Source organism: Pelodiscus sinensis, chromosome 25 (assembly GCF_049634645.1).
Source record: "Pelodiscus sinensis isolate JC-2024 chromosome 25, ASM4963464v1, whole genome shotgun sequence".
Lineage (NCBI taxonomy): Eukaryota > Metazoa > Chordata > Testudines > Trionychidae > Pelodiscus > Pelodiscus sinensis.
In genome coordinates this window covers 20,544,242-20,612,492 of record NC_134735.1, presented here as the reverse complement: position 1 = coordinate 20,612,492, position 68,251 = coordinate 20,544,242, and the positions used below count along the sequence as shown (strand labels likewise).

Sequence of the window (68,251 nt, the reverse complement as noted above, 5' to 3'; positions counted from 1 at the left end):
CTGTGGGCTTTGCTCACCTGTCCCCGTCGAACCTAGTTTAAAGCCCTCCTCACAAGGTTAGCCGGCCTGTGTCCAAACTGAATGACAGGAAATTACCTGTGAGAAATTTGAATGTGTGGAATCCAGGGAGCTCAGGGCTGGGGTGTGTGGGTGTGGGGAGCTCAGGTTAGGGGGATGGAGTGTGAGGATGTGGGGGAGCTCAGGGCAGGGGGGTGGGAAGTCTGTAGATGTGGGGGAGCTCAGAGCAGTGGGATGGGGAATGTGGGAGTATGGGGAGGTCAGGGCGGGGGATGAGGAGTGTGAGGATGTGGGGGAGCTCAGGGCAGGGGGTGGGGAGTGTGGGAGGATGGGGAGTTCAGGGCAGGGGTATGGTGGAGCTCAGGACAGGGGGCTGGGGAGTGTATGGGTGTGGGGAGCTCAGGGCAGGGAGTCCAGGAGTGAGGGGGGGCGCAGTGCAGGGATTGTGGTGCAGGAGTCAGGGGTAGGTGGGGGAGGGGTGTTTGGAGGCTCAGGGCAGGGGACTGGGAGTGCAGCCACTACACTACTTGGCCACCAGATCCCTGGAGTACACTGTGGCTGTGCAGCCCAGCGTGCTGACAGCACCCAAAGCCCCGCCCCCAGCCCGCCAGGCTTAGTGGGGCACCCCAGAGCGGCTTCCTATCGCCCTTGTCTAGCACAACATGGACAGTTGGTTCCCACTACCGTGATCTCCTGGGAGACTGAGACACCATTCTGCCAGGACGGCCCAAGCTGCTGAGGGAAATTGCCCCTCACCATCCCGTCTGTCCAGGTCCCTCTGCCTCTGGGTTTGTTCTTCAAGGGCCAGACGCGTGGGGCTGGGACTGTCCTTGTTCTGTGTTTGCAGAGTGCCCAGCAGAATGGCTCCTGCTTCACCCCTGGCCTACAAATAACCAGACCAGGCAGTTTGGGGAGGGAAGAACCAGGGAAGGGAAGGTTTGGGGCTGGGGGCTAAGAGGCGGGGCTGGGAGGCAGGGCTGGGGTGGAGATGCAGATGGAGGGAGTTGGGGTGGAGGCTGGAAGAAATGGAACTCAAGGAGCTGGAAGGGTTGGTGAAGAATGGAGTAAAGGGAGGGGGGCCAGGCTACAGGACATGGAGGTGCCAGCCACAGGAGGGAGGAAGAGACGTTTGTTTGACAGGACCCCAGGGATTTGGGAGCGAGGAACAGTGGGAGGGGAGTGGGAAACATTTGGGGAGAGGAACCTTTGGGAGACCTGGTGGTGAGGAGGGCGGCAGTCAATGGGAGAGGAGACAAAAAGGAGCAGGTGCTGCCTGGGTCCAAGGAGGTGGGGAGAGATGGGGTCTGGGTGTCACGAGTACCAGAGTTAGCTGCACCTCCGTCCTCCTCCCTACCTGGTATCTCTGCCCCCTCCCTCCCGAACTTTCCTTCTGCATGTCTCTGGGCCTCTCTGTCAGTGCCAGAGGGGATCCCCCCCCCCCCATGGCTGGATTCTTCCCTTCCCGAGACATGCAGTCACCATCTCAGTGGGGTGGGAGCCCTTTGATGCTTCGCCTGCGTGTTCCCAGCCGAGAAGGGGCGGCTAATCCCGCAGAAGCAGAGCCCTGCACTTTTGAGTACCTGGACCCAGGGTTTTGCTGCTTTATAGCGGGTGGGGTTAAAATAACGGAACGTCTCTTGTCCCACCAATCCCCCAGGACTCACCCCTCTTCTCTGCATTGCGCAGCGTCCGGGGGATACCGCCCCGTGGGGACACTCATGCCCGTGTCCAAGGGGCTGTCCGTAGCCTATGTCAGTGTGAAAAGCATTAAAGGACCCTGCCCCAGAGGGAGAGCGTCTCTGGGGGCGTTGTCCCGGGATGACTGCAGTGCTTTGTCCACACCAGAGTAGTGAGAGGCAGCCGCAGCCAGGGTTGCCAGATGGTCAATAAAAATACCAGACATACTTGCCATTGCATCACAACCTAGAGTACATCTTATTTAGAAAACTGAGATATTTTCTCAATTTATCTCCTGGACAGAAAGCTCAAATACTGGACTGTCCGGTTCAAACGGGACACCTGGCAACCCTAGCCGCAGCCCCTGCCCGGAAAAGCTCCCAAGCTAAGCACCTGGGGGATTTAGGAGCACCAAGCAGTGGGCACAAAGCACAGTCACACACTTGTGCTCCCAACTCCCTTAGGGCTTTGAAAATGCTCCCCTTAGACGAGTTAGAATCAGTGTCCCCGTTTCACAGACGGGAGCTGAGGCCCACTCAGGGGAGTGGCAGGGCCAAGGGCTCTGCAGCAGACCTGGGACTTGAACCTCAGTCTCCCAGAAGTTCCACAACCAGCCCGCTCTGCTTTGCTAAAGGAGCAGGCGGGACTGTTTGTGCAGGAGGAGGAGCTGGGCTGGCTGGCTGGCTGGCTGGGGCAGGCCACAGCAGGGCTCAGCCCTTGGCCTGGCTGAGAGCGAGGAGAGGCCTGCAGGCTGAGGGGCAGTGTGACGGACCGGGCCGTGTCTGGGCACAGCTGAGGGCGTCTGCTCAGGGCGAATTGCTCAAATCCGGGGTTCCTTACAGCCCCCAGACTGGTGACCTCTCCACACAGGCCACAAACCAGTCCCACAGAGCGCTTCAGCTGCCTGCCTGAAGCCTCACGAGCAAAACCCCTCCGGCACCCCAGCAATATCCATGCCCCCGATGGCCCCGGGCCTCATACACCGGTGGGGGTCCTAGCACCCAATCCCACCTACCCCGAACAAGTTCTGTCTGGTCCCAAGAAACCAGCCACAGATCCCTGGTCAATTTACCCTCTGGATCTTACCCACAAATCATGCTGAGCCAATCCTTTAGCATCTAACACCTAAAGGTTTATTATTACAATAAAGAAAAGCATGAGAGTAAGGTTGTTAAAGGAATAGTATGTTACATGCACCGAATCTCCCAGTTCTCGATGCAGCCTCTAGCAGAGATGTTACAGCAGCTGGTTTAAGAGTTCTTGTTGCACATCCTAGGGTCAGGATGGGTTCACAGGTCTCTCGGGCTCTTCGATCCCTGCAATGCTGCCTCTGGGATGAAGTGCTGAGCTACAGGGGATCATGCTGCAGGGGGCATGTTCCCCCGACAGGAGGCCGAAGTGACAGAGGCTGTTGGGGACTCTCCTCCCTTTGCCCAGGTGGTGTTGGAGGAGCAGGGAAGGACCCAGGTTTGCTCAGGCTGCACCAGGACTTGGTGCAAAGGCCTGACAGGAGCCAGCAACGGACACAGCAGCCCAGACCCTCTCGCCTCTCCCCAGTATGGCTGGCAGCTCACAGGGGCGACCCCGCCCTGGGCACGAGGCCTTGGCACCGGCTGTGGGCTCAGGAGGGGGCGGACATGGGACATAAGCGATGCCGAAGGGAGGGGTGTGGGCATTAGAGGCCACTACCATTGCCCCGCCCCCTTCCCCGCACCTACCCCTGCCCCTGTTCTGAGGCCACGCCCCCACTCATTCCACTCCCCCCTCCCTCTGCTGCTTGGGCTCCCCCACCCTCACTCAGGTTCGCTGGCCTGAGGCTGGGGTTACGGTGCAGGATGGCTGGGGAGTGGGGCGCGGGAGAGGCTGCGGGTTGCAGGCTCTGGGACAGGTTCAGGGCAGCGATGGGAGTTTGGGTGCAGACTCAGAGGCAGTTAACTGTGGGAGGAGGATCCAACAGGAGGCTGGGGTTTGGGGTGGGGGGTGTCTACCCCAGCTGCCTGAGAGATACTAGACTGACTCTGGTTTCCTTGTGTCTCCCCGGCTGGGCTCTCACTCCCACTTCTCCTCTCAGGGTCCCTGCCGGCTCCCCTGCTCTATCTGAATGCGTCCCTGGCGCCTCCAACCCCCCCCAAGCCTCACGAATGTGGCCCCGACTGAGACATCTCACTCCCCTGGCACTCCAGCCCCAGCACAGATTAACTCTCCTGGGTTCCAGGGAGAGTGGCATTTGCGGGTCCCTCTCAATCTGAGGGGGGGCCAAAAATGAGGGATCCCCGAACCTCAGTCCTCCCTGTCCCTTCCCCTCACCTCAGTGAGGCTTGTGGGTTTTGGAAGAAGGGTTTTTGTATTTTGCTTTTCTCGTGTGTGGTCCCCAACTGGTTTTTCTGGGGGTCAGTGGCCCTGGAGACAAAAAAGGTTCCTCATCCCTGCCTTTAAGAAAGAAAACTTTGAAACCCTTTGTGGTAGACAGAAATTAACATTTGACCTTATTGAAAATGAAGTTTCCTAAAGTTAAAACACCTAATCTGTGTAAACATTCAAATTAAACCAGTCACCCAAGCTCCAGCACTAGCACAATGGCGCCGCGTGATGATGCAATGGACGGTGCGCACCCAGGCTCCTCCCCTCAGCTCTCTTCTGCACCCAACCGCCCCGTCCCAGACCCCAAACTCCTCGGTAGAAATGTGGCCCTTGACCACTTGCCAAAATGCCCCCCCCCCCATTAAAAATTATTGACAAAGCCTGATCCAAATGTTTTTTGAAACGTTATTTAATCCGAATTTAAATACATTCTATACAATTGGGAGGGTTGGGGGGAGGGGGACGCAGCTGCTGGCTCCTCAGCTCCTTGTGCTCTCACTGGCTGTCTTCCTGCTGCAAGGGAAGCAGAATCCGTCACATTCATCCCTGGGGACTCAGGGGTACTGGGCCCCCCCAGCATTTCCCCCCTCCTCCCCCCTGCGCTGAGACTTGTTCTGCTCTCTGGTCACCCCCCGTCAGGCCCGCAGGGTGAGCTTCTGACCCACCCAGCAGGGACGTGGGGTGGGGGCAGCATGAGGAAAGGGGCGGGGGACTCCCTGAGGGGATGGGAAGGAGACCCTGGCCCTGCCCCGCTCTCCTGCATCTGCTCCGGCTGCTCACCATGTATCCCAGGAGCTGATGGGCCTGCCCATGCAGGGCGTGGGCCAGGACCAGCCCGGCCTGGCTGGGGCGCCTCAGGGGGGAGCGGGCAGCGAGCAGAGCCTTGTCTAAAAAGCAGTTCTCCTGCTCTGGCGTGAAGAGCTGCCCAAAGACCTGAAATCAAGAGCACGGGAGGTTTCAGCTGACGGCCCAGAGCCCGGCCCCAACTCCTGGGGCTAAAACAGCTTCCTCCTTCTGCAAACTCCCTTCCAGACCCTGCACCCAGACGCTCTCCTCACCCTGCACCCCAACCCCTGCCCCAGGTCACACCTTCCTCCTGCCCCCAAGACCCTCCCAGACCTCACCCCCCTCCGCACAACAGAGCAGCCCTAGGCCACTGGCCAACATCTTGGAGCGACCTCCATCAAAAAGTGTTGCCCCCCGTCCCGCCCTGCTTCCCCTCCTACGGGAGATCCGGGGCAAGGTGCGGCGCTGCCCCTAGGAAGCGCCGCCCCTTTGAAACGCCGGGACAGCGTCACAAAGGGGCAGCGCCGCCCTGTCCACGGCTCGAATAGTCGAGGGAAAATGCATCGACCATTCGATCAGCGACTCCCCGCTCCCACCCCGCGTCCTACCCGCACGAGGGCCCCAGCCAGCCCCACCCCCGAGCCCTGCCCTGCCCTGGCAGCGCGTCCTTACCTCTCCCACCCGCACGGTGTTGCTGTGCGCCAGGACCCATCTCTCCTTATAGTAGTGCCTGCACCACAGGTCCTCTGCCTGGTGGATGTTGAGGCCTGCAAGAGACAAACCAGGGTGATTCTGCTGGCAGGTCTGAGCCCTTCCCCTCCCACGGGTCCCTGCAGGCATCCCTGGGCAAATGGAGGGGCACAGGGGGCAGAAGGGGAACACAGAGGGACGCATCCCCCCTTGGGCCAGTCTGGGGGAAAAGGGCTGGGTCCCCTCCCCCCGCCGCCGGCACCCTCAGGGTGTCCCTGGGGCCCAGGTCCCGGCTGGGTTCCTTACCCCTGTGGTGCAGGAGGAGTCGGTACAGGCTGTGCACCCCCTTCCGGGCCAGCCGGCTGACGTCTTCGGATGGGTCCGAAATAAAAAGGCCCAGCTGGGCCACGTGGTGACCCATCCTCGGCCAGTCGGCGGAGTTCTGAGGGGAGAGAAGAGGGGGGGTCCCTCAGCATCCTGGGGCTGCACGTCCCATGCTAACGGCCGCCGAGGCGGTTCTGAGCTCGGGGACGGACAGAGACACCTCCCGGGGCGGGGCGGGGCGGGGCGGGGCCGGCCTTGCGAGGAGACAACCCTGAGCAATGGCCCCGACTGAAGGGTCACTCCGGGGGTGGAGCAAGGGGATCCACTGACGGCCACTCCCCAGTCTGGGGCCCAGGTGCCCCCCGGAAAGGCCCAGGGTCGCCCCTCCCCGGGGAAAGGAGAACGCGGCCCATTCCCGGCCCATTCCCAGCTCTGCCTCCCGGGGACGCTCCCAGCCCCGCGCCCTGCAGCCCCAGACCCCCCGGCTCCGAGGTCACTTACCTCAAACCCCGGGAGGGTGGTGGCGACTCCCAGCAGGGCCGTGGTGCTGCCAAGGGCCCTGGCTCGCTCCTGGGGCAGGCGGGACTCCAGCCACGGGCTCAGGTGCTGGGGGGGAAAGAGGCAGGTCAGGACCCGTAGGGAGGCGCCGGTTCTGGGCAGAGCCTGGGGCTCCTCTCAGACTGTGCCCCCCCCCCCAGCCACTGACACAGCTCCTCTCTCGGCCCCCCGAGGAAGCAGGGACAATGGCCCCGTCCCCCCCACGGGGCTCACCTCCATGATCAGCTGCAGCCTGGCGGTGTCTGGGGACTCGGCGAGGAGGCTTGCCAGTAGGGCCTGGAGGTCGACGGGAAGGGCCCGGATGAACTGCTGCAAGACAAGGGGGAGCCCTGGGTCAGAGGGGGGTTGGGGAATCCAGGCCACCCGCTGGCTCCGGGGTGCAGCCTTGAGCAGGGTCTGAGCCGCCTCGCAGAGCAGGGAGGAGCCCAGGCTGGGCATGGAAGGGACGGGCCCCCAGGGAGAGCAACGGGAAACCTGGAGGGAAGGATCCAAACCTGCAGCTTCTTCTCTCCCTCTGCCCCCACCCCCACTCCTCTCTGGAGCTCCAGCCCAGCCCGGGAGCAGGGCCCGGAGGGACGTACCTGTGTGTGGATGGGCTCCTGCTGCCAGTCCCCAGACACAGTCTGTCCCACGGCCGCCCTCAGCAGGGGGCTCAGGAGCTGGGCCTGTAGGGGAGGCTGCAAGGTGCTGGCAGGAGAGAGGGGCAGAGACTGTTCATTCAGCAGCAGGGCTGTGTCCAGACTCAGGGGGTTTTTCGGGAAAAGTAGCCTTTTTCCGAAAAAACATCACCTGCGTCTAGACTGCAGTCGCGTTCTTTCGAAATTAAATCGAAAGAACGCGGCTTTTCTTTCCACGGCGGTAAACCTCATTTCACGAGGAAGAACGCCTTCTTTGGAAAGTGCTTCTTTCGAACGAAGGCGTTCTTGAATGGAACTAGGGCTTCTTCGAAAGAGAGCATCCAGACTCACTGGGTGCTCTCTTTCGAAAGAGGCTTGCAGTCTAGACATAGCCCAGGAGACAGAGACTTTCCCACTCCCTGGTCAGGGGATCTGCTCTGGGGGGGAGTCGGCGGGGGGGGGTCGGTACCTGAGGCTGCAGGCGGCGTTGAGGCAGTCGGCCAAGACCAGTGGGGGGGGGGAGTCCTCCATGATCTCCTGTGAGACCCAAGGAGACAAAGGGGCGTGTGAGGCTGGGGCCCCCAAGAGACGCTCACACGGCCAGCGCCCCCACCCAGCAGGATCCAACCCCACTGCCTCCCGCTGGCCTGTAGCCCCCCTGCCCGGCACAGGGCCCCTCCCAGCACCCCCCTCCCAAACCGGGACCAGCTCAATCCTTGTCCCCAGGCCGTCTCCTGCCCCTCACTGCCCTGGTGACCAGCCTCTGAACCTCCTCATCCCTGCTCCCCAGGCGCATCCTCAGCAGCCCGCTCTGCTAACCTTCCAGCTCCCCCCCCCATGGCCCGGGGAGACCCCTCCCTGTTCCGAATCCCCCTCCCTGTCCAGCACCCCAGACCTGCCCCATTTCTGTGTCCCTCCCTCCTCCAGCATCCCCACCCACCCTCCCCATGTCCACCTCCCCCTCCCCCTCCAGCACTCCTGGCCCCACCCATCCCATTTCCAGCACCCCCACCCGCCGCCATGGCCCAGGCAGACCCCTGTCCACCCCACGTATCCCCTCCCCTCCTCCCGGCCGCCGCGACTCGCTCACCACGATCCTGGCCATCATGGTGTCCTTGCAGCAGCGCGGCGCCAGGGTGTCCTCGCCCCTTTGGAGGGCGGCGAGGCAGGCGGGGGGGACGGCCAGGAGGAACCGCTGCAGGGCGGCTGGGCTCTGCACCCCAGAGAGAGTCTGTGAGCCTGGGGCCTGCCTGCCCCCCACGGACAGCTGCAGGGCTCAGGCCTCCCAGGAGTGGAGGTGGGAGCTGCCGGTTGTCCAAGCACCCACACTCCCCCCCCAACTGCTTCCTCAGGCTTGTGGGGGCCCAGCTGGTGCATGACAAGAGACCTCAGCTTGGGGGGCCCAGGTCATGCAGGAGAAGGGGCCCCAGGGGGATCCCCAGGGACAAGCCCCTCCCGGAGGGGGGGACGTGCTGGGAAGGGGCCGGACAATCTCGGGTCCCCCCCGTGTGGAGAAGGTTCCTACCGTGTCCCGGGTGTGGAGCTGCTCTTCAATATCATAGATGGCCCCTTCCTCCACCCGGGAGTCCATCCGCTCCTGGCAGAGCTCCGCCGAGGCGCAGGGGGGCTCTGTGCGGGAGGGAAGGGACCAGGGTGACTCCAGCGGCCAGCAGGGGTCACGCGCCCCCATGTCAGGGACCCAGGGCAGCTTGGGCCCCACACGCCCCTCGCAGGGACCCATCCCCCTTCCACCCTCACATCTGCCAACGCCCTCAGCAGAGCCCCCACCAGGAACAAGAGAGCCAAGCAGCAGCTCCCGCCCCCATCCATTGCCCTGGCTGCGGGGCAGACACTGGGGCTGCCCCCCCGTGTACTGGGTGAGCCCCTGGGCCCAGCATGTTCACGGCCCCTCACCTGGGTCTGAGCGGCTGCAGGAGGTGGCCCGGCTGCAGCTGGAGGCCCAGGCGCTGCTGCTCACTGAGCTGGACCCACAGCTGCAGGGGCTGGTGCGGAGAGGCTGGGGGCTCCCGGAGACTGGCAGGTCCCCGGGGGCCGGGCAGGGCGATGCCCCCTGGTGGTAATGGGGGCTGGGCTCCTGGGGCAGGTGTTTCTCTCCACAGAGGAAGCCCCAGAGCCACCCTACCCGGCTGCCCCGCTGGGCTGGGTCCCGCCTTCCCAGCCGCCTCTGGAGCCAGGTCCGGAGGGGCCTGGCCGGTGGGCGAGTCGCCCCGAGCTGGTGGGATTCAGCTTCCCCGCCCGCGGGGACGGAGGAGCTGCTTCCCACCGGCCCTGGGGCCATCTTCAGGGCTTTGCGGAACCACAGCCTGATGTGTTTGGCCATGCTGCAAATGAGGGGAGCAAAGGGGAGCTTGGGGCGCAGCCTGCAGACCGAAATCCAGGGGTTCCAGCTCCCCAGAGCGACTGCCCCCAGCCCCCAAATGGCCCCTTGCTTATCGGCTCGGTCTTGCACAGGCACTTCTGGCCCTTGACCGAGGGCTGGGCCTGCCTGGAACCCAGCCGGCCCCGGGCGGGATCCAAACCCCTGGGGGCTCTTACCTTCTGCAAAACGCTGTCCGGATGTGGAACTCACAGAGGACAAAGCAACTGTGAGCAGGAGACGCACCAGAGCTAAAGCAACCGGGGGTCTCCAAAGTCCCCTGGGCCCGCCCCCCCCTTTTCTCAGCCTGAGATGTGGGTTCCTCTGTGAGGTCACCACCTCCCCACCTGCCCTTTGCCTGATCTGCTGAGGGCTGCCCAAAGCCCCTGTGAGGTCACTGCCCCCCCCCACCTCACCCTGCCAGGCAAATGTCCTGCCTCTGGCCACCCCTCTGGGAAGTTGGAGCCATTCCTAGGGGTCCCCCCCACTCCCTGACTGGGCATCCTGCAGCCAGCAGCTCCAGTAGCCCCATAGGCTGCTCCCTGCCCTACGCTGCAGACTTCTTGCACAAGAACTGTTTCACACCGGAGTTCTTGCGCAAAAGGTCTCGTGCAAGAGCACCTCCACCCTGCCATGTGCTTTTGCACAAGAGTGTCCATGGCATTGTGAACGCTTTCTCGTGCAAGAAAGCTCTGATGACCATTTTAGCCATAAAAGTGTCTTGCTCAAGAAGCCTCTGGTGCCCGTCCACGCTGCCTTCTTGCACAACAGCTCTTGCACAAAAGGGGCTTATTCCTCGTGGGGAGAGGAATAACTCCTGTGCAAGAAGCCCTCTTTTCTGATGCTTTACTGCAAATTTACTTGCACAAGAATTCACGTGCAGTGTAGACGCGCCACAAGTTTTTGCACAAGAACAGTTGTTCTTGAGCAAAATGCCTGCAGTGCAGACGTGGCCTTGGTGTCACCCAGCACTGGACTTCCTGGCCAGGAGCAAGAGTTAGAGCCTCCCACTCGCCCCGCTGCCTCTCACGGGCTCCCGTCCGGCCCCAGCCCTGGGCTTTGCCCTAGCGCATCCCAGCAAGGCCTCTGGCCTGCACTAGACCCATTGACATGTGGAGACTCCACCACTGCCCTGGGGCGCTTTTGTCTATGGGACTCGGACTCACAGCTGAGCATGGAGCCTGATTTCTCCCAGGACTTGGGCTCTTTCCTGGCCAGGCCCTGGAACTGGTTCCACCTTTGTCTGCCAGGGACCGATACTGTCTCTCCAGGGAGGCCCTGCAGTGCAGGCACCTTCCTTTCCCCCCTCGGGAGCAGTCATTGTTCTGCACCCCACAAAGCAGTGGGGGGCTCTTGGCTGCCCCAGCTCCAATCTCTGAGCTTCTCTCTCAACGGGGGCCAGGCCTGGAGGCTCTAGTCCCCCTGGGTATGTATTTCTACACTACCCCGCTAGTTGGAACTAGGGGGGTAATGTATGCATACCGAACTTGCTAATGAAGCCCGGGATTTGAATTTCCCGGGCTTCATTAGCATAAAGCCGGCGCCGCCATTTTTAAAAGCCGGCTAGTGCGAACCCCGTGCCACGCGGCTACACGCGGCACGGGCTAGATAGTTCGAACTACGTAGCCATTCCGAACTATCTGTACTCCTCGTTCCACGGCACGGGGTTCGCACTAGCCGGCTTTTAAAAATGGCGGCGCCGGCTTTATGCTAATGAAGCCCGGGAAATTCAAATCCCGGGCTTCATTAGCAAGTTCGGTATGCATACATTACCCCCCTAGTTCGAACTAGCGGGGTAGTGTAGACATACCCCCTGAGACTCACTGGTGCTGGCTCACCCCCTGTCCTGCTCGTGGCTCCGTTGTCCTCCTCCCCGCAGCCCCCCCCAGCTCTAAATGCTGCTCACATCAGTTCCCCTTCCCCGTGGCCAGGCCCTGCAGGGCTCTGGGGGCTGGTTTGCTGCCCTCAGCCCTGCAGTAGCCTGCTCCCCAGTTTGCAGCCCCTCCCATCATGCGTGGGGTCTCCTGGTACCGGAGGGAGGACGGGGGCAGACCAGGAAGGTTAATTTGATGTTGCAGCGGCAGGAAGAGGAGGGGTGGCGCAGAGGAGCTGTCAGTACATTATCCCAATACGCCATCCCAGTGCAGGCGTCGCACTCAGCTCTACCTGCAGAGGAGTCTCTATCTGCGGTGAGCAGAAAGGGGGTCTAGGACACACACACAAGTAGCCCCAGAACCACGCAGGAGCAGAGTCGTTCTGCGAAAGGGAGAGGTTTATTGGGTCTGCGAGGGCGGCCGTAGGGGGGTGTCGTGTGTGTGCCACTCATCTCCGTCTGGGCAGCGGCACCGGTCGGGCTCACAACTGGGCACAGGACCCGACCACGGCACCATCGATCTCCAGTGTATCGATCTGCTGGAAGCCGCGGCAGAGCTGAATTGCAGAACGGCTGCCCATTGGCAAAGACCTTGAAATGCTGGTTCCTGCAGCCGATGGAGAGGAACCCACTCCTCCTGGGGGGAGGAGCAGCCAAGAGAGGGACCCACTCAGACCGGTCTGGCAGCGTGACGTAGTGGAACCAGCGCTGCCTAGGTAGGCTTTTACCTCCCCCCAGTCTGCTTCTGAGACCGAGTTTCCCCCTCTGCCCCATGGGCTAACAACAAGGCACTTTACAAACATTCTCTGTGTCATCGGCATTGTATGAAGGGGGAAACTGAGGCATGGAGCGGCATCTGATTTATATAGCTCAACCCAGTCCCCACCCCTCTCGGTCTGCAGGAAAAGAAGCCAAGTGCTCTTGTTCCCACTACTCCTCCATTCCCCTGCTTCCACCTGATGTCAAATACACAAAGCTCACTACTTCTTCTTTCCTGCACTTAAGCCAAGCAGATCAGGATGGGGAGGAGACATGAGGGAGCCCCCAGGCTCTTGCTCTTTCTCGCACATACACACACATATATTACTTTAGAAAATGCCAGGTGTGAGCTAGAGGAGAATCTCCATTAACTGTTAGCACTATAGGACATATGATACATACATAAAGCATTTACAGTCCATCCAGCAGAGGGCAACAATACACCCCGCACACATGTAGCTCCCCCTCCTTTTCCAAATGCCCCAAGATTTAAACTACTGGAGACTACCCATTAGCTGCTAGTTGTATAGGAACTATGGGTATGTCTACACTACAAAGTTAATTCGAACTAACAGCCGTTAGTTGGAAGTAACTTTCATAGGTGCTACACATACAAACCGCTAGTTTGGACTTAATTCGAATTAGGTAAACCTCATTCTACCAGGAGTAACGCCAAATTCGAATTCAGTAGTTGGAATTAAGGGCTGTGTAGCCACTTAATTCGAAGTAGCTGGAGCCCAGCCCTCCCCAGGTTCCCCTGGTGGCTGCTCTGGGCCAAACCAGGAAAACTCCTCTCCTCTCCCCAGCCCTGGGGCCCTTAAAGGGGTAGACTCTGGCCAGACGGCACTTGCCAGAGCCAGCCCTGCCAGCAGTCTCTGCCCCGAACCAGGGGCTGCAGGATGAGCCAGGCAGCCAGTGCCAGCGAGCCGTCCCCCCGCCCAGTCCCCCAGCACCCAGGGGCCAGCCAGGGGCCGTAGATGGCGCGCACCCTCCTGGTCTAGTGTGGAGGTCATGGACCTCATTGAGGTTTGGGGGCAGGCCCCCAGCGTCCATGATCTCTGTACTAGGAGGAGGAACGTGGCCGTCTACGGGCGCATAGCGGCCGCCATGGCCCGAAAGGGACACAGGCCACCCAGGAGCAGGTGCACCTGAAAGTAAAACAGCTGCGGCAGGCGTACGCCATGGCCACCAGGGGCGGCGCCGCAGCAGGGGCTGCCACCTGCCCCTACTTCCCTGCCCTCGACCGACTCTTGGGGGGCGGGGCGGTCCGTGCCAGCCCGGGAGGCAGCGAGCCGGGACTGGAGGGCCCTGACCTGGGCACACCGGAGGGGCCACCACAAGGAGTTCCAGCACTGGAGTCGGCAGGGTCATCCAGGGAGACCGTACCGGGGAAGTAGTTCCAATTAAGTAGTTCGGGGGAGGAGGCGGGAGGGAGACCAGGGACCGCGCACGTGGGCCATGCCTCCCACGGATCACACAGACACCTGTGCACGTGCAAGCACATGCCATGCCACGCTCCAGCTGCGTGACACCCAGGGGCCGTGGCCCAATAGGCACATGCATGTCTGAAGAGACCTGACATGCTCCTGACCCTGGGGCGGGACCCAGCAGGATGCTTTCCCTCCACACGTCTCCTCTACATGGAGGCAGGGGACATCTCCCCCCCCCCCCCGCCCGCCCACCGCCCCGGCCACACTATACATGGCACAGGGACATGGGTGCAGTCTTGGGGCAGCTCCCCGTCCCGGGGAGAGCCAGACATCCTGACCATGGCCTCTGTACAAGCACAGCGGCTCTGACGGTGCAGGGCATGGTCGCCCTCACGTTGCGGGGCGGGGGGAGGGGGCTGGGCATCATCTACTGTGTCCCCAGGGAGAAGTGACCACTCTCTTTCTCTACAGCTGTACCAGCTGCTCGTGCAGGGCGCACCACCCCACCCGGGACATGCTCCCGCACCCATGGCCTGCTCCGGTCCGCCACCACAGAGCAGGAGTACTGGGACCAGCACCTGGGGTCCTTGCGAGCCCTGCACCACACCGTCAAGGCCTGGATGTGGGAAGACCTGCAGCTCCGCCAGGAGCAGCTGGCTGAGGACCGAGCCAGAAATGCAAATCTGCAGGCCCTGCTGCAGAGCATGGTGCCCTGTGCTGATCCTGCGCCTGCTGCCCCCCCAACAACTGTCCCTCCTCCCACTCCTGCCCCCCTCCCACCTCTTCCTCCTCAACCCCCACACCCTCCTCCTCCTCAATGTCCACACCCCCCACGTCAACCTCTGCACCCTCCACCCCATCTCCCCGGGGACGCCGAGGCCCCCTCCCTTGCTGTGCTGGGAGGCGGTTGGCCCGGCGTCACCCCCACCCCGATCCCTGAGTTTCCCCTCCCCCTCTTTCCCCTTGCTTTCCCCTTCCAGCTCCCTCCTCCCAGTTTTCCCCCTCCCCTCTCCCACACTCTCTCCTGCCCTTTCCTGCCTCCTTTCCCCCGTCTCCCCACAGTTTTATTTCCCCTCCCCAGTTTTGTTAAATAAAGAGAGTTTGTATTTTTGAACACACGTGTCCTTTATTTTTTTTTACATCAGGAAGGGGGGCTAGGGAGGGGTAAGTGGAAGAAGGTGAGGGAGGAATGGGGCATGAGCCCCCGATGGGGAGGACTAGGGTGGCTCTGCAGGCTCCTTGGGTGGAAGCTCTCCTGCAGGGCCTCCTGGATCCTGACAGTCCCCCGATTGAATTCAAATTAGCTTTTAGGTCTAGATACACTAGTTCAAATTAGCTTAGTTCGAATTAACTAATTCGAATTCAGTTAGTTCGAATTCGTGCTGTAGTGTAGACATACCCATTAATGACACACTCTTGCAGTTCTGATGCCATGCAACAGAGGGCAACAGACTGCACCGAAAACGTTGCGTATGAAAAAAAAAGCTGATTGAAGTTTTTCTACAATATTTTACCAACATTTTTAAAGCACAAATCGTTTAATTTCAGTTAAATCTTTGCCCTCAAACACTTCACGTGCAATGATCTTGGGCATTCCACACAATCATTTAGCATTGAAAGGCGATCTTTTCCTGTGCTTTGCGGTGACAATTTGGATTTGGGCATCCAAATCCAAACTGGCAGGAAAATGTCTATTTGAAACTAAACCTCACACAAGCCATTTGTGCTTCTAACTGACCGTTCTGTCTCCTTTCATTTGCAAAAAACTCAAAACAAAGGAAAATGTCAAATAGAAGCCCAGGTGGGATGATACGTCTGGTGCCTCCTGCCACAGCAACCCCCCGCCCAGTGAGTGCAGAGGAGGCAATAACTCACTGGCTGCCGGGTTACGACAGGGGCAGGGAATTCCAGAAGAAACTCGCCCAGCAGAAGGGTTTGGCATTCCCCCTCGGAAAGAGCCACTTTCCTGCCCTGAAAAGACATTTCCAGGCTCAGTCATGCTGGGCAAAGCCCAGGAAAGGGGCATGGAGACAAAGCATCTCATTGGACAAGCCCGCCCCCCCCGTTGTGTCATCATATTTAATTGGCATCCGTTGCCATGTGTGACGGACCGGACCGGGCCGTGTCTGGGCACAGCTGAGGGCATCCGCTCAGGGCGAATTGCTCAAATTCGGGGCTCCTTACAGCCCCCAGACTGGTGACCTTTCCAAACAGGCCACAAACCAGTCCCACGGAGCGCTTCAGCAGCCTGCCTGAAGCCTCCCGAGCAAAACCCCTCCGACACCCCAGCAATATCCGTGCCCCAGATGGCCCCGGGCCTCATACACCGGTGAGGTCACTCGTCAGGTCGGGCCGGTGAACTACGAGATCTATCAACCGGATCGGAAGAAGAAAACCCAAATATTTCATGTAAATTTCCTGAAGCACTGGCGAGAACGGGAGGCCCTGATGATTACCCCCTAGCCAGCGGAGCCCACTCTAGGGCCGGAAATACCTGATCTGGGGGAGGAAAGAGAGCCACAGCTGGGAAACACCCTCTCTGCAACCCAGGTGAAACAAGCACATTGTCTCATAGGGTATGTGGAATGAGGAGTAACGGTAGTTCGAACTAGGAAGCCTAGTTCGAACTACCTAGTTCGTGCCCCGTGTAGCCGCGCTGCACGGGGTTCGAACCAGCGGGCTTTTAAAAATGGCGGCGCCCCGCTTATGCAAATGAAGCCCGGGAAATTCAAATCCCGGGCTTCATCTGCAAGTGCGGTATGCCTACATTACCCTCCTAGTTCGAACTAGGAGGGTAGTGTAGACATACCCAGAGAGACATTTCGAAAGACCTTCACAACCCAACCCGGCCATACTGGGGTAATAACACATAACATTTGGACCCCTCCAGGCCAAGTGGTACGAGAAGGTACTCGGCCTCTCCCCCGCCAGATGCGGAAGGTAGTCGAGGAGGAAGTCCAGTCGATGCTGCAACTGGGAGTGATAGAGCGCTCCCAGAGCGAGTGGCGTAGCCCAATCGTCTTGGTGCCGAAGCCAGATGGCAGTGTCCGCTTCTGCATCGATTTCAGACGAGTAAATGAAATTTCAAAATTTGACGCCTACCCCATGTCGCGAACAGACGCACTGTTAGAACGCTTGGGGAGAGCCGACTTTATAACCACCCTAGATCTTACAGAGGGATATTGGCAGATCCCCCTGGACTCCGAATCGAGAGAAAAAACTGCCTTTTCAACTCCCCCGGGATTGTTCCATTTTATAAGGATGCCATTCGGACTCCATGGGGCCCCTGCAACATTTCAGCGAATGATGGACCGCTTGCTATCCCCGCATACGGCGTATGCCGCCGCGTACCTAGATGATGTGGTAATTTACAGCCAAGATTGGGAGGAACATCTGGAGCGGGTAGCGGCCGTAATGCGGACATTGCGGGATGCCGGCCTGACCACCAATCCCACGAAATGTAAACTTGGCTGGCAGGAAACCACCTACCTCGGGTACCAGCTGGGGTGGGGCCTAGTCCGGCCTCTAGTAGGGAAGGTGGAGGCGGTCCAAAACTACCCGGCACCCAACTCCAAGAAGAAAGTAAGACGGTTTTTAGGGTTGGCAGGCTACTATCGCCGTTTTGTGCCACACTTTGCAACTCGAGCCGCGCCTCTCATGGCGCTCCTCAAGAAAGACAGTCCTCAAAGGATCAGGTGGTCGCCGGAATGCAAGACAGCTTTTCAGGACCTAAAAGCCGCTGTGTGCAGCGAGCCAGTTCTGTTCAGCCCCGATTTCTCCCGGCCCTTCATTGTCCAGACGGACGCGTCAGACTGCGGACTGGGGGCAGTACTGTCCCAGGAAATTGAGGGAGAAGAACACCCAGTGCTGTATATCAGCCGAAAACTATTTCCTCGAGAGCCCCGCTACGCCGCAATTGAGAAGGAGGCCCTAGCGATAAAGTGGGCCATCGAGGCGCTGCGGTATTACCTCCTTGGAGACTCTTTTATTCTTTTTACAGACCATGCACCCCTACAATGGCTCCATCAGATGCGGGATACCAACAGTCGCATCATGAGATGGTACCTGTCCCTCCAACCGTATGTATTCACAGTGAAACACCGAGCAGGGAGGGACAATGTCGATGCCCTGTCCCGCAGGGAGGAAGAGCAGAATCCCGGTCCCGGAGATTGGGAGCTGGACTTAAGGGGGGAGGAGTGTAGGGGGGTGGAATGGCCACCCACTGAGCCGGAGGCGGAGGAACCCCTCTGGGAGCCATTTTGGGCCCAGCCTAGCCCCACCCCCTCACCTGACTGGAAGTCAAAGGGCGGGACTAGGACTATAAGAAGGCTGCCTGGGAGCTCAGTCAGGGCCCAGCCCAAAGTTATAGTGAGGAGGCTGCTGTCAGGCAGCCCCATCATTGGGGAGCTTCACAGATCCCATCGAGCCCTTGTGGGGGATGAGCCGGGGGCAGAGCCAGGATTGTGCACTGGGAGCAGGGTGGGCTCAACCCCCCTTGCAGCAGCAAGCGCCCCGCGATCTGCAGGGTGGGAGGCGAGTCCCAGTCCCCGCGATGGCCATGGTGCGAATCCTGAGCAGCGCCACTCGCCTTCCACAGGCATCTGTGGGGACTGGAAGAACCATTTCACAGCGGCGCAGAGCAAGGCCGTCGACGGGATCTACCGGGACCGCATGGGAGGCCTCCTGGGGGCGTTCCCCTGGGATGCGCCCTGGGATTGAACAGTGGGAATAAAGCATCCAGGAGACCACGAGGAGCCAGGGCTGAGTTGCTGGGAGTGGCTGGCTGCCGTGGTTCACACAGCCTATGGGAGGGAATGGCTCCGGCCTGGCAGGATGGACCAGGCTGAGGAGCGTTGCCTGGCTTGGGCATTTCATGCCAGTGCTACCTGCCATGCCCTTGCCCTCCCTCCCACCAGGTTCCATAATCAGCCTGGCCTCTTATTGCCACAGGGAGCACCTCCAGGGTCAGCCTCCAGCCACTGCAGCTCGCTCCCTCGGCCTGTGACACCTCCCTGAACCTTACCGGCACCGCTCTACAGACTGAGGTGCATGTTCTGGGAGTGAGGTGTTGTGTCATCGTCTGCCCTGGAACTCTGGGTGCCTTAAATGCTCTGCTGCTGGGCTCACAGCCTGACACCCACAGCCTCCGACAAGCCCACAGAGCCCTGTGTGCGCCAGCCTGTGGCTTCCTTCTTCCCTCCAGAGCTGAGTTTCCCCCAGGCAGGCTTTTCGCAGGAGTACGAGGTGCAGGCTTCCTGTCTCCTCCTTGCTGGCAGGGCCCATCCCACTTAGCTCTGACTCCTGCACTCCCCACACCGCCAGCCCCCTGCCCTGAAGGACCCGAGCAAGGCCAAGTAAGTCTTCTAGTAAAATATTACAGCTTAAAAAGAGAAGCAATGTTTTGGTAAGAGAGTGAAGGAGAGAGGTACAGATTGGCCTTTCTCACCCTCGTTGTCTGAAGAAACAGTTCAGCATTCAGTAACTAAAGGGTTCACCCTGGAAAGTGGGTGACCAGGAAGTGTTGGCAGGTAGCCAGGAGAACCAATGGGAAGACCGTGTTAGAGTTGGCTTGAAAGGGAATCTGCCTGCTGCTTTTCCTTTGGGCATTCAAACCAAGAACTGGGGGGAAGGGAGATGAATACCCATGCCTAGAAATGGACTAGACTTTGGAAGTACAAACATGTGAGTAGATAGGGAATGTTTATAGTTCTACACAATTTTCTTTGTTTTGGTGTTTAGTTAACCCCCCCTTACGCTGTAACTAAAACTGAATCCCAGGGAAGCAATGCTCTGTGTTTTAATCTATTCTTTTCTCAGCTGCTCTATAACACCTAGCAATGAAGTATCCTTTATCAAGAATATCTTTTTGTTTTGTGAATAAGAACACCCTTTTAAAGACTAGGATCTGATTCTTGTGTCCTGGAAAGTAATAGGAGGTGGGTGAGTGCATGACTAAGACTGAGAGGTCAGCTATCAGAGATTATTGGGTTTTCTTCAAGCTTGCTAGTGGTAGCAGAGCTTGGGATACCCCTCTGAAGAAGTTCCCAGGAGCCAGCATCTCACACCGGCAGCTCCTCATAGTTGTGCCATCCTCAGCTGTGGCATCTCCTGTCTGGGATCGGATCTCTCTGCTTGGGAAGAGGGAGGACGTGGCTTTGGAGGTCACTGGGGGGCCTGGTGCTGTGCAGAGGCAGCAGTCGGGCCCCACACACACTCCCCACATCAGTAGGAGCCATGGGGAAGCAGAGCACAACAGAGCAAGTGCATTTGTCCAGTGCTGTCTGACTCTGCCATGGCTCCTGCCACACAGAGAATAGAGGGGGCATGACTGCTGCCTCCATGTGGTGCCAGCCCCCCAGTGATCCCCAAAGCTGCATCCTAGGGTACAAGATGCCACGCAGGGAGAGGGCGGGGTGATGGTGGGAAAGAGCAGGGCATGGGGCAGTAATGGACAGGAAGTCCCAGGCCAGATTGTGCAATTGCTCCAGCTGAGGATGGCCCATGGGCTGGGGACAGTGCTGCTGAACACGATCTGGGGGTTATCCAAGATCACAAATGGGCATATGAGTCAACAAGGTAATACAGCTGCAAAAAAGGGTTTGTCTAAACAGGGCTCTGGCTTGTCAGATCTGGCCGGTGCCTGTCCTCCTCCACCAGTCTCAGCTGACGGACTCTGTTGGGTTCTGGCTGCCACACTGTAGGGAAGATGTGGGCCAGGTGGAGCGAGTCCAGGGGAGAGTCACAAAAATGATAAAAGGTGTAAAATACCTGACCCATGAGAACGCCATAGACAGTCTTGAGAAAAGAAAAGGTAGGGAGGGCCGATAACAGGCCTTCACGTGTGTTACGGGCTCTTCTAAAGGGGCTGATGATCACTTGTCTCTATGTCCACTGAAGTTGGACAATGTGTGAGGGACTTTACCTGCACCGAGGGAGATTTAGGGGAACTTTCTGTCCCTAAGGGCAGTTAAGCTCTGGAAGAGGCTCCCAAAGGAGGCTGTGGAATCGCTGTCGCTGGAGGCGTTTAAAAAGAGGCTGGGCAGACACCTGTGAGGAATGGTCCAGGGTGACGTGCTCCCCTCACAGCTCAGACTTGAAGATTTCAGGGGGTTTCTTGACGCCCTGCCCCTCCAGGGCTCTGTGCTTTCTGCCTCGCTGCTCTGAACGAACTCCCCGAAAACATCCATTGAGCTGCCTCATCATCCCTTCCCTCCGTAGCACTCCCCGTCTCCATGACGCCTGCAAAGCCAGGAGAACCCTGGGGCTGATGGTGTGATGAGACCACTGCCTCTCCTGGAGACGATGACTCCTTGTGCTGCCCTCCCAGGCAGTCTGGGCGCTGAACTTCTCTTCACTGCTCAGGTGCCCAGCACAGGGCGGTTCTCCTCAGGGCGCAGCAAACGGCTTGGCTGGGGCTGTGACAGACCGGACTGTGTCTGGGCACAGCTGAGGGCTTCCTCTCAGGGCGAATTGCTCAACTTCGGGGCTCCTTACAGTCCCCAGACTGGTTACCTCTCCAAACAGGCCACAAACCAGTCTCACAGAGTGCTTCAGCTGCCTGCCTGAAGCCTCACGAGCAAAACCCCTCCGAAACCCCAGCAATATCCATGCCCCAGATGGCCCCGGGCCTCATACACCGGTAGGGGGGTCTTAGCACCCAATCCCACCTACCCCGAACAAGTACTGTCCGGTTCCAAGAAACCAGCCACAGATCCCTGGTCAATTTACCCTCTGGACCTTACCCACAAATCATGCTGAGCCAATCCTTTAGCATCTAACATCTAAAGGTTTATTATTACAATAAAGAAAAGCATGAGAGTAAGGTTGTTAAAGGATAGTACATTACATGCATCAAATTTCTCGGTTCTCGATGCAGCCTCTAGCAGAGATGTTACAGCTGCTGGCTTACAAGTCCTTGTTGCGCATCCTAGGGTCAGGATGGGCACACAGTTCTTCCTGGCTCTTCGATCCCTGCACTGCTGCCTCTGGGATGAAGTGCTGAGCTGAGTACCAAGATGGAGTCGACCACATGGCCTATTTATCCCTCCTTCCTGGTCTCTTCTTGGCTACAGCAGGTCACCTGGCCCATGGCTTATCCCTGTGTTCCCTGCTGGTAGCCACTAGGTATGAGTCAGCACTCTTGAGGTGTGTCCTTGGCCTAAAGAGGGCTATTGTTCCAGAGCTTTACTCGTTAGCATATCCATAGGCTGAGCTGCTTTGCCCATAGTTCAACCACATACAGAGAAATATCTGGTATCCACACAAAATACATGCTTATAACTTCACATACCAACATTATACAATCACATGAATAGCATATATGGAATCAGAAGAAAGTAGGCTTCTACTGGACACCTCACGTGGCCCCCCTTTGTGCCACTTTTGGGGCCAACACCCCCACATGGGTGCAGCAGTGATCTGGCTGCTCCCCTCAACATCCAGTAACATGACTGGGGGCAGGGAGGAAAAGTTGCTTTCCTCTCCCCCACATTGTTTCCTAAAAATCCCCCCTCACTTTCTGTGTCTAGCGTCAGGAGTGAAAGCAACTTCAAATTCTTACAGGTACTGTGGTACCACACCTCCCTTTGTGGAGGTCAAGGCAAGAGCTTGAATCACAGAATCATAGAATAATAGGACTGGAAGGGACCTCAAGAGGTCATCGAGTCCAGCCTCCCGCCCTCAAGGCAGGACCAAGCTCAGTCTACACCATCCCTGACAGATGTCTGTCTAACCTGTTCTTAAATAACTCCAGAGAGGGAGATTCCACCACCTCCCTTGGCAATTTATTGCAATATTTGACCACCCTGACAGTTAGGAATTTTTTCCTAATGTCCAATCTAAACCTCCCCTGCTGCACTTTAAGCCCATTACTCCTTGTCCTGTCCTCAGAAACCAAGAGGAACAAATTTTCTCCTTCCTCCTTGTGACACCCTTTTAGATATTTGAAAACCGCTATCATGTCCCCCCTTAATCTTCTTTTTTCCAAACTAAACAAGCCCAGTTCATGAAGCCTGGCTTCATAGGTCATGTTCTCTAAACCTTTAATTATTCTTGTCGCTCTTCTCTGTACCCTTTCCAATTTCTCCACCTCTTTCTTGAAATGTGGCGCCCAGAACTGGACACAGTACTCCAGCTGAGGCCTAACTAGTGCAGAGTAGAGCGGCAGAATGACTTCACGAGTTTTGCTTACAACACACCTGTTGATACAACCTAGAATCATATTTGCTTTTTTTGCAACAGCATCACACTGTTGACTCATATTCAACTTGTGGTCCACTATGACCCCTAGATCTCTTTCCACCATGCTCCTTCCTAGACAGTCGCATCCCATCTTGTATGTATGGAACTGATTGTTCCTTCCTAAGTGGAGCACTTTGCATTTCTCTTTATTAAACCGCATCCTGTTTACCTCTGACCATTTCCCTAACTTGCTAAGGTCATTTTGAATTATGTCCCTCTCCTCCAAAGAAGTTGCAACCCCACCCAGTTTGGTATCATCTGCAAACTTAATAAGCGTACTCTCTATCCCAATATCTACATCATTGATGAAGATATTGAACAGTACGGGTCCCAAAACAGACCCTTGAGGAACTCCACTTGTTATCCCTTTCCAGCAGGATTTAGAACCGTTAACAACAACTCTCTGACTACGGTTACCCAGCCAATTATGCACCCACCTTATTGTGGCCCTATCGAAGTTATATTTGCCTAGTTTATCAATAAGAATATCATGCGAGACCATATCAAATGCCTTACTAAAGTCTAGGTATATGACATCCACCGCTTCTCCCTTATCCACAAGGCTCGTTATCCTATCAAAGAAAGCTATCAGATTAGTTTGGCATGACTTGTTCTTCACAAACCCATGCTGGCTATTCCCTATCACTTTATTACCTTCCAAGTGTTTGCATATGATTTCCTTAATTACCTGCTCCATTATCTTCCCTGGGACAGACGTTAAACTGACAGGTCTGTAGTTTCCTGGGTTGTTCTTATTCCCCTTTTTATAGATGGGCACAATATTTGCCCTTTTCCAGTCTTCTGGAATCTCCCCTGTCTGCCATGATTTTTCAAAAATCATAGCTAAAGGCTCAGATACCTCCTCTATCAGCTCCTTGAGTATCCTGGGATGCATTTCATCAGGAGCTGGTGACTTGCTGACATCTAACTTTCCTAAGTGATTTTTAACTTGTTCTTTGTGTATCCTATCTTCTAAACTTACCCTCTCTCTGCTTGTATTCACTACGTTAGGCACACCTCCAGACTTCTCGGTGAAGACCGAAACAAAGAAGTCATTGAGCATCTCTGCCATTTCCAAGTTTCCTGTTACTGCTTCTCCCTCCTCACTAAGCAGTGGGCCTACCCTGTCCTTGGTCTTCCTCTTGCTTTTAATGTATTTATAAAAGGTCTTCTTGTTTCCCTTTATGCCTGTAGCTAGTTTGATCTCATTTTGTGCCTTTGCCTTTCTAATCTTGCCCCTGCATTCCCGTGTTGCTTGCCTATATTCATCCTTTGTTAGTTGTCCTAGTTTCCATTTTTTATACGACTCCTTTTTTATTTTGAGATCATGCAAGATCTCCTTGTTAAGCCAAGCTGGTCTTTTGCCATATTTTCTATCTTTCCTACACAGCGGAATTGTTTGCTTTTGGGCCCTTAACAACGTCCCTTTGAAATACTTCCAACTCTCCTCAGTTGTTTTTCCCTTCAGTCTTGCTTCCCATGGGACCTTACCTACAAGTTCTCTGAGCTTATCAAAATCTGCCTTCCTAAAATCCATTAGCTCAATTGTGCTGGTCTCCCTTCTACCTTTCCTTAAGATCATGAACTCTATTATTTCGTGATCACTGTCCCCTATACTGTCTTCCACTTTCAAGTTCTCAACTAGTTCCTCCCTATTTCTTAAAACCAAATCCAGAACAGCGTCTCCTCTGGTAGCTTTTTCAACCTTCTGAAACAGAAAGTTGTCTCCAATGCAGTCCAGAAACTTCTTGGATAGCCTGCGCCCCGCTGTGTTAGTTTCCCAACATATGTCTGGATAGTTGAAGTCCCCCATCACCACCAAATCTTGGGCTTTGGCTAGTTTTGTTAATTGTTTAAAAAAGGCCTCATCCACCTCTTCCACCTGGCTAGGTGGCCTGTAGTAGACTCCTAGCATGATATCACCCTCGTTTTTTACCCCTTTTAGCTTAACCCAGAGACTGTCTACACAGCTATCTCCTACGTTCATCTCCACTTCAGTCCAAGTGTGTACATTTTTAATATACAAGGCAACCCCTCCTCCCTTTTTTCCCTGTCTGTCCTTCCTGAGCAAGCCGTACCCTTCCATACCAACATTCCAATCGTGCGTCCCATCCCACCAGGTTTCTGTAATACCAATGATATCAAAGTTGTATTTATTGGTTAGCAATTCCAGTTCTTCCTGCTTATTACCCATACTTCTTGGATTTGTATATAGGCATCTAAGATACTGATTTGATCTTGCCTCCCTGTTGTGCCCTGACCCTCCTTGCTCCTTCCCATTATAGGCCGTAATCCCCCCCATTTCCAACCCATCTCTCAGTCCCGCACATTCAGCACTTACCTGTGGGCTTCGCTCACCTGTCCCCGTCGAACCTAGTTTAAAGCCCTCCTCACAAGGTTAGTCGGTCTGTGTCCAAACTGAATGACAGGAAATTACCTGTGAGAAATTTGAATGTGTGGAATCCAGGGAGCTCAGGGCTGGGGTGTGTGGGTGTGGGGAGCTCAGGTTAGGGGGATGGAGTGTGAGGATGTGGGGGAGCTCAGGGCAGGGGGGTGGGAAGTCTGTAGATGTGGGGGAGCTCAGAGCAGTGGGATGGGGAATGTGGGAGTATGGGGAGCTCAGGGCGGGGGATGAGGAGTGTGAGGATGTGGGGGAGCTCAGGGCAGGGGGTGGGGAGTGTGGGAGGATGGGGAGCTCAGGGCAGGGGTATGGTGGAGCTCAGGACAGGGGGCTGGGGAGTGTATGGGTGTGGGGAGCTCAGGGCAGGGAGTCCAGGAGTGAGGGGGGGCACAGTGCAGGGATTGTGGTGCAGGAGTCAGGGGTAGGTGGGGGGGGTGTTTGGAGGCTCAGGGCAGAGGACTGGGAGTGCAGCCACTACACTACTTGGCCACCAGATCCCTGGAGTACACTGTGGCTGTGCAGCCCAGCGTGCTGACAGCACCCAAAGCCCCGCCCCCAGCCCGCCAGGCTTAGTGGGGCACCCCAGAGCGGCTTCCTATCGCCCTTGTCTAGCACAACATGGACAGTTGGTTCCCACTACCGTGATCTCCTAGGAGACTGAGACACCATTCTGCCAGGACGGCCCAAGCTGCTGAGGGAAATTGCCCCTCACCATCCCGTCTGTCCAGGTCCCTCTGCCTCTGGGTTTGTTCTTCAAGGGCCAGATGTGTGGGGCTGGGACTGTCCTTGTTCTGTGTTTGCACAGTGCCCAGCAGAATGGCTCCTGCTTCACCCCTGGCCTAGAAATAACCAGACCAGGCAGTTTGGAGAGGGAAGAACCAGGGAAGGGAAGGTTTGGGGCCGGGGGCTAAGAGGCGGGGCTGGGAGGCAGGGCTGGGGTGGAGATGCAGATGGAGGGAGTTGGGGTGGAGGCTGGAAGAAATGGAACTCAAGGAGCTGGAAGGGTTGGTGAAGGATGGAGTAAAGGGAGGGGGGCCAGGCTACAGGACATGGAGGTGCCAGCCACAGGAGGGAGGAAGAGACGTTTGTTTGACAGGACCCCAGGGATTTGGGAGCGAGGAACAGTGGGAGGGGAGTGGGAAACATTTGGGGAGAGGAACCTTTGGGAGACCTGGTGGTGAGGAGGGCGGCAGTCAATGGGAGAGGAGACAAAAAGGAGCAGGTGCTGCCTGGGTCCAAGGAGGTGGGGAGAGATGGGGTCTGGGTGTCACGAGTACCAGAGTTAGCTGCACCTCCGTCCTCCTCCCTACCTGGTATCTCTGCCCCCTCCCTCCCGAACTTTCCTTCTGCATGTCTCTGGGCCTCTCCGTCAGTGCCAGAGGGGATCCCCCCCCCCATGGCTGGATTCTTCCCTTCCCGAGACATGCAGTCACCATCTCAGTGGGGTGGGAGCCCTTTGATGCTTCGCCTGCGTGTTCCCAGCCGAGAAGGGGCGGCTAATCCCGCAGAAGCAGAGCCCTGCACTTTTGAGTACCTGGACCCAGGGTTTTGCTGCTTTATAGCGGGTGGGGTTAAAATAACGGAACGTCTCTTGTCCCACCAATCCCCCAGGACTCACCCCTCTTCTCTGCATTGCGCAGCGTCCGGGGGATACTGCCCCGCGGGGACACTCATGCCCGTGTCCAAGGGGCTGTCCCGTAGCCTATGTCAGTGTGAAAAGCATTAAAGGACCCTGCCCCAGAGGGAGAGCGTCTCTGGGGGCGTTGTCCCGGGATGACTGCAGTGCTTTGTCCACACCAGAGTAGTGAGAGGCAGCCGCAGCCAGGGTTGCCAGATGGTCAATAAAAATACCAGTCATACTTGCCATTGCATCACAACCTAGAGTACATCTTATTTAGAAAACTGAGATATTTTCTCAATTTATCTCCTGGACAGAAAGCTCAAATACTGGACTGTCCGGTTCAAACGGGACACCTGGCAACCCTAGCCGCAGCCCCTGCCCGGAAAAGCTCCCAAGCTAAGCACCTGGGGGATTTAGGAGCACCAAGCAGTGGGCACAAAGCACAGTCACACACTTGTGCTCCCAACTCCCTTAGGGCTTTGAAAATTCTCCCCTTAGACGAGTTAGAATCTGCAGCAGACCTGGGACTTGAACCTCAGTCTCCCAGAAGTTCCACAACCAGCCCGCTCTGCTTTGCTAAAGGAGCAGGCGGGACTGTTTGTGCAGGAGGAGGAGCTGGGCTGGCTGGCTGGGTGGGGCAGGCCACAGCAGGGCTCAGCCCTTGGCCTGGCTGAGAGCGAGGAGAGGCCTGCAGGCTGAGGGGCAGTGTGACGGACCGGGCCGTGTCTGGGCACAGCTGAGGGCGTCTGCTCAGGGCGAATTGCTCAAATCCGGGGCTCCTTACAGCCCCCAGACTGGTGACCTCTCCACACAGGCCACAAACCAGTCCCACAGAGCGCTTCAGCTGCCTGCCTGAAGCCTCACGAGCAAAACCCCTCCGGCACCCCAGCAATATCCATGCCCCCGATGGCCCCGGGCCTCATACACCGGTGGGGGTCCTAGCAGCCAATCCCACCTACCCCGAACAAGTTCTGTCTGGTCCCAAGAAACCAGCCACAGATCCCTGGTCAATTTACCCTCTGGATCTTACCCACAAATCATGCTGAGCCAATCCTTTAGCATCTAACACCTAAAGGTTTATTATTACAATAAAGAAAAGCATGAGAGTAAGGTTGTTAAAGGAATAGTATGTTACATGCACCGAATCTCCCAGTTCTCGATGCAGCCTCTAGCAGAGATGTTACAGCTGCTGGTTTAAGAGTTCTTGTTGCACATCCTAGGGTCAGGATGGGTTCACAGGTCTCTCGGGCTCTTCGATCCCTGCAATGCTGCCTCTGGGATGAAGTGCTGAGCTGAGAACCAAGATGGCATCGACCACATGGCCTATTTATCCCTCCTTCCTGGCCTCTTCTTGGCTGCAGGAGATCACCTGGTCCTCAGCCTCTCTCTGCTGGCCGCTCTTAGGTGTCCGCCCTCATGCTTTAGGTGTGTCCTTGGCCCATTCAGTGCCATTGTCCCACAGGGCCTCGCTAATTAGCATGTCCACAGGCCGGGCTCTGCCCAATGCTCAACCACACGCAGAGAAATATTCAGGATCCACACAGACTACAGATTCCTAACTACACACACAGACGTTATACAACCACATAAATAGCTTACATAGGACTATCAGATAATAAGCTTCTATTCAGCACCCCACATGGCCCCCTTTTCTACCATTTTCTGGGGCCAACACCCCCACCTATGGGTGCAGCAGTGATCTGGCTGCTCCCCTCAAGATCCAGTAATGTGACAGGCAGTGACTGGAGGAGCTGCCTGGGCATAGACTGTAACCCAGGGGCCCACAGTGCAGCAATCATCAGCAGTGTCTGTGTCTCCCCAGCCCCCATTCAGAGCTGAGTACAGGTACCTCCCCAGCCCCCTCCCCACCCCCGTCTCCTGCTCACAGCAGGTCAATAGGGTTCTCCCATTCTTGGGCCTCTGCTTCCCATGCAGCTGCTCCCAACAGGAGTCCCTTGCAGCCCGGCAGGCTGGGGCAGGCCCCATCTCTCCAGCACCAAGGTGATGACGGATACAGACACCAGGAGGAGCGAGACGAGGGTGCAGCCAATGGCCTAGCGGGCAGGAGATGTGGCCGGCCCTGCAAATGGAAAGGACCTGGTGACAGTCGGGTGCAAAGTGGCAAATGGCTCTGCAGTGCCAGCACTAGGCACAGAGCAGCTGCCGTGTAGAGACCTTGGGTGAGTGCCCAGAGGGCTAGATCTACAGGGGATCATGCTGCAGGGGGCATGTTCCCCCGACAGGAGGCCGAAGTGACAGAGGCTGTTGGGGACTCTCCTCCCTTTGCCCAGGTGGTGTTGGAGGAGCAGGGAAGGACCCAGGTTTGCTCAGGCTGCACCAGGACTTGGTGCAAAGGCCTGACAGGAGCCAGCAACGGACACAGCAGCCCAGACCCTCTCGCCTCTCCCCAGTATGGCTGGCAGCTCACAGGGGCGACCCCGCCCTGGGCACGAGGCCTTGGCACCGGCTGTGGGCTCAGGAGGGGGCGGACATGGGACATAAGCGATGCCGAAGGGAGGGGTGTGGGCATTAGAGGCCACTACCATTGCCCCGCCCCCTTCCCCGCACCTACCCCTGCCCCTGTTCTGAGGCCACGCCCCCACTCATTCCACTCCCCCCTCCCTCTGCTGCTTGGGCTCCCCCACCCTCACTCAGGTTCGCTGGCCTGAGGCTGGGGTTACGGTGCAGGATGGCTGGGGAGTGGGGCGCGGGAGAGGCTGCGGGTTGCAGGCTCTGGGACAGGTTCAGGGCAGCGATGGGAGTTTGGGTGCAGACTCAGAGGCAGTTAACTGTGGGAGGAGGATCCAACAGGAGGCTGGGGTTTGGGGTGGGGGGTGTCTACCCCAGCTGCCTGAGAGATACTAGACTGACTCTGGTTTCCTTGTGTCTCCCCGGCTGGGCTCTCACTCCCACTTCTCCTCTCAGGGTCCCTGCCGGCTCCCCTGCTCTATCTGAATGCGTCCCTGGTGCCTCCAACCCCCCCCAAGCCTCACGAATGTGGCCCCGACTGAGACATCTCACTCCCCTGGCACTCCAGCCCCAGCACAGATTAACTCTCCTGGGTTCCAGGGAGAGTGGCATTTGCGGGTCCCTCTCAATCTGAGGGGGGGCCAAAAATGAGGGATCCCCGAACCTCAGTCCTCCCTGTCCCTTCCCCTCACCTCAGTGAGGCTTGTGGGTTTTGGAAGAAGGGTTTTTGTATTTTGCTTTTCTCGTGTGTGGTCCCCAACTGGTTTTTCTGGGGGTCAGTGGCCCTGGAGACAAAAAAGGTTCCTCATCCCTGCCTTTAAGAAAGAAAACTTTGAAACCCTTTGTGGTAGACAGAAATTAACATTTGACCTTATTGAAAATGAAGTTTCCTAAAGTTAAAACACCTAATCTGTGTAAACATTCAAATTAAACCAGTCACCCAAGCTCCAGCACTAGCACAATGGCGCCGCGTGATGATGCAATGGACGGTGCGCACCCAGGCTCCTCCCCTCAGCTCTCTTCTGCACCCAACCGCCCCGTCCCAGACCCCAAACTCCTCGGTAGAAATGTGGCCCTTGACCACTTGCCAAAATGCCCCCCCCCCATTAAAAATTATTGACAAAGCCTGATCCAAATGGTTTTTGAAACGTTATTTAATCCGAATTTAAATACATTCTATACAATTGGGAGGGTTGGGGGGAGGGGGACGCAGCTGCTGGCTCCTCAGTTCCTTGTGCTCTCACTGGCTGTCTTCCTGCTGCAAGGGAAGCAGAATCCGTCACATTCATCCCTGGGGACTCAGGGGTACTGGGCCCCCCCAGCATTTCCACCCTCCTCCCCCCTGCGCTGAGACTTGTTCTGCTCTCTGGTCACCCCCCGTCAGGCCCGCAGGGTGAGCTTCTGACCCACCCAGCAGGGACGTGGGGTGGGGGCAGCATGAGGAAAGGGGCGGGGGACTCCCTGAGGGGATGGGAAGGAGACCCTGGCCCTGCCCCGCTCTCCTGCATCTGCTCCGGCTGCTCACCATGTATCCCAGGAGCTGATGGGCCTGCCCATGCAGGGCGTGGGCCAGGACCAGCCCGGCCTGGCTGGGGCGCCTCAGGGGGGAGCGGGCAGCGAGCAGAGCCTTGTCTAAAAAGCAGTTCTCCTGCTCTGGCGTGAAGAGCTGCCCAAAGACCTGAAATCAAGAGCACGGGAGGTTTCAGCTGACGGCCCAGAGCCCGGCCCCAACTCCTGGGGCTAAAACAGCTTCCTCCTTCTGCAAACTCCCTTCCAGACCCTGCACCCAGACGCTCTCCTCACCCTGCACCCTAACCCCTGCCCCAGGTCACACCTTCCTCCTGCCCCCAAGACCCTCCCAGACCTCACCCCCCTCCGCACAACAGAGCAGCCCTAGGCCACTGGCCAACATCTTGGAGCGACCTCCATCAAAAAGTGTTGCCCCCCGTCCCGCCCTGCTTCCCCTCCTACGGGAGATCCGGGGCAAGGTGCGGCGCTGCCCCTAGGAAGCGCCGCCCCTTTGAAACGCCGGGACAGCGTCACAAAGGGGCAGCGCCGCCCTGTCCACGGCTCGAATAGTCGAGGGAAAATGCATCGACCATTCGATCAGCGACTCCCCGCTCCCACCCCGCGTCCTACCCGCACGAGGGCCCCAGCCAGCCCCACCCCCGAGCCCTGCCCTGCCCTGGCAGCGCGTCCTTACCTCTCCCACCCGCACGGTGTTGCTGTGCGCCAGGACCCATCTCTCCTTATAGTAGTGCCTGCACCACAGGTCCTCTGCCTGGTGGATGTTGAGGCCTGCAAGAGACAAACCAGGGTGATTCTGCTGGCAGGTCTGAGCCCTTCCCCTCCCACGGGTCCCTGCAGGCATCCCTGGGCAAATGGAGGGGCACAGGGGGCAGAAGGGGAACACAGAGGGACGCATCCCCCCTTGGGCCAGTCTGGGGGAAAAGGGCTGGGTCCCCTCCCCCCGCCGCCGGCACCCTCAGGGTGTCCCTGGGGCCCAGGTCCCGGCTGGGTTCCTTACCCCTGTGGTGCAGGAGGAGTCGGTACAGGCTGTGCACCCCCTTCCGGGCCAGCCGGCTGACGTCTTCGGATGGGTCCGAAATAAAAAGGCCCAGCTGGGCCACGTGGTGACCCATCCTCGGCCAGTCGGCGGAGTTCTGAGGGGAGAGAAGAGGGGGGGTCCCTCAGCATCCTGGGGCTGCACGTCCCATGCTAACGGCCGCCGAGGCGGTTCTGAGCTCGGGGACGGACAGAGACACCTCCCGGGGCGGGGCGGGGCGGGGCGGGGCCGGCCTTGCGAGGAGACAACCCTGAGCAATGGCCCCGACTGAAGGGTCACTCCGGGGGTGGAACAAGGGGATCCACTGACGGCCACTCCCCAGTCTGGGGCCCAGGTGCCCCCCGGAAAGGCCCAGGGTCGCCCCTCCCCGGGGAAAGGAGAACGCGGCCCATTCCCGGCCCATTCCCAGCTCTGCCTCCCGGGGACGCTCCCAGCCCCGCGCCCTGCAGCCCCAGACCCCCCAGCTCCGAGGTCACTTACCTCAAACCCCGGGAGGGTGGTGGCGACTCCCAGCAGGGCCGTGGTGCTGCCAAGGGCCCTGGCTCGCTCCTGGGGCAGGCGGGACTCCAGCCACGGGCTCAGGTGCTGGGGGGGAAAGAGGCAGGTCAGGACCCGTAGGGAGGCGCCGGTTCTGGGCAGAGCCTGGGGCTCCTCTCAGACTGTGCCCCCCCCTCCCGGCCACTGACACAGCTCCTCTCTCGGCCCCCCGAGGAAGCAGGGCCAATGGCCCCGTCCCCCCCACGGGGCTCACCTCCATGATCAGCTGCAGCCTGGCGGTGTCTGGGGACTCGGCGAGGAGGCTTGCCAGTAGGGCCTGGAGGTCGACGGGAAGGGCCCGGATGAACTGCTGCAAGACAAGGGGGAGCCCTGGGTCAGAGGGGGGTTGGGGAATCCAGGCCACCCGCTGGCCCCGGGGTGCAGCCTTGAGCAGGGTCTGAGCCGCCTCGCAGAGCAGGGAGGAGCCCAGGCTGGGCATGGAAGGGACGGGCCCCCAGGGAGAGCAACGGGAAACCTGGAGGGAAGGATCCAAACCTGCAGCTTCTTCTCTCCCTCTGCCCCCACCCCCACTCCTCTCTGGAGCTCCAGCCCAGCCCGGGAGCAGGGCCCGGAGGGACGTACCTGTGTGTGGATAAGCTCCTGCTGCCAGTCCCCAGACACAGTCTGTCCCACGGCCGCCCTCAGCAGGGGGCTCAGGAGCTGGGCCTGTAGGGGAGGCTGCAAGGTGCTGGCAGGAGAGAGGGGCAGAGACTTTTCATTCAGCAGCAGGGCTGTGTCCAGACTCAGGGGGTTTTTCGGGAAAAGTAGCCTTTTTCCGAAAAAACATCACCTGCGTCTAGACTGCAGTCGCGTTCTTTCGAAATTAAATCGAAAGAACGCGGCTTTTCTTTCCACGGCGGTAAACCTCATTTCACGAGGAAGAACGCCTTCTTTGGAAAGTGCTTCTTTCGAACGAAGGCGTTCTTGAATGGAACTAGGGCTTCTTCGAAAGAGAGCATCCAGACTCACTGGGTGCTCTCTTTCGAAAGAGGCTTGCAGTCTAGACATAGCCCAGGAGACAGAGACTTTCCCACTCCCTGGTCAGGGGATCTGCTCTGGGGGGGAGTCGGCGGGGGGGGGTCGGTACCTGAGGCTGCAGGCGGCGTTGAGGCAGTCGGCCAAGACCAGTGGGGGGGGGGAGTCCTCCATGATCTCCTGTGAGACCCAAGGAGACAAAGGGGCGTGTGAGGCTGGGGCCCCCAAGAGACGCTCACACGGCCAGCGCCCCCACCCAGCAGGATCCAACCCCACTGCCTCCCGCTGGCCTGTAGCCCCCCTGCCCGGCACAGGGCCCCTCCCAGCACCCCCCTCCCAAACCGGGACCAGCTCAATCCTTGTCCCCAGGCCGTCTCCTGCCCCTCACTGCCCTGGTGACCAGCCTCTGAACCTCCTCATCCCTGCTCCCCAGGCGCATCCTCAGCAGCCCGCTCTGCTAACCTTCCAGCTCCCCCCCCACCATGGCCCGGGGAGACCCCTCCCTGTTCCGAATCCCCCTCCCTGTCCAGCACCCCAGACCTGCCCCATTTCTGTGTCCCTCCCTCCTCCAGCATCCCCACCCACCCTCCCCATGTCCACCTCCCCCTCCCCCTCCAGCACTCCTGGCCCCACCCATCCAATTTCCAGCACCCCCACCCGCCGCCATGGCCCAGGCAGACCCCTGTCCACCCCACGTATCCCCTCCCCTCCTCCCGGCCGCCGCGACTCGCTCACCACGATCCTGGCCATCATGGTGTCCTTGCAGCAGCGCGGCGCCAGGGTGTCCTCGCCCCTTTGGAGGGCGGCGAGGCAGGCGGGGGGGACGGCCAGGAGGAACCGCTGCAGGGCGGCTGGGCTCTGCACCCCAGAGAGAGTCTGTGAGCCTGGGGCCTGCCTGCCCCCCACGGACAGCTGCAGGGCTCAGGCCTCCCAGGAGTGGAGGTGGGAGCTGCCGGTTGTCCAAGCACCCACACTCCCCCCCCAACTGCTTCCTCAGGCTTGTGGGGGCCCAGCTGGTGCATGACAAGAGACCTCAGCTTGGGGGGCCCAGGTCATGCAGGAGAAGGGGCCCCAGGGGGATCCCCAGGGACAAGCCCCTCCCGGAGGGGGGGACGTGCTGGGAAGGGGCCGGACAATCTCGGGTCCCCCCCGTGTGGAGAAGGTTCCTACCGTGTCCCGGGTGTGGAGCTGCTCTTCAATATCATAGATGGCCCCTTCCTCCACCCGGGAGTCCATCCGCTCCTGGCAGAGCTCCGCCGAGGCGCAGGGGGGCTCTGTGCGGGAGGGAAGGGACCAGGGTGACTCCAGCGGCCAGCAGGGGTCACGCGCCCCCATGTCAGGGACCCAGGGCAGCTTGGGCCCCACACGCCCCTCGCAGGGACCCATCCCCCTTCCACCCTCACATCTGCCAACGCCCTCAGCAGAGCCCCCGCCAGGAACAAGAGAGCCAAGCAGCAGCTCCCGCCCCCATCCATTGCCCTGGCTATGGGGCAGACACTGGGGCTGCCCCCCCGTGTACTGGGTGAGCCCCTGGGCCCAGCATGTTCACGGCCCCTCACCTGGGTCTGAGCGGCTGCAGGAGGTGGCCCGGCTGCAGCTGGAGGCCCAGGCGCTGCTGCTCACTGAGCTGGACCCACAGCTGCAGGGGCTGGTGCGGAGAGGCTGGGGGCTCCCGGAGACTGGCAGGTCCCCGGGGGCCGGGCAGGGCGATGCCCCCTGGTGGTAATGGGGGCTGGGCTCCTGGGGCAGGTGTTTCTCTCCACAGAGGAGGCCCCAGAGCCACCCTACCCGGCTGCCCCGCTGGGCTGGGTCCCGCCTTCCCAGCCGCCTCTGGAGCCAGGTCCGGAGGGGCCTGGCCGGTGGGCGAGTCGCCCCGAGCTGGTGGGATTCAGCTTCCCCGCCCGCGGGGACGGAGGAGCTGCTTCCCACCGGCCCTGGGGCCATCTTCAGGGCTTTCCGGAACCACAGCCTGATGTGTTTGGCCATGCTGCAAATGAGGGGAGCAAAGGGGAGCTTGGGGCGCAGCCTGCAGAGCGAAATCCAGGGGTTCCAGCTCCCCAGAGCGACTGCCCCCAGCCCCCAAATGGCCCCTTGCTTATCGGCTCGGTCTTGCACAGGCACTGCAAGGACCTGAGTCTCCTGCCCATCAACAGCCCCTGCTCGGCCAATCAGGGGAGAGTCTAAGGTGTGGGGGGGGGGGGGTGGAGCGTTCTCCCCAAAGACACCGGCATAGACCTGGTCCAGCCCCACCTCCCCAGTCCCCACAATGGGGGCTGCATCCCCCGCCCCATGGCTCCTGCAAACCACCCCCCCTCCTTCAGCTAGTCTGTTGGGTCACAAGCTGGGGGGGCAGCAGGGGAAGGTCACAGAAGAGGCAAGAACAGAGCAGAAATGTGGGCGGGAAGGAGGAAAAGGGAAACCAACCAGGAGAAAGCCCCAGTGGCGCTAAGGACACAGCCCAGGTGAGGAATCACCTTCTGGCCCTTGACCGAGGGCTGGGCCTGCCTGGAACCCAGCCGGCCCCGGGCGGGATCCAAACCCCTGGGGGCTCTTACCTTCTGCAAAATGCTGTCCGGATGTGGAACTCACAGAGGACAAAGCAACTGTGAGCAGGAGACGCACCAGAGCTAACTCAACCGGGGGTCTCCAAAGTCCCCTGGGCCCGCCCCCCCCTTTTCTCAGCCTGAGATGTGGGTTCCTCTGTGAGGTCACCACCTCCCCACCTGCCCTTTGCCTGATCTGCTGAGGGCTGCCCAAAGCCCCTGTGAGGTCACTGCCCCCCCCACCTCACCCTGCCAGGCAAATGTCCTGCCTCTGGCCACCCCTCTGGGAAGTTGGAGCCATTCCTAGGGGTCCCCCCCACTCCCTGACTGGGCATCCTGCAGCCAGCAGCTCCAGTAGCCCCATAGGCTGCTCCCTGCCCTACGCTGCAGACTTCTTGCACAAGAACTGTTTCACACCGGAGTTCTTGCGCAAAAGGTCTCGTGCAAGAGCACCTCCACCCTGCCATGTGCTTTTGCACAAGAGTGTCCATGGCATTGTGAACGCTTTCTCGTGCAAGAAAGCTCTGATGACCATTTTAGCCATAAAAGTGTCTTGCTCAAGAAGCCCCTGGTGCCCGTCCACGCTGCCTTCTTGCACAACAGCTCTTGCACAAAAGGGGCTTATTCCTCGTGGGGAGAGGAATAACTCCTGTGCAAGAAGCCCTCTTTTCTGATGCTTTACTGCAAATTTACTTGCACAAGAATTCACGTGCAGTGTAGACGCGCCACAAGTTTTTGCACAAGAACAGCTGTTCTTGAGCAAAATGCCTGCAGTGCAGACGTGGCCTTGGTGTCACCCAGCACTGGACTTCCTGGCCAGGAGCAAGAGTTAGAGCCTCCCACTCGCCCCGCTGCCTCTCACGGGCTCCCGTCCGGCCCCAGCCCTGGGCTTTGCCCTAGCGCATCCCAGCAAGGCCTCTGGCCTGCACTAGACCCATTGACATGTGGAGACTCCACCACTGCCCTGGGGCGCTTTTGTCTATGGGACTCGGACTCACAGCTGAGCATGGAGCCCGATTTTAGTTCGAACTAGCGGGGTAGTGTAGACATACCCCCTGAGACTCACTGGTGCTGGCTCACCCCCTGTCCTGCTCGTGGCTCCATTGTCCTCCTCCCCACAGCCCCCCCCAGCTCTAAATGCTGCTCACATCAGTTCCCCTTCCCCGTGGCCAGGCCCTGCAGGGCTCTGGGGGCTGGTTTGCTGCCCTCAGCCCTGCAGTAGCCTGCTCCCCAGTTTGCAGCCCCTCCCATCATGCGTGGGGTCTCCTGGTACCGGAGGGAGGACGGGGGCAGACCAGGAAGGTTAATTTGATGTTGCAGCGGCAGGAAGAGGAGGGGTGGCGCAGAGGAGCTGTCAGTACATTATCCCAATACGCCATCCCAGTGCAGGCGTCGCACTCAGCTCTACCTGCAGAGGAGTCTCTATCTGCGCTGAGCAGAAAGGGGGTCTAGGACACACACACAAGTAGCCCCAGAACCACGCAGGAGCAGAGTCGTTCTGCGAAAGGGAGAGGTTTATTGGGTCTGCGAGGGCGGCCGTAGGGGGGTGTCGTGTGTGTGCCACTCATCTCCGTCTGGGCAGCGGCACCGGTCGGGCTCACAACTGGGCACAGGACCCGACCACGGCACCATCGATCTCCAGTGTATCGATCTGCTGGAAGCCGCGGCAGAGCTGAATTGCAGAACGGCTGCCCATTGGCAAAGACCTTGAAATGCTGGTTCCTGCAGCCGATGGAGAGGAACCCACTCCTCCTGGGGGGAGGAGCAGCCAAGAGAGGGACCCACTCAGACCGGTCTGGCAGCGTGACGTAGTGGAACCAGCGCTGCCTAGGTAGGGTTTTACCTCCCCCCAGTCTGCTTCTGAGACTGAGTTTCCCCCTCTGCCCCATGGGCTAACAACAAGGCACTTTACAAACATTCTCTGTGTCATCGGCATTGTATGAAGGGGGAAACTGAGGCATGGAGCGGCATCTGATTTATATAGCTCAAGCCAGTCCCCACCCCTCTCGGTCTGCAGGAAAAGAAGCCAAGTGCTCTTGTTCCCACTACTCCTCCATTCCCCTGCTTCCACCTGATGTCAAATACACAAAGCTCACTACTTCTTCTTTCCTGCACTTAAGCCAAGCAGATCAGGATGGGGAGGAGACATGAGGGAGCCCCCAGGCTCTTGCTCTCTCTCGCACATACACACACATATATTACTTTAGAAAATGCCAGGTGTGAGCTAGAGGAGAATCTCCATTAACTGTTAGCACTATAGGGCATATGATACATACATAAAGCATTTACAGTCCATCCAGCAGAGGGCAACAATACACCCCGCACACATGTAGCTCCCCCTCCTTTTCCAAATGCCCCAAGATTTAAACTACTGGAGACTACCCATTAGCTGCTAGTTGTATAGGAACTATTAGGGTATGTCTACACTACAAAGTTAATTCGAACTAACAGCCGTTAGTTGGAATTAACTTTCATAGGTGCTACACATACAAACCGCTAGTTTGGACTTAATTCGAACTAGGTAAACTTCATTCTACCAGGAGTAACGTCAAATTCGAATTCAGTAGTTGGAATTAAGGGCTGTGTAGCCACTTAATTCGAAGTAGCTGGAGGCCAGCACTCCCCAGGTTCCCCTGGTGGCTGCTCTGGGCCAAACCAGGAAAACTCCTCTCCTCTCCCCAGCCCTGGGGCCCTTAAAGGGGTAGACTCTGGCCAGACGGCACTTGCCAGAGCCAGCCCTGCCAGCAGTCTCTGCCCCGAACCAGGGGCTGCAGGATGAGCCAGGCAGCCAGTGCCAGCGAGCCGTCCCCCCGCCCAGTCCCCCAGCACCCAGGGGCCAGCCAGGGGCCGTAGATGGCGCGCACCCTCCTGGTCTAGTGTGGAGGTCATGGACCTCATTGCGGTTTGGGGGCAGGGCCCCAGCGTCCATGATCTCTGTACTAGGAGGAGGAACGTGGCCGTCTACGGGCGCATAGCGGCCGCCATGGCCCGAAAGGGACACAGGCCACCCAGGAGCAGGCGAATCCTGGTGTTCTGGCTGTGGGGGAAAAAGACAGCCACAAGATGGCGTTTGGAGTCACACGGGCGAGTCGCCTGTCCAAGCGGGACCGAGTCCCTTCCAAAGAGAAACCATGGCAGCCATGCAAGTCCAAGGCTGCACAGGAAACCTCAGGAGCTGCGACTGGGGCTCAGTTCGCGCGGCCACGCTTCCCAGGGGAGGCATGAGACAGGCCCAGAGGTCTGCGCAGCAAACAGGCCCGCAGGAGGGAGGCGGCTAAGAACCCGCGCGGCTCGTGCGTTTCTCCCTCTCAGCTGGCGTAGAGGCGGGAGGGGAACGACACCTGCCCGGCTGGAGCTTTCGCGCTTGGGCTCGGGGCTTAAGCCCCGAGGCCGAGGCCCCGGCACGGTTGCTGGGAGACGGGCTCCTGTGGCACGGCACGGCCCCTGAACCTTGCCGGCCACAAGGTGACCTCACGGAGGCCGAGAGGGATGGCTTGGAGGTGGCAAAAGGGAGCCCGCTAGCAAGCGCCAGGAGGCCGAGCGTAGCCACGTCCCCGGGTGGGCTCGAACCACCATCCTTTCGGTTAACAGCCGAACGCGCTGACCCATTGCGCCACAGAGACCTCAAAGGGCTTTCCGAAACGCTGCCTAGCAGCCTGCTCCTCTGCCTGGCCGTGCCAGTGCAGCCCAGGTGCTAGAGTGGATTGCGGGCAGTCTAGCCCCAAGGGAGCAGAGTGGCGCAGCGGAAGCGTGCTGGGCCCATAACCCAGAGGTCGATGGATCGAAACCATCCTCTGCTATATGTGGGCCGGCCTCTTTTGACTCCGCGCCTTCACTCCAGGCTGCAAGTAGATAAAGGCCAGGCCAGGATGCCGCCTGCGGGGAAGCTCTCGGCAGCCCCCCGCTTCCTGTGTGGGAGGCACGGAGGCCTCCTCTTCTGTCCTCAGGCAACAGGGCTTCCTCCTGCCCTTTTCCCACCCACAAGGGCCGCCGGGACCCGCTCAGGGAGCGCGCCAGGGAGGCTCTCCAGACGCTCGTGGAACAAAGCACTTCTGGACCACGCTACCCAGAGCCTTCATTCAGGCCTAGACAAAACGCCTAGACAGAGAGCTGCCACAGCATCAACACTGGCCTTGCGCTACTACTCCCAGGCACGCCAAACCCCTCACAAAGAGAACTTCTGCCTTCGCCATACTGCTCAACAACAGGACACGCGAGCAATTCCCTCCGACGCGCCGCTTCTCCCGCATCGCCACCACCCACGCTCTTTAGGCACACGCCGGCTGACCAAAACCCATCTCATCCCATCAAAAGCTTCTGCCCAGCCCAAGAGGACCAGCTACGTTCCCGGCTCAATTCATCCCTTACAGTCAGAGCCAAAAATCACCAGCTGACGGTCCTTCAGAATCCTCAATGGAAAGGGGGAGAGGGAATTGTGGGAGCACTCGCCACGTTCTCGGTTGAGGCTTGCAGCAGTCATGGAAGAGAGAGCTGGCTTCGGTCAAGTCTCGGGAGTACGGCCACGGCTTGGACGGGTCCTTCAGTCCTTGGCTCAGAGCTTCGGTTGGTAGCCCACATCCTCCCGAGGTAAAAAAGCAGGAGGGCTTTCCTTCCAGGGCCTTTTGCATCTTCTGCCGTGGGAGGCGAATCCTGGTGTTCTGGCTGTGGGGGAAAAAGACAGCCACAAGATGGCGTTTGGAGTCACACGGGCGAGTCGCCTGTCCAAGCGGGACCGAGTCCCTTCCAAAGAGAAACCATGGCAGCCATGCAAGTCCAAGGCTGCACAGGAAACCTCAGGAGCTGCGACTGGGGCTCAGTTCGCGCGGCCACGCTTCCCAGGGGAGGCATGAGACAGGCCCAGAGGTCTGCGCAGCAAACAGGCCCGCAGGAGGGAGGCGGCTAAGAACCCGCGCGGCTCGTGTGTTTCTCCCTCTCAGCTGGCGTAGAGGCGGGAGGGGAACGACACCTGCCCGGCTGGAGCTTTCGCGCTTGGGCTCGGGGCTTAAGCCCCGAGGCCGAGGCCCCGGCGCGGTTGCTGGGAGACGGGTTCCCGTGGCACGGCACGGCCCCTGAACCTTGCCGGCCACAAGGTGACCTCACCGAGGCCGAGAGGGATGGCTTGGAGGTGGCAAAAGGGAGCCCGCTAGCAAGCGCCAGGAGGCCGAGCGTAGCCACATCCCCGGGTGGGCTCGAATCACCATCCTTTCGGTTAACAGCCGAACGCGCTGACCCATTGCGCCACAGAGACCTCGAAGGGCTTTCCGAAACGCTGCCTAGCAGCCTGCTCCTCTGCCTGGCCGTGCCAGTGCAGCCCAGGTGCTAGAGTGGATTGCGGGCAGTCTAGCCCCAAGGGAGCAGAGTGGCGCAGCGGAAGCGTGCTGGGCCCATAACCCAGAGGTCGATGGATCAAAACCATCCTCTGCTATGTGTGGGCCGGCCTCTTTTGACTCCGCGCCTTCACTCCAGGCTGCAAGTAGCTAAAGGCCAGGCCAGGATGCCGCCTGCGGGGAAGCTCTCGGCAGCCCCCCGCTTCCTGTGTGGGAGGCACGGAGGCCTCCTCTTCTGTCCTCAGGCAACAGGGCTTCCTCCTGCCCTTTTCCCACCCACATGGGCCGCCGGGACCCGCTCAGGGAGCGCGCCAGGGAGGCTCTCCAGACGCTCGTGGAACAAAGCACTTCTGGACCACGCTACCCAGAGCCTTCATTCAGGCCTAGACAAACCGCCTAGACAAAGAGCTGCCACAGCATCAACACTGGCCTTGCTCTACTACTCCCAGGCACGCCAAACCCCTCACAAAGAGAACTTCTGCCTTCGCCATACTGCTCAACAACAGGACACGCGAGCAATTCCCTCCGACGCGCCGCTTCTCCCGCATCGCCACCACCCACGCTCTTTAGGCACACGCCGGCTGACCAAAACCCATCTCATCCCATCAAAAGCTTCTGCCCAGCCCAAGAGGACCAGCTACGTTCCCGGCTCAATTCATCCCTTACAGTCAGAGCCAAAAATCACCAGCTGACGGTCCTTCAGAATCCTCAATGGAAAGGGGGAGAGGGAATTGTGGGAGCACTCGCCACGTTCTCGGTTGAGGCTTGCAGCAGTCATGGAAGAGAGAGCTGGCTTCGGTCAAGTCTCGGGAGTACGGCCACGGCTTGGACGGGTCCTTCAGTCCTTGGCTCAGAGCTTCGGTTGGTAGCCCACATCCTCCCGAGGTAAAAAAGCAGGAGGGCTTTCCTTCCAGGGCCTTTTGCATCTTCTGCCGTGGGAGGCGAATCCTGGTGTTCTGGCTGTGGGGGAAAAAGACAGCCACAAGATGGCGTTTGGAGTCACACGGGCGAGTCGCCTGTCCAAGCGGGACCGAGTCCCTTCCAAAGAGAAACCATGGCAGCCATGCAAGTCCAAGGCTGCACAGGAAACCTCAGGAGCTGCGACTGGGGCTCAGTTCGCGCGGCCACGCTTCCCAGGGGAGGCATGAGACAGGCCCAGAGGTCTGCGCAGCAAACAGGCCCGCAGGAGGGAGGCGGCTAAGAACCCGCGCGGCTCGTGTGTTTCTCCCTCTCAGCTGGCGTAGAGGCGGGAGGGGAACGACACCTGCCCGGCTGGAGCTTTCGCGCTTGGGCTCGGGGCTTAAGCCCCGAGGCCGAGGCCCCGGCGCGGTTGCTGGGAGACGGGTTCCCGTGGCACGGCACGGCCCCTGAACCTTGCCGGCCACAAGGTGACCTCACCGAGGCCGAGAGGGATGGCTTGGAGGTGGCAAAAGGGAGCCCGCTAGCAAGCGCCAGGAGGCCGAGCGTAGCCACATCCCCGGGTGGGCTCGAATCACCATCCTTTCGGTTAACAACCGAACGCGCTGACCCATTGCGCCACAGAGACCTCGAAGGGCTTTCCGAAACGCTGCCTAGCAGCCTGCTCCTCTGCCTGGCCGTGCCAGTGCAGCCCAGGTGCTAGAGTGGATTGCGGGCAGTCTAGCCCCAAGGGAGCAGAGTGGCGCAGCGGAAGCGTGCTGGGCCCATAACCCAGAGGTCGATGGATCAAAACCGTCCTCTGCTATGTGTGGGCCGGCCTCTTTTGACTCCGCGCCTTCACTCCAGGCTGCAAGTAGCTAAAGGCCAGGCCAGGATGCCGCCTGCGGGGAAGCTCTCGGCAGCCCCCCGCTTCCTGTGTGGGAGGCACGGAGGCCTCCTCTTCTGTCCTCAGGCAACAGGGCTTCCTCCTGCCCTTTTCCCACCCACATGGGCCGCCGGGACCCGCTCAGGGAGCGCGCCAGGGAGGCTCTCCAGACGCTCGTGGAACAAAGCACTTCTGGACCACGCTACCCAGAGCCTTCATTCAGGCCTAGACAAACCGCCTAGACAAAGAGCTGCCACAGCATCAACACTGGCCTTGCGCTACTACTCCCAGGCACGCCAAACCCCTCACAAAGAGAACTTCTGCCTTCGCCATACTGCTCAACAACAGGACACGCGAGCAATTCCCTCCGACGCGCCGCTTCTCCCGCATCGCCACCACCCACGCTCTTTAGGCACACGCCGGCTGACCAAAACCCATCTCATCCCATCAAAAGCTTCTGCCCAGCCCAAGAGGACCAGCTACGTTCCCGGCTCAATTCATCCCTTACAGTCAGAGCCAAAAATCACCAGCTGACGGTCCTTCAGAATCCTCAATGGAAAGGGGGAGAGGGAATTGTGGGAGCACGGGCAGCACTCGCCACGTTCTCGGTTGAGGCTTGCAGCAGTCATGGAAGAGAGAGCTGGCTTCGGTCAAGTCTCGGGAGTACGGCCACGGCTTGGACGGGTCCTTCAGTCCTTGGCTCAGAGCTTCGGTTGGTAGCCCACATCCTCCCGAGGTAAAAAAGCAGGAGGGCTTTCCTTCCAGGGCCTTTTGCATCTTCTGCCGTGGGAGGCGAATCCTGGTGTTCTGGCTGTGGGGGAAAAAGACAGCCACAAGATGGCGTTTGGAGTCACACAGGCGAGTCGCCTGTCCAAGCGGGACCGAGTCCCTTCCAAAGAGAAACCATGGCAGCCATGCAAGTCCAAGGCTGCACAGGAAACCTCAGGAGCTGCGACTGGGGCTCAGTTCGCGCGGCCACGCTTCCCAGGGGAGGCATGAGACAGGCCCAGAGGTCTGCGCAGCAAACAGGCCCGCAGGAGGGAGGCGGCTAAGAACCCGCGCGGCTCGTGCGTTTCTCCCTCTCAGCTGGCGTAGAGGCGGGAGGGGAACGACACCTGCCCGGCTGGAGCTTTTGCGCTTGGGCTCGGGGCTTAAGCCCCGAGGCCGAGGCCCCGGCGCGGTTGCTGGGAGACGGGCTCCTGTGGCACGGCACGGCCCCTGAACCTTGCCGGCCACAAGGTGACCTCACCGAGGCCGAGAGGGATGGCTTGGAGGTGGCAAAAGGGAGCCCGCTAGCAAGCGCCAGGAGGCCGAGCGTAGCCACGTCCCCGGGTGGGCTCGAATCACCATCCTTTCGGTTAACAGCCGAACGCGCTGACCCATTGCGCCACAGAGACCTCGAAGGGCTTTCCGAAACGCTGCCTAGCAGCCTGCTCCTCTGCCTGGCCGTGCCAGTGCAGCCCAGGTGCTAGAGTGGATTGCGGGCAGTCTAGCCCCAAGGGAGCAGAGTGGCGCAGCGGAAGCATGCTGGGCCCATAACCCAGAGGTTGATGGATCGAAACCATCCTCTGCTACGTGTGGGCCGGCCTCTTTTGACTCCGCGCCTTCACTCCAGGCTGCAAGTAGCTAAAGGCCAGGCCAGGATGCCGCCTGCGGGGAAGCTCTCGGCAGCCCCCCGCTTCCTGTGTGGGAGGCACGGAGGCCTCCTCTTCTGTCCTCAGGCAACAAGGCTTCCTCCTGCCCTTTTCCCACCCACAAGGGCCGCCGGGACCCGCTCAGGGAGCGCGCCAGGGAGGCTCTCCAGACGCTCGTGGAACAAAGCACTTCTGGACCACGCTACCCAGAGCCTTCATTCAGGCCTAGACAAAACGCCTAGACAGAGAGCTGCCACAGCATCAACACTGGCCTTGCTCTACTACTCCCAGGCACGCCAAACCCCTCACAAAGAGAACTTCTGCCTTCGCCATACTGCTCAACAACAGGACACGCGAGCAATTCCCTCCGACGCGCCGCTTCTCCCGCATCGCCACCACCCACGCTCTTTAGGCACACGCCGGCTGACCAAAACCCATCTCATCCCATCAAAAGCTTCTGCCCAGCCCAAGAGGACCAGCTACGTTCCCGGCTCAATTCATCCCTTACAGTCAGAGCCAAAAATCACCAGCTGACGGTCCTTCAGAATCCTCAATGGAAAGGGGGAGAGGGAATTGTGGGAGCACTCGCCACGTTCTCGGTTGAGGCTTGCAGCAGTCATGGAAGAGAGAGCTGGCTTCGGTCAAGTCTCGGGAGTACGGCCACGGCTTGGACGGGTCCTTCAGTCCTTGGCTCAGAGCTTCGGTTGGTAGCCCACATCCTCCCGAGGTAAAAAAGCAGGAGGGCTTTCCTTCCAGGGCCTTTTGCATCTTCTGCCATGGGAGGCGAATCCTGGTGTTCTGGCTGTGGGGGAAAAAGACAGCCACAAGATGGCGTTTGGAGTCACACGGGCGAGTCGCCTGTCCAAGCGGGACCGAGTCCCTTCCAAAGAGAAACCATGGCAGCCATGCAAGTCCAAGGCTGCACAGGAAACCTCAGGAGCTGCGACTGGGGCTCAGTTCGCGCGGCCACGCTTCCCAGGGGAGGCATGAGACAGGCCCAGAGGTCTGCGCAGCAAACAGGCCTGCAGGAGGGAGGCGGCTAAGAACCCGCGCGGCTCGTGCGTTTCTCCCTCTCAGCTGGCGTAGAGGCGGGAGGGGAACGACACCTGCCCGGCTGGAGCTTTCGCGCTTGGGCTCGGGGCTTAAGCCCCGAGGCCGAGGCCCCGGCGCGGTTGCTGGGAGACGGGTTCCCGTGGCACGGCACGGCCCCTGAACCTTGCCGGCCACAAGGTGACCTCACGGAGGCCGAGAGGGATGGCTTGGAGGTGGCAAAAGGGAGCCCGCTAGCAAGCGCCAGGAGGCCGAGCGTAGCCACGTCCCCAGGTGGGCTCGAACCACCATCCTTTCGGTTAACAGCCGAACGCGCTGACCCATTGCGCCACAGAGACCTCAAAGGGCTTTCCGAAACGCTGCCTAGCAGCCTGCTCCTCTGCCTGGCCGTGCCAGTGCAGCCCAGGTGCTAGAGTGGATTGCGGGCAGTCTAGCCCCAAGGGAGCAGAGTGGCGCAGCGGAAGCGTGCTGGGCCCATAACCCAGAGGTCGATGGATCGAAACCATCCTCTGCTACGTGTGGGCCGGCCTCTTTTGACTCCGCGCCTTCACTCCAGGCTGCAAGTAGCTAAAGGCCAGGCCAGGATGCCGCCTGCGGGGAAGCTCTCGGCAGCCCCCCGCTTCCTGTGTGGGAGGCACGGAGGCCTCCTCTTCTGTCCTCAGGCAACAGGGCTTCCTCCTGCCCTTTTCCCACCCACATGGGCCGCCGGGACCCGCTCAGGGAGCGCGCCAGGGAGGCTCTCCAGACGCTCGTGGAACAAAGCACTTCTGGACCACGCTACCCAGAGCCTTCATTCAGGCCTAGACAAAACGCCTAGACAAAGAGCTGCCACAGCATCAACACTGGCCTTGCGCTACTACTCCCAGGCACGCCAAACCCCTCACAAAGAGAACTTCTGCCTTCGCCATACTGCTCAACAACAGGACACGCGAGCAATTCCCTCCGACGCGCCGCTTCTCCCGCATCGCCACCACCCACGCTCTTTAGGCACACGCCGGCTGACCAAAACCCATCTCATCCCATCAAAAGCTTCTGCCCAGCCCAAGAGGACCAGCTACGTTCCCGGCTCAATTCATCCCTTACAGTCAGAGCCAAAAATCACCAGCTGACGGTCCTTCAGAATCCTCAATGGAAAGGGGGAGAGGGAATTGTGGGAGCACGGGCAGCACTCGCCACGTTCTCGGTTGAGGCTTGCAGCAGTCATGGAAGAGAGAGCTGGCTTCGGTCAAGTCTCGGGAGTACGGCCACGGCTTGGACGGGTCCTTCAGTCCTTGGCTCAGAGCTTCGGTTGGTAGCCCACATCCTCCCGAGGTAAAAAAGCAGGAGGGCTTTCCTTCCAGGGCCTTTTGCATCTTCTGCCGTGGGAGGCGAATCCTGGTGTTCTGGCTGTGGGGGAAAAAGACAGCCACAAGATGGCGTTTGGAGTCACACAGGCGAGTCGCCTGTCCAAGCGGGACCGAGTCCCTTCCAAAGAGAAACCATGGCAGCCATGCAAGTCCAAGGCTGCACAGGAAACCTCAGGAGCTGCGACTGGGGCTCAGTTCGCGCGGCCACGCTTCCCAGGGGAGGCATGAGACAGGCCCAGAGGTCTGCGCAGCAAACAGGCCCGCAGGAGGGAGGCGGCTAAGAACCCGCGCGGCTCGTGCGTTTCTCCCTCTCAGCTGGCGTAGAGGCGGGAGGGGAACGACACCTGCCCGGCTGGAGCTTTTGCGCTTGGGCTCGGGGCTTAAGCCCCGAGGCCGAGGCCCCGGCGCGGTTGCTGGGAGACGGGCTCCTGTGGCACGGCACGGCCCCTGAACCTTGCCGGCCACAAGGTGACCTCACCGAGGCCGAGAGGGATGGCTTGGAGGTGGCAAAAGGGAGCCCGCTAGCAAGCGCCAGGAGGCCGAGCGTAGCCACGTCCCCGGGTGGGCTCGAATCACCATCCTTTCGGTTAACAGCCGAACGCGCTGACCCATTGCGCCACAGAGACCTCGAAGGGCTTTCCGAAACGCTGCCTAGCAGCCTGCTCCTCTGCCTGGCCGTGCCAGTGCAGCCCAGGTGCTAGAGTGGATTGCGGGCAGTCTAGCCCCAAGGGAGCAGAGTGGCGCAGCGGAAGCGTGCTGGGCCCATAACCCAGAGGTTGATGGATCGAAACCATCCTCTGCTACGTGTGGGCCGGCCTCTTTTGACTCCGCGCCTTCACTCCAGGCTGCAAGTAGCTAAAGGCCAGGCCAGGATGCCGCCTGCGGGGAAGCTCTCGGCAGCCCCCCGCTTCCTGTGTGGGAGGCACGGAGGCCTCCTCTTCTGTCCTCAGGCAACAGGGCTTCCTCCTGCCCTTTTCCCACCCACAAGGGCCGCCGGGACCCGCTCAGGGAGCGCGCCAGGGAGGCTCTCCAGACGCTCGTGGAACAAAGCACTTCTGGACCACGCTACCCAGAGCCTTCATTCAGGCCTAGACAAAACGCCTAGACAAAGAGCTGCCACAGCATCAACACTGGCCTTGCGCTACTACTCCCAGGCACGCCAAACCCCTCACAAAGAGAACTTCTGCCTTCGCCATACTGCTCAACAACAGGACACGCGAGCAATTCCCTCCGACGCGCCGCTTCTCCCGCATCGCCACCACCCACGCTCTTTAGGCACACGCCGGCTGACCAAAACCCATCTCATCCCATCAAAAGCTTCTGCCCAGCCCAAGAGGACCAGCTACGTTCCCGGCTCAATTCATCCCTTACAGTCAGAGCCAAAAATCACCAGCTGACGGTCCTTCAGAATCCTCAATGGAAAGGGGGAGAGGGAATTGTGGGAGCACTCGCCACGTTCTCGGTTGAGGCTTGCAGCAGTCATGGAAGAGAGAGCTGGCTTCGGTCAAGTCTCGGGAGTACGGCCACGGCTTGGACGGGTCCTTCAGTCCTTGGCTCAGAGCTTCGGTTGGTAGCCCACATCCTCCCGAGGTAAAAAAGCAGGAGGGCTTTCCTTCCAGGGCCTTTTGCATCTTCTGCCGTGGGAGGCGAATCCTGGTGTTCTGGCTGTGGGGGAAAAAGACAGCCACAAGATGGCGTTTGGAGTCACACGGGCGAGTCGCCTGTCCAAGCGGGACCGAGTCCCTTCCAAAGAGAAACCATGGCAGCCATGCAAGTCCAAGGCTGCACAGGAAACCTCAGGAGCTGCGACTGGGGCTCAGTTCGCGCGGCCACGCTTCCCAGGGGAGGCATGAGACAGGCCCAGAGGTCTGCGCAGCAAACAGGCCCGCAGGAGGGAGGCGGCTAAGAACCCGCGCGGCTCGTGCGTTTCTCCCTCTCAGCCACAGGAGGGAGGAAGAGACGTTTGTTTGACAGGACTCCAGGGATTTGGGAGCGAGGAACAGTGGGAGGGGAGTGGGAAACATTTGGGGAGAGGAACCTTTGGGAGACCTGGTGGTGAGGAGGGCGGCAGTCAATGGGAGAGGAGACAAAAAGGAGCAGGTGCTGCCTGGGTCCAAAGAGGTGGGGAGAGATGGGGTCTGGGTGTCACGAGTACCAGAGTTAGCTGCACCTCCGTCCTCCTCCCTACCTGGTATCTCTGCCCCCTCCCTCCCGAACTTTCCTTCTGCATGTCTCTGGGCCTCTCCGTCAGTGCCAGAGGGGATCCCTCCCCCCCCCATGGCTGGATTCTTCCCTTCCCGAGACATGCAGTCACCATCTCAGTGGGGTGGGAGCCCTTTGATGCTTCGCCTGCGTGTTCCCAGCCGAGAAGGGGCGGCTAATCCCGCAGAAGCAGAGCCCTGCACATTTGAGTACCTGGACCCAGGGTTTTGCTGCTTTATAGCGGGTGGGGTTAAAATAACGGAACGTCTCTTGTCCCACCAATCCCCCAGGACTCACCCCTCTTCTCTGCATTGCGCAGCGTCCGGGGGATACCGCCCCGCGGGGACACTCATGCCCGTGTCCAAGGGGCTGTCCCGTAGCCTATGTCAGTGTGAAAAGCATTAAAGGACCCTGCCCCAGAGGGAGAGCGTCTCTGGGGGCGTTGTCCCGGGATGACTGCAGTGCTTTGTCCACACCAGAGTAGTGAGAGGCAGCCGCAGCCAGGGTTGCCAGATGGTCAATAAAAATACCAGTCATACTTGCCATTGCATCACAACCTAGAGTACATCTTATTTAGAAAACTGAGATATTTTCTCAATTTATCTCCTGGACAGAAAGCTCAAATACTGGACTGTCCGGTTCAAACGGGACACCTGGCAACCCTAGCCGCAGCCCCTGCCCGGAAAAGCTCCCAAGCTAAGCACCTGGGGGATTTAGGAGCACCAAGCAGTGGGCACAAAGCACAGTCACACACTTGTGCTCCCAACTCCCTTAGGGCTTTGAAAATGCTCCCCTTAGACGAGTTAGAATCAGTGTCCCCGTTTCACAGATGGGAGCTGAGGCCCACTCAGGGGAGTGGCAGGGACAAGGGCTCTGCAGCAGACCTGGGACTTGAACCTCAGTCTCCCAGAAGTTCCACAACCAGCCCGCTCTGCTTTGCTAAAGGAGCAGGCGGGACTGTTTGTGCAGGAGGAGGAGCCGGGCTGGCTGGCTGGCTGGGTGGGGCAGGCCACAGCAGGGCTCAGCCCTTGGCCTGGCTGAGAGCGAGGAGAGGCCTGCAGGCTGAGGGGCAGTGTGACGGACTGGGCCGTGTCTGGGCACAGCTGAGGGCGTCTGCTCAGGGCGAATTGCTCAAATCCGGGGCTCCTTACAGCCCCCAGACTGGTGACCTCTCCACACAGGCCACAAACCAGTCCCACAGAGCGCTTCAGCTGCCTGCCTGAAGCCTCACGAGCAAAACCCCTCCGGCACCCCAGCAATATCCATGCCCCCGATGGCCCCGGGCCTCATACACCGGTGGGGGTCCTAGCACCCAATCCCACCTACCCCGAACAAGTTCTGTCTGGTCCCAAGAAACCAGCCACAGATCCCTGGTCAATTTACCCTCTGGATCTTACCCACAAATCATGCTGAGCCAATCCTTTAGCATCTAACACCTAAAGGTTTATTATTACAATAAAGAAAAGCATGAGAGTAAGGTTGTTAAAGGAATAGTATGTTACATGCACCGAATCTCCCAGTTCTCGATGCAGCCTCTAGCAGAGATGTTACAGCTGCTGGTTTAAGAGTTCTTGTTGCACATCCTAGGGTCAGGATGGGTTCACAGGTCTTCCAGGCTCTTCGATCCCTGCAATGCTGCCTCTGGGATGAAGTGCTGAGCTGAGAACCAAGATGGCATCGACCACATGGCCTATTTATCCCTCCTTCCTGGCCTCTTCTTGGCTGCAGGAGATCACCTGGTCCTCAGCCTCTCTCTGCTGGCCGCTCTTAGGTGTCCGCCCTCATGCTTTAGGTGTGTCCTTGGCCCATTCAGTGCCATTGTCCCACAGGGCCTCGCTAATTAGCATGTCCACAGGCCGGGCTCTGCCCAATGCTCAACCACATGCAGAGAAATATTCAGGATCCACACAGACTACAGATTCCTAACTACACACACAGACGTTATACAACCACATAAATAGCTTACATAGGACTATCAGATAATAAGCTTCTATTCAGCACCCCACATGGCCCCCTTTTCTACCATTTTCTGGGGCCAACACCCCCACCTATGGGTGCAGCAGTGATCTGGCTGCTCCCCTCAAGATCCAGTAATGTGACAGGCAGTGACTGGAGGAGCTGCCTGGGCATAGACTGTAACCCAGGGGCCCACAGTGCAGCAATCATCAGCAGTGTCTGTGTCTCCCCAGCCCCCATTCAGAGCTGAGTACAGGTACCTCCCCAGCCCCCTCCCCACCCCCGTCTCCTGCTCACAGCAGGTCAATAGGGTTCTCCCATTCTTGGGCCTCTGGTTCCCATGCAGCTGCTCCCAACAGGAGTCCCTTGCAGCCCGGCAGGCTGGGGCAGGCCCCATCTCTCCAGCACCAAGGTGATGACGGATACAGACACCAGGAGGAGCGAGACGAGGGTGCAGCCAATGGCCTAGCGGGCAGGAGATGTGGCCGGCCCTGCAAATGGAAAGGACCTGGTGACAGTCGGGTGCAAAGTGGCAAATGGCTCTGCAGTGCCAGCACTAGGCACAGAGCAGCTGCCGTGTAGAGACCTTGGGTGAGTGCCCAGAGGGCTAGATCTACAGGGGATCATGCTGCAGGGGGCATGTTCCCCCGACAGGAGGCCGAAGTGACAGAGGCTGTTGGGGACTCTCCTCCCTTTGCCCAGGTGGTGTTGGAGGAGCAGGGAAGGACCCAGGTTTGCTCAGGCTGCACCAGGACTTGGTGCAAAGGCCTGACAGGAGCCAGCAACGGACACAGCAGCCCAGACCCTCTCGCCTCTCCCCAGTATGGCTGGCAGCTCACAGGGGCGACCCCGCCCTGGGCACGAGGCCTTGGCACCGGCTTTGGGCTCAGGAGGGGGCGGACATGGGACATAAGCGATGCCGAAGGGAGGGGTGAGGGCATTAGAGGCCACTACCATTGCCCCGCCCCCTTCCCCGCACCTACCCCTGCCCCTGTTCTGAGGCCACGCCCCCACTCATTCCACTCCCCCCTCCCTCTGCTGCTTGGGCTCCCCCACCCTCACTCAGGTTCGCTGGCCTGAGGCTGGGGTTACGGTGCAGGATGGCTGGGGAGTGGGGCGCGGGAGAGGCTGCGGGTTGCAGGCTCTGGGACAGGTTCAGGGCAGCGATGGGAGTTTGGGTGCAGACTCAGAGGCAGTTAACTGTGGGAGGAGGATCCAACAGGAGGCTGGGGTTTGGGGTGGGGGGTGTCTACCCCAGCTGCCTGAGAGATACTAGACTGACTCTGGTTTCCTTGTGTCTCCCCGGCTGGGCTCTCACTCCCACTTCTCCTCTCAGGGTCCCTGCCGGCTCCCCTGCTCTATCTGAATGCGTCCCTGGCGCCTCCAACCCCCCCCAAGCCTCACGAATGTGGCCCCGACTGAGACATCTCACTCCCCTGGCACTCCAGCCCCAGCACAGATTAACTCTCCTGGGTTCCAGGGAGAGTGGCATTTGCGGGTCCCTCTCAATCTGAGGGGGGGCCAAAAATGAGGGATCCCCGAACCTCAGTCCTCCCTGTCCCTTCCCCTCACCTCAGTGAGGCTTGTGGGCTTTGGAAGAAGGGTTTTTGTATTTTGCTTTTCTCGTGTGTGGTCCCCAACTGGTTTTTCTGGGGGTCAGTGGCCCTGGAGACAAAAAAGGTTCCTCATCCCTGCCTTTAAGAAAGAAAACTTTGAAACCCTTTGTGGTAGACAGAAATTAACATTTGACCTTATTGAAAATGAAGTTTCCTAAAGTTAAAACACCTAATCTGTGTAAACATTCCAATTAAACCAGTCACCCAAGCTCCAGCACTAGCACAATGGCGCCGCGTGATGATGCAATGGACGGTGCGCACCCAGGCTCCTCCCCTCAGCTCTCTTCTGCACCCAACCGCCCCGTCCCAGACCCCAAACTCCTCGGTAGAAATGTGGCCCTTGACCACTTGCCAAAATGCCCCCCCCCCATTAAAAATTATTGACAAAGCCTGATCCAAATGGTTTTTGAAACGTTATTTAATCCGAATTTAAATACATTCTATACAATTGGGAGGGTTGGGGGGAGGGGGACGCAGCTGCTGGCTCCTCAGCTCCTTGTGCTCTCACTGGCTGTCTTCCTGCTGCAAGGGAAGCAGAATCCGTCACATTCATCCCTGGGGACTCAGGGGTACTGGGCCCCCCCAGCATTTCCCCCCTCCTCCCCCCTGCGCTGAGACTTGTTCTGCTCTCTGGTCACCCCCCGTCAGGCCCGCAGGGTGAGCTTCTGACCCACCCAGCAGGGACGTGGGGTGGGGGCAGCATGAGGAAAGGGGCGGGGGACTCCCTGAGGGGATGGGAAGGAGACCCTGGCCCTGCCCCGCTCTCCTGCATCTGCTCCGGCTGCTCACCATGTATCCCAGGAGCTGATGGGCCTGCCCATGCAGGGCGTGGGCCAGGACCAGCCCGGCCTGGCTGGGGCGCCTCAGGGGGGAGAGGGCAGCGAGCAGAGCCTTGTCTAAAAAGCAGTTCTCCTGCTCTGGCGTGAAGAGCTGCCCAAAGACCTGAAATCAAGAGCACGGGAGGTTTCAGCTGACGGCCCAGAGCCCGGCCCCAACTCCTGGGGCTAAAACAGCTTCCTCCTTCTGCAAACTCCCTTCCAGACCCTGCACCCAGACGCTCTCCTCACCCTGCACCCTAACCCCTGCCCCAGGTCACACCTTCCTCCTGCCCCCAAGACCCTCCCAGACCTCACCCCCCTCCGCACAACAGAGCAGCCCTAGGCCACTGGCCAACATCTTGGAGCGACCTCCATCAAAAAGTGTTGCCCCCCCCCCGCCCTGCTTCCCCTCCTACGGGAGATCCGGGGCAAGGTGCGGCGCTGCCCCTAGGAAGCGCCACCCCTTTGAAACGCCGGGACAGCGTCACAAAGGGGCAGCGCCGCCCTGTCCACGGCTCGAATAGTCGAGGGAAAATGCATCGACCATTCGATCAGCGACTCCCCGCTCCCACCCCGCGTCCTACCCGCACGAGGGCCCCAGCCAGCCCCACCCCCGAGCCCTGCCCTGCCCTGGCAGCGCGTCCTTACCTCTCCCACCCGCACGGTGTTGCTGTGCGCCAGGACCCATCTCTCCTTATAGTAGTGCCTGCACCACAGGTCCTCTGCCTGGTGGATGTTGAGGCCTGCAAGAGACAAACCAGGGTGATTCTGCTGGCAGGTCTGAGCCCTTCCCCTCCCACGGGTCCCTGCAGGCATCCCTGGGCAAATGGAGGGGCACAGGGGGCAGAAGGGGAACACAGAGGGACGCATCCCCCCTTGGGCCAGTCTGGGGGAAAAGGGCTGGGTCCCCTCCCCCCGCCGCCGGCACCCTCAGGGTGTCCCTGGGGCCCAGGTCCCGGCTGGGTTCCTTACCCCTGTGGTGCAGGAGGAGTCGGTACAGGCTGTGCACCCCCTTCCGGGCCAGCCGGCTGACGTCTTCGGATGGGTCCGAAATAAAAAGGCCCAGCTGGGCCACGTGGTGACCCATCCTCGGCCAGTCGGCGGAGTTCTGAGGGGAGAGAAGAGGGGGGGTCCCTCAGCATCCTGGGGCTGCACGTCCCATGCTAACGGCCGCCGAGGCGGTTCTGAGCTCGGGGACGGACAGAGACACCTCCCGGGGCGGGGCGGGGCGGGGCGGGGCCGGCCTTGCGAGGAGACAACCCTGAGCAATGGCCCCGACTGAAGGGTCACTCCGGGGGTGGAACAAGGGGATCCACTGACGGCCACTCCCCAGTCTGGGGCCCAGGTGCCCCCCGGAAAGGCCCAGGGTCGCCCCTCCCCGGGGAAAGGAGAACGCGGCCCATTCCCGGCCCATTCCCAGCTCTGCCTCCCGGGGACGCTCCCAGCCCCGCGCCCTGCAGCCCCAGACCCCCCGGCTCCGAGGTCACTTACCTCAAACCCCGGGAGGGTGGTGGCGACTCCCAGCAGGGCCGTGGTGCTGCCAAGGGCCCTGGCTCGCTCCTGGGGCAGGCGGGACTCCAGCCACGGGCTCAGGTGCTGGGGGGGAAAGAGGCAGGTCAGGACCCGTAGGGAGGCGCCGGTTCTGGGCAGAGCCTGGGGCTCCTCTCAGACTGTGCCCCCCCCCCCCCAGCCACTGACACAGCTCCTCTCTCGGCCCCCCGAGGAAGCAGGGACAATGGCCCCGTCCCCCCCACGGGGCTCACCTCCATGATCAGCTGCAGCCTGGCGGTGTCTGGGGACTCGGCGAGGAGGCTTGCCAGTAGGGCCTGGAGGTCGACGGGAAGGGCCCGGATGAACTGCTGCAAGACAAGGGGGAGCCCTGGGTCAGAGGGGGGTTGGGGAATCCAGGCCACCCGCTGGCCCCGGGGTGCAGCCTTGAGCAGGGTCTGAGCCGCCTCGCAGAGCAGGGAGGAGCCCAGGCTGGGCATGGAAGGGACGGGCCCCCAGGGAGAGCAACGGGAAACCTGGAGGGAAGGATCCAAACCTGCAGCTTCTTCTCTCCCTCTGCCCCCACCCCCACTCCTCTCTGGAGCTCCAGCCCAGCCCGGGAGCAGGGCCCGGAGGGACGTACCTGTGTGTGGATGGGCTCCTGCTGCCAGTCCCCAGACACAGTCTGTCCCACGGCCGCCCTCAGCAGGGGGCTCAGGAGCTGGGCCTGTAGGGGAGGCTGCAAGGTGCTGGCAGGAGAGAGGGGCAGAGACTGTTACTTCAGCAGCAGGGCTGTGTCCAGACTCAGGGGGTTTTTCGGGAAAAGTAGCCTTTTTCCGAAAAAACATCACCTGCGTCTAGACTGCAGTCGCGTTCTTTCGAAATTAAATCGAAAGAACGCGGCTTTTCTTTCCACGGCGGTAAACCTCATTTCACGAGGAAGAACGCCTTCTTTGGAAAGTGCTTCTTTCGAACGAAGGCGTTCTTGAATGGAACTAGGGCTTCTTCGAAAGAGAGCATCCAGACTCACTGGGTGCTCTCTTTCGAAAGAGGCTTGCAGTCTAGACATAGCCCAGGAGACAGAGACTTTCCCACTCCCTGGTCAGGGGATCTGCTCTGGGGGGGAGTCGGCGGGGGGGGTCGGTACCTGAGGCTGCAGGCGGCGTTGAGGCAGTCGGCCAAGACCAGTGGGGGGGGGGAGTCCTCCATGATCTCCTGTGAGACCCAAGGAGACAAAGGGGCGTGTGAGGCTGGGGCCCCCAAGAGACGCTCACACGGCCAGCGCCCCCACCCAGCAGGATCCAACCCCACTGCCTCCCGCTGGCCTGTAGCCCCCCTGCCCGGCACAGGGCCCCTCCCAGCACCCCCCTCCCAAACCGGGACCAGCTCAATCCTTGTCCCCAGGCCGTCTCCTGCCCCTCACTGCCCTGGTGACCAGCCTCTGAAGCTCCTCATCCCTGCTCCCCAGGCGCATCCTCAGCAGCCCGCTCTGCTAACCTTCCAGCTCCCCCCCCCCCCATGGCCCGGGGAGACCCCTCCCTGTTCCGAATCCCCCTCCCTGTCCAGCACCCCAGACCTGCCCCATTTCTGTGTCCCTCCCTCCTCCAGCATCCCCACCCACCCTCCCCATGTCCCCCTCCCCCTCCCCCTCCAGCACTCCTGGCCCCACCCATCCCATTTCCAGCACCCCCACCCGCCGCCATGGCCCAGGCAGACCCCTGTCCACCCCACGTATCCCCTCCCCTCCTCCCGGCCGCCGCGACTCGCTCACCACGATCCTGGCCATCATGGTGTCCTTGCAGCAGCGCGGCGCCAGGGTGTCCTCGCCCCTTTGGAGGGCGGCGAGGCAGGCGGGGGGGACGGCCAGGAGGAACCGCTGCAGGGCGGCTGGGCTCTGCACCCCAGAGAGAGTCTGTGAGCCTGGGGCCTGCCTGCCCCCCACGGACAGCTGCAGGGCTCAGGCCTCCCAGGAGTGGAGGTGGGAGCTGCCGGTTGTCCAAGCACCCACACTCCCCCCCCAACTGCTTCCTCAGGCTTGTGGGGGCCCAGCTGGTGCATGACAAGAGACCTCAGCTTGGGGGGCCCAGGTCATGCAGGAGAAGGGGCCCCAGGGGGATCCCCAGGGACAAGCCCCTCCCGGAGGGGGGGACGTGCTGGGAAGGGGCCGGACAATCTCGGGTCCCCCCCCCCCCCGTGTGGAGAAGGTTCCTACCGTGTCCCGGGTGTGGAGCTGCTCTTCAATATCATAGATGGCCCCTTCCTCCACCCGGGAGTCCATCCGCTCCTGGCAGAGCTCCGCCGAGGCGCAGGGGGGCTCTGTGCGGGAGGGAAGGGACCAGGGTGACTCCAGCGGCCAGCAGGGGTCACGCGCCCCCATGTCAGGGACCCAGGGCAGCTTGGGCCCCACACGCCCCTCGCAGGGACCCATCCCCCTTCCACCCTCACATCTGCCAACGCCCTCAGCAGAGCCCCCGCCAGGAACAAGAGAGCCAAGCAGCAGCTCCCGGCCCCATCCATTGCCCTGGCTGCGGGGCAGACACTGGGGCTGCCCCCCCGTGTACTGGGTGAGCCCCTGGGCCCAGCATGTTCACGGCCCCTCACCTGGGTCTGAGCGGCTGCAGGAGGTGGCCCGGCTGCAGCTGGAGGCCCAGGCGCTGCTGCTCACTGAGCTGGACCCACAGCTGCAGGGGCTGGTGCGGAGAGGCTGGGGGCTCCCGGAGACTGGCAGGTCCCCGGGGGCCAGGCAGGGCGATGCCCCCTGGTGGTAATGGGGGCTGGGCTCCTGGGGCAGGTGTTTCTCTCCACAGAGGAGGCCCCAGAGCCACCCTACCCGGCTGCCCCGCTGGGCTGGGTCCCGCCTTCCCAGCCGCCTCTGGAGCCAGGTCCGGAGGGGCCTGGCCGGTGGGCGAGTCGCCCCGAGCTGGTGGGATTCAGCTTCCCCGCCCGCGGGGACGGAGGAGCTGCTTCCCACCGGCCCTGGGGCCATCTTCAGGGCTTTCCGGAACCACAGCCTGATGTGTTTGGCCATGCTGCAAATGAGGGGAGCAAAGGGGAGCTTGGGGCGCAGCCTGCAGAGCGAAATCCAGGGGTTCCAGCTCCCCAGAGCGACTGCCCCCAGCCCCCAAATGGCCCCTTGCTTATCGGCTCGGTCTTGCACAGGCACTGCAAGGACCTGAGTCTCCTGCCCATCAACAGCCCCTGCTCTGGCCCTTGACCGAGGGCTGGGCCTGCCTGGAACCCAGCCGGCCCCGGGCGGGATCCAAACCCCTGGGGGCTCTTACCTTCTGCAAAACGCTGTCCGGATGTGGAACTCACAGAGGACAAAGCAACTGTGAGCAGGAGACGCACCAGAGCTAAAGCAACCGGGGGTCTCCAAAGTCCCCTGGGCCCGCCCCCCCCTTTTCTCAGCCTGAGATGTGGGTTCCTCTGTGAGGTCACCACCTCCCCACCTGCCCTTTGCCTGATCTGCTGAGGGCTGCCCAAAGCCCCTGTGAGGTCACTGCCCCCCCCACCTCACCCTGCCAGGCAAATGTCCTGCCTCTGGCCACCCCTCTGGGAAGTTGGAGCCATTCCTAGGGGTCCCCCCCACTCCCTGACTGGGCATCCTGCAGCCAGCAGCTCCAGTAGCCCCATAGGCTGCTCCCTGCCCTACGCTGCAGACTTCTTGCACAAGAACTGTTTCACACCGGAGTTCTTGCGCAAAAGGTCTCGTGCAAGAGCACCTCCACCCTGCCATGTGCTTTTGCACAAGAGTGTCCATGGCATTGTGAACGCTTTCTCGTGCAAGAAAGCTCTGATGACCATTTTAGCCATAAAAGTGTCTTGCTCAAGAAGCCCCTGGTGCCCGTCCACGCTGCCTTCTTGCACAACAGCTCTTGCACAAAAGGGGCTTATTCCTCGTGGGGAGAGGAATAACTCCTGTGCAAGAAGCCCTCTTTTCTGATGCTTTACTGCAAATTTACTTGCACAAGAATTCACGTGCAGTGTAGACGCGCCACAAGTTTTTGCACAAGAACAGCTGTTCTTGAGCAAAATGCCTGCAGTGCAGACGTGGCCTTGGTGTCACCCAGCACTGGACTTCCTGGCCAGGAGCAAGAGTTAGAGCCTCCCACTCGCCCCGCTGCCTCTCACGGGCTCCCGTCCGGCCCCAGCCCTGGGCTTTGCCCTAGCGCATCCCAGCAAGGCCTCTGGCCTGCACTAGACCCATTGACATGTGGAGACTCCACCACTGCCCTGGGGCGCTTTTGTCTATGGGACTCGGACTCACAGCTGAGCATGGAGCCTGATTTTAGTTCGAACTAGCGGGGTAGTGTAGACATACCCCCTGAGACTCACTGGTGCTGGCTCACCCCCTGTCCTGCTCGTGGCTCCGTTGTCCTCCTCCCCACAGCCCCCCCCCAGCTCTAAATGCTGCTCACATCAGTTCCCCTTCCCCGTGGCCAGGCCCTGCAGGGCTCTGGGGGCTGGTTTGCTGCCCTCAGCCCTGCAGTAGCCTGCTCCCCAGTTTGCAGCCCCTCCCATCATGCGTGGGGTCTCCTGGTACCGGAGGGAGGACGGGGGCAGACCAGGAAGGTTAATTTGATGTTGCAGCGGCAGGAAGAGGAGGGGTGGCGCAGAGGAGCTGTCAGTACATTATCCCAATACGCCATCCCAGTGCAGGCGTCGCACTCAGCTCTACCTGCAGAGGAGTCTCTATCTGCGCTGAGCAGAAAGGGGGTCTAGGACACACACACAAGTAGCCCCAGAACCACGCAGGAGCAGAGTCGTTCTGCGAAAGGGAGAGGTTTATTGGGTCTGCGAGGGCGGCCGTAGGGGGGTGTCGTGTGTGTGCCACTCATCTCCGTCTGGGCAGCGGCACCGGTCGGGCTCACAACTGGGCACAGGACCCGACCACGGCACCATCGATCTCCAGTGTATCGATCTGCTGGAAGCCGCGGCAGAGCTGAATTGCAGAACGGCTGCCCATTGGCAAAGACCTTGAAATGCTGGTTCCTGCAGCCGATGGAGAGGAACCCACTCCTCCTGGGGGGAGGAGCAGCCAAGAGAGGGACCCACTCAGACCGGTCTGGCAGCGTGACGTAGTGGAACCAGCGCTGCCTAGGTAGGCTTTTACCTCCCCCCAGTCTGCTTCTGAGACCGAGTTTCCCCCTCTGCCCCATGGGCTAACAACAAGGCACTTTACAAACATTCTCTGTGTCATCGGCATTGTATGAAGGGGGAAACTGAGGCATGGAGCGGCATCTGATTTATATAGCTCAACCCAGTCCCCACCCCTCTCGGTCTGCAGGAAAAGAAGCCAAGTGCTCTTGTTCCCACCAGTCCCACAGGACTCCTCATCGCTTTTGTTCCCACCAGTCCTCCATTCCCCTGCTTCCACCTGATGTCAAATACACAAAGCTCACGACTTCTTCTTTCCTGCACTTAAGCCAAGCAGATCAGGATGGGGAGGAGACATGAGGGAGCCCCCAGGCTCTTGCTCTTTCTCACACATACACACACATATATTACTTTAGAAAATGCCAGGTGTGAGCTAGAGGAGAATCTCCATTAACTGTTAGCACTATAGGGCATATGATACATACATAAAGCATTTACAGTCCATCCAGCAGAGGGCAACAATACACCCCGCACACATGTAGCTCCCCCTCCTTTTCCAAATGCCCCAAGATTTAAACTACTGGAGACTACCCATTAGCTGCTAGTTGTATAGGAACTATGGGTATGTCTACACTACAAAGTTAATTCGAACTAACAGCCGTTAGTTGGAAGTAACTTTCATAGGTGCTACACATACAAACCGCTAGTTTGGACTTAATTCGAACTAGGTAAACTTCATTCTACCAGGAGTAACGCCAAATTCGAATTCAGTAGTTGGAATTAAGGGCTGTGTAGCCACTTAATTCGAAGTAGCTGGAGCCCAGCCCTCCCCAGGTTCCCCTGGTGGCTGCTCTGGGCCAAAGCAGGAAAACTCCTCTCCTCTCCCCAGCCCTGGGGCCCTTAAAGGGGTAGACTCTGGCCAGACGGCACTTGCCAGAGCCAGCCCTGCCAGCAGTCTCTGCCCCGAACCAGGGGCTGCAGGATGAGCCAGGCAGCCAGTGCCAGCCAGCCGTCCCCCCGCCCAGTCCCCCAGCACCCAGGGGCCAGCCAGGGGCCGTAGATGGCGCGCACCCTCCTGGTCTAGTGTGGAGGTCATGGACCTCATTGAGGTTTGGGGGCAGGCCCCCAGCGTCCATGATCTCTGTACTAGGAGGAGGAACGTGGCCGTCTACGGGCGCATAGCGGCCGCCATGGCCCGAAAGGGACACAGGCCACCCAGGAGCAGGTGCACCTGAAAGTAAAACAGCTGCGGCAGGCGTACGCCATGGCCACCAGGGGCGGCGCCGCAGCAGGGGCTGCCACCTGCCCCTACTTCCCTGCCCTCGACCGACTCTTGGGGGGCGGGGCGGTCCGTGCCAGCCCGGGAGGCAGCGAGCCGGGACTGGAGGGCCCTGACCTGGGCACACCGGAGGGGCCACCACAAGGAGTTCCAGCACTGGAGTCGGCAGGGTCATCCAGGGAGACCGTACCGGGGAAGTAGTTCCAATTAAGTAGTTCGGGGGAGGAGGCGGGAGGGAGACCAGGGACCGCGCACGTGGGCCATGCCTCCCACGGATCACACAGACACCTGTGCACGTGCAAGCACATGCCATGCCACGCTCCAGCTGCGTGACACCCAGGGGCCGTGGCCCAATAGGCACATGCATGTCTGAAGAGACCTGACATGCTCCTGACCCTGGGGCGGGACCCAGCAGGATGCTTTCCCTCCACACGTCTCCTCTACATGGAGGCAGGGGACATCTCCCCCCCCCGCCCGCCCGCCCACCGCCCCGGCCACACTATACATGGCACAGGGACATGGGTGCAGTCTTGGGGCAGCTCCCCGTCCCGGGGAGAGCCAGACATCCTGACCATGGCCTCTGTACAAGCACAGCGGCTCTGACGGTGCAGGGCATGGTCGCCCTCACGTTGCGGGGCGGGGGGAGGGGGCTGGGCATCATCTACTGTGTCCCCAGGGAGAAGTGACCACTCTCTTTCTCTACAGCTGTACCAGCTGCTCGTGCAGGGCGCACCACCCCACCCGGGACATGCTCCCGCACCCATGGCCTGCTCCGGTCCGCCACCACAGAGCAGGAGTACTGGGACCAGCACCTGGGGTCCTTGCGAGCCCTGCACCACACCGTCAAGGCCTGGATGTGGGAAGACCTGCAGCTCCGCCAGGAGCAGCTGGCTGAGGACCGAGCCAGAAATGCAAATCTGCAGGCCCTGCTGCAGAGCATGGTGCCCTGTGCTGATCCTGCGCCTGCTGCCCCCCAACAACTGTCCCTCCTCCCACTCCTGCCCCCCTCCTACCTCTTCCTCCTCAACCCCCACACCCTCCTCCTCCTCAATGTCCACACCCCCCACCTCAACCTCTGCACCCTCCACCCCATCCCCCCGGGGACGCCGAGGCCCCCTCCCTTGCCGTGCTGGGAGGCGGTTGGCCCGGCGTCACCCCCACCCTGATCCCTGAGTTTCCCCTCCCCCTCTTTCCCCTTGCTTTCCCCTTCCAGCTCCCTCCTCCCAGTTTTCCCCCTCCCCTCTCCCACACTCTCTCCTGCCCTTTCCTGCCTCCTTTCCCCCGTCTCCCCACAGTTTTATTTCCCCTCCCCAGTTTTGTTAAATAAAGAGAGTTTGTATTTTTGAACACACGTGTCCTTTATTTTTTTTTACATCAGGAAGGGGGGCTAGGGAGGGGTAAGTGGAAGAAGGTGAGGGAGGAATGGGGCATGAGCCCCCGATGGGGAGGACTAGGGTGGCTCTGCAGGCTCCTTGGGTGGAAGCTCTCCTGCAGGGCCTCCTGGATCCTGACAGTCCCCCGATTGAATTCAAATTAGCTTTTAGGTCTAGATACACTAGTTCAAATTAGCTTAGTTCGAATTAACTAATTCGAATTCAGTTAGTTCGAATTCGTGCTGTAGTGTAGACATACCCATTAATGACACACTCTTGCAGTTCTGATGCCATGCAACAGAGGGCAACAGACTGCACCGAAAACGTTGCGTATGAAAAAAAAAGCTGATTGAAGTTATTCTACAATATTTTACCAACATTTTTAAAGCACAAATCGTTTAATTTCAGTTAAATCTTTGCCCTCAAACACTTCACGTGCAATGATCTTGGGCATTCCACACAATCATTTAGCATTGAAAGGCGATCTTTTCCTGTGCTTTGCGGTGACAATTTGGATTTGGGCATCCAAATCCAAACTGGCAGGAAAATGTCTATTTGAAACTAAACCTCACACAAGCCATTTGTGCTTCTAACTGACCGTTCTGTCTCCTTTCATTTGCAAAAAACTCAAAACAAAGGAAAATGTCACATAGAAGCCCAGGTGGGATGATACGTCTGGTGCCTCCTGCCACAGCAACCCCCCACCCAGTGAGTGCAGAGGAGGCAATAACTCACTGGCTGCCGGGTTACGACAGGGGCAGGGAATTCCAGAAGAAACTCGCCCAGAAGAAGGGTTTGGCATTCCCCCTCGGAAAGAGCCACTTTCCTGCCCTGAAAAGACATTTCCAGGCTCAGTCATGCTGGGCGAAGCCCAGGAAAGGGGCATGGAGACAAAGCATCTCATTGGACAAGCCCCCCCCCCCCCTGTTGTGTCATCATATTTCCTTTGGCATCCGTTGCCATGTGTGACGGACCGGACCGGACCGGGCCGTGTCTGGGCACAGCTGAGGGCATCCGCTCAGGGCGAATTGCTCAAATTCGGGGCTCCTTACAGCCCCCAGACTGGTGACCTTTCCAAACAGGCCACAAACCAGTCCCACGGAGCACTTCAGCAGCCTGCCTGAAGCCTCCCGAGCAAAACCCCTCCGACACCCCAGCAATATCCGTGCCCCAGATGGCCCCGGGCCTCATACACCGGTGAGGTCACTCGTCAGGTCGGGCCGGTGAACTACGAGATCTATCAACCGGATCGGAAGAAGAAAACCCAAATATTTAATGTAAGTTTCCTGAAGCACTGGCGAGAACGGGAGGCCCTGATGATTACCCCCTAGCCAGCGGAGCCCACTCTAGGGCCGGAAATACCTGATCTGGGGGAGGAAAGAGAGCCACAGCTGGGAAACACCCTCTCTGCAACCCAGGTGAAACAAGCACATTGTCTCATAGGGTATGTGGAATGAGGAGTAACGGTAGTTCGAACTAGGAAGCCTAGTTCGAACTACCTAGTTCGTGCCCCGTGTAGCCGCGCTGCACGGGGTTCGAACCAGCGGGCTTTTAAAAATGGCGGCGCCCCGCTTATGCAAATGAAGCCCGGGAAATTCAAATCCCGGGCTTCATCTGCAAGTGCGGTATGCCTACATTACCCTCCTAGTTCGAACTAGGAGGGTAGTGTAGACATACCCAGAGAGACATTTCGAAAGACCTTCACAACCCCGTATGCCGCCGCGTTCCTAGATGATGTGGTAATTTACAGCCAAGATTGGGAGGAACATCTGGAGCGGGTAGCGGCCGTAATGCGGACATTGCGGGATGCCGGCCTGACCACCAATCCCACGAAATGTAAACTTGCCTGGCAGGAAACCACCTACCTCGGGTACCAGCTGGGGTGGGGCCTAGTCCGGCCTCTAGTAGGGAAGGTGGAGGCGGTCCAAAACTACCCGGCACCCAACTCCAAGAAGAAAGTAAGACGGTTTTTAGGGTTGGCAGGCTACTATCGCCGTTTTGTGCCACACTTTGCAACTCGAGCCGCGCCTCTCACGGCGCTCCTCAAGAAAGACAGTCCTCAAAGGATCAGGTGGTCGCCGGAATGCAAGACAGCTTTTCAGGACCTAAAAGCCGCTGTGTGCAGCGAGCCAGTTCTGTTCAGCCCCGATTTCTCCCGGCCCTTCATTGTCCAGACGGACGCGTCAGACTGCGGACTGGGGGCAGTACTGTCCCAGGAAATTGAGGGAGAAGAACACCCAGTGCTGTATATCAGCCGAAAACTATTTCCTCGAGAGCGCCGCTACGCCGCAATTGAGAAGGAGGCCCTAGCGATAAAGTGGGCCATCGAGGCGCTGCGGTATTACCTCCTTGGAGACTCTTTTATTCTTTTTACAGACCATGCACCCCTACAATGGCTCCATCAGATGCGGGATACCAACAGTCGCATCATGAGATGGTACCTGTCCCTCCAACCGTATGTATTCACAGTGAAACACCGAGCAGGGAGGGACAATGTCGATGCCCTGTCCCGCAGGGAGGAAGAGCAGAATCCCGGTCCCGGAGATTGGGAGCTGGACTTAAGGGGGGAGGAGTGTAGGGGGGTGGAATGGCCACCCACTGAGCCGGAGGCAGAGGAACCCCTCTGGGAGCCATTTTGGGCCCAGCCTAGCCCCGCCCCCTCACCTGACCGGAAGTCAAAGGGCGGGACTAGGACTATAAGAAGGCTGCCTGGGAGCTCAGTCAGGGCCCAGCCCAAAGTTATAGTGAGGAGGCTGCTGTCAGGCAGCCCCATCATTGGGGAGCTTCACAGATCCCATCGAGCCCTTGTGGGGGATGAGCCGGGGGCAGAGCCAGGATTGTGCACTGGGAGCAGGGTGGGCTCAACCCCCCTTGCAGCAGCAAGCGCCCCGCGATCTGCAGGGTGGGAGGCGAGTCCCAGTCCCCGCGATGGCCATGGTGCGAATCCTGAGCAGCGCCACTCGCCTTCCACAGGCATCTGTGGGGACTGGAAGAACCATTTCACAGCGGCGCAGAGCAAGGCCTTCGACGGGATCTACCGGGACCGCATGGGAGGCCTCCTGGGGGCGTTCCCCTGGGATGCGCCCTGGGATTGAACAGTGGGAATAAAGCATCCAGGAGACCACGAGGAGCCAGGGCTGAGTTGCTGGGAGTGGCTGGCTGCCGTGGTTCACACAGCCTATGGGAGGGAATGGCTCCGGCCTGGCAGGATGGACCAGGATGAGGAGCGTTGCCTGGCTTGGGCATTTCATGCCAGTGCTACCTGCCATGCCCTTGCCCTCCCTCCCACCAGGTTCCATAATCAGCCTGGCCTCTTATTGCCACAGGGAGCACCTCCAGGGTCAGCCTCCAGCCACTGCAGCTCGCTCCCTCGGCCTGTGACACCTCCCTGAACCTTACCGGCACCGCTCTACAGACTGAGGTGCATGTTCTGGGAGTGAGGTGTTGTGTCATCGTCTGCCCTGGAACTCTGGGTGCCTTAAATGCTCTGCTGCTGGGCTCACAGCCTGACACCCATAGCCTCCGACAAGCCCACAGAGCCCTGTGTGCGCCAGCCTGTGGCTTCCTTCTTCCCTCCAGAGCTGAGTTTCCCCCAGGCAGGCTTTTCGCAGGAGTACGAGGTGCAGGCTTCCTGTCTCCTCCTTGCTGGCAGGGCCCATCCCACTTAGCTCTGACTCCTGCACTCCCCACACCGCCAGCCCCCTGCCCTGAAGGACCCGAGCAAGGCCAAGTAAGTCTTCTAGTAAAATATTACAGCTTCAAAAGAGAAGCAATGTTTTGGTAAGAGAGTGAAGGAGAGAGGTACAGATTGGCCTTTCTCACCCTCGTTGTCTGAAGAAACAGTTCAGCATTCAGTAACTAAAGGGTTCACCCTGGAAAGTGGGTGACCAGGAAGTGTTGGCAGGTAGCCAGGAGAACCAATGGGAAGACCGTGTTAGAGTTGGCTTGAAAGGGAATCTGCCTGCTGCTTTTCCTTTGGGCATTCAAACCAAGAACTGGGGGGAAGGGAGATGAATACCCATGCCTAGAAATGGACTAGACTTTGGAAGTACAAACATGTGAGTAGATAGGGAATGTTTATAGTTCTACACAATTTTCTTTGTTTTGGTGTTTAGTTAACCCCCCCTTACGCTGTAACTAAAACTGAATCCCAGGGAAGCAATTCTCTGTGTTTTAATCTATTCTTTTCTCAGCTGCTCTATAACACCTAGCAATGAAGTATCCTTTATCAAGAATATCTTTTTGTTTTGTGAATAAGAACACCCTTTTAAAGACTAGGATCTGATTCTTATGTCCTGGAAAGTAATAGGAGGTGGGTGAGTGCATGACTAAGACTGAGAGGTCAGCTATCAGAGATTATTGGGTTTTCTTCAAGCTTGCTAGGGATACCCCTCTGAAGAAGTTCCCAGGAGCCAGCATCCCACACCGGCAGCTCCTCATAGTTGTGCCATCCTCAGCTGTGGCATCTCCTGTCTGGGATCGGATCTCTCTGCTTGGGAAGAGGGAGGACGTGGCTTTGGAGGTCACTGGGGGGCCTGGTGCTGTGCAGAGGCAGCAGTCGGGCCCCACACACACTCCCCACATCAGTAGGAGCCATGGGGAAGCAGAGCACAACAGAGCAAGTGCATTTGTCCAGTGCTGTCTGACTCCGCCATGGCTCCTGCCACACAGAGAATAGAGGGGGCATGACTGCTGCCTCCATGTGGTGCCAGCCCCCCAGTGATCCCCAAAGCTGCATCCTAGGGTACAAGATGCCACGCAGGGAGAGGGCGGGGTGATGGTGGGAAAGAGCAGGGCATGGGGCAGTAATGGACAGGAAGTCCCAGGCCAGATTGTGCAATTGCTCCAGCTGAGGATGGCCCATGGGCTGGGGACAGTGCTGCTGAACACGATCTGGGGGTTATCCAAGATCACAAATGGGCATATGAGTCAACAAGGTAATACAGCTGCAAAAAAGGGTTTGTCTAAACAGGGCTCTGGCTTGTCAGATCTGGCCGGTGCCTGTCCTCCTCCACCAGTCTCAGCTGACGGACTCTGTTGGGTTCTGGCTGCCACACTGTAGGGAAGATGTGGGCCAGGTGGAGCGAGTCCAGGGGAGAGTCACAAAAATGATAAAAGGTGTAAAATACCTGACCCATGAGAACGCCATAGACAGTCTTGAGAAAAGAAAAGGTAGGGAGGGCCGATAACAGGCCTTCACGTGTGTTACGGGCTCTTCTAAAGGGGCTGATGATCACTTGTCTCTATGTCCACTGAAGTTGGACAATGTGTGAGGGACTTTACCTGCACCGAGGGAGATTTAGGGGAACTTTCTGTCCCTAAGGGCAGTTAAGCTCTGGAAGAGGCTCCCAAAGGAGGCTGTGGAATCGCTGTCGCTGGAGGCGTTTAAAAAGAGGCTGGGCAGACACCTGTGAGGAATGGTCCAGGGTGACGTGCTCCCCTCACAGCTCAGACTTGAAG

General features: G+C 59.4%; 2 non-coding genes across 2 annotated transcripts; both read right to left on the bottom strand.

Moving 5' to 3' along the window:
• Positions 1–39,371: 39,371 nt before the first annotated feature.
• On the bottom strand, positions 39,372–39,445 carry TRNAN-GUU (transfer RNA asparagine (anticodon GUU)). The gene has a single exon. It is a non-coding gene; the product is annotated as a tRNA-Asn (tRNA).
• A 6,435-nt stretch (positions 39,446–45,880) lies between these two features.
• TRNAN-GUU (transfer RNA asparagine (anticodon GUU)) lies at positions 45,881–45,954 on the bottom strand. The gene has a single exon. It is a non-coding gene; the product is annotated as a tRNA-Asn (tRNA).
• Between the last annotated feature and the right edge of the window lie 22,297 nt (positions 45,955–68,251).